This window comes from Bos indicus, chromosome 11 (assembly GCF_029378745.1).
Source record: "Bos indicus isolate NIAB-ARS_2022 breed Sahiwal x Tharparkar chromosome 11, NIAB-ARS_B.indTharparkar_mat_pri_1.0, whole genome shotgun sequence".
Lineage (NCBI taxonomy): Eukaryota > Metazoa > Chordata > Mammalia > Artiodactyla > Bovidae > Bos > Bos indicus.
In genome coordinates this window covers 88,748,876-88,820,964 of record NC_091770.1, presented here as the reverse complement: position 1 = coordinate 88,820,964, position 72,089 = coordinate 88,748,876, and the positions used below count along the sequence as shown (strand labels likewise).

The 72,089-nt window shown below is 42.8% G+C and overlaps 1 protein-coding gene across 1 annotated transcript; it reads right to left on the bottom strand.

Annotated features, from left to right (window-relative positions):
* Positions 1 to 28,840: 28,840 nt before the first annotated feature.
* LOC139185957 (histone H2B type 1-H-like) lies at positions 28,841 to 64,423 on the bottom strand. Its single transcript, XM_070799832.1, has 3 exons — positions 64,403 to 64,423; positions 57,107 to 57,215; positions 28,841 to 29,244 (listed from the first exon to the last, which is right to left on the bottom strand). The coding sequence occupies exons 1-3, from the start codon at positions 64,421 to 64,423 to the stop codon at positions 28,841 to 28,843; spliced, it is 534 nt and encodes a 177-aa protein (XP_070655933.1).
* Positions 64,424 to 72,089: the final 7,666 nt, after the last annotated feature.

Here is a 72,089-nt window from a genome sequence, read left to right as displayed (position 1 = left end):
GTCCTGAAACCCACAAACTGATCACAGCTTTCGGAGCACAGTTCAGGGCCTGATGGGAGGGCCTGGAATTGCTTTATGAGTCATCGGGGCAAGCCAAAATGTGAGCGCGCACTGTGGTGATGGAGTGAGGTACCGCGTTCAAGATTTCCTCAAGCACGGTCAGATCAGTGGAGCATATTGGTGCCTGTGGGGCTGGGAAGGGTGGGAACATAGAGAGGGCTCGCATCATATCCCTGACTCTTTCTGGACACATCAGAGATCCACGCTGGTTCTTAATAGACTGAACCAAGTAATCAAGTGGTTAAACCTTATCTTGCTGCCACTTTTAGTCTAAGAAGCCTGGGGTTTCTGCAAATAAGCAGATTCAAGCTAAATAAAGATCAGAATTTCTAACCTCAGATTCAGTGGATATGTCTTCTGGAAACAGTGCCTGGGGTGTGTGTGTGTGTGTGTGTGTGTGCATTCGTGCCCACGCATGTCCTGGATTACTGCACTCTAATGCTTAGAATGACACCCTTCTTGTCCTCCCTAAGATTGCCTTCTCCTGTAAGTGGGACTCCCCACCCCAATTTCCTGTCTTGTCCACAGAGGATTAGAGATAAGAGAGGAGTGCCTGTGTCTTTGGACACACACCAAATTTCGGGAGGACGATGTTCTTTGAAGAAGTGAGAACAGGAATGTGGGTGAGAAAGAGCCATATTCAGTTCCCAGTGGTTCACAGCATCTTAGGCCATGGGAAGCGGGGGTCACCCTCTGGTTAGGAGGAATTCTGATGTGGGCAGAAAAACCATCGTAGCTCCCATGGAGACATGTCCCTTCCTCTGGTCCAGGGAGATGTTGGAGATTCAGCAAGGATCCAGAGCTCCACGGACAGAGGAGCAGGACACAAGTGAGCCATCACCACACAGTGCGCCTGGGATGCTGGTTCATTGAGAGATTCCAGATGAAATTACTGGACGCTTCCTCCGTGATAATGCAAAACCAGTCAAACTTCATTAGTTCAGCACCCTTTGAAAAACTGAATATGGAAGTAGGTGAGTCACACAAGCACCATAAATCTGCAATGACGGGAGCTATTTTTTCCCTTACTACTGCAGCGTTTCTGTATTTCTTCTAGATCTGTCTGTGATTTTAAAGTGTGAGAACCAGTCTAGAGTCCAGCATAGGACTTAGTATTAAAAACATGTGTGACCCAGGGCACCTCCAGCTGCTCACTCCACAACCCAACCAAGAGACCCATGGCACGTCTCCAAAGGAAATCAGTGGGCCAGGAAAATGAGGCATTGTTCCGTCTTGGTTTTGAAAGTATGTGCTTCGTGAGTGCTTTCTCGTCTCTCAGAGAGCTCCGGGATGGCAGGTTAAGCGAAATACATGTTTTGTAGCAAAGACTGTACTTTTCCACATTTTGGCAACTTGAACACTTCCTGCTAAACTTGAGACAGATTGCATCCAGTCGTGTGGTGTGACAGGATGTAAGTGACCAGGTAAAAGAACTGAACAAGTCCCCAGGACTCAGCAAAGATAAAGCACTCTTAAATGATGGCCTGAGAGCACGTGGAATCAACGTTGCTAACCGTCATAGCTCTTTATCAAAACTAGTCGGTAATCTTTCCTTTGGCTGTATTTTTATTTTCCATTCCCTACAGTAAAAGCAGTTATTGGTTAAGATAGAATGGTCCAGACACGTAATCCTCGATTTTTAAAGCTTTTGGCAAAAGTCAAAGCAAAGAATAACATGAACAAGTCTATAAGAAGTGTGTCCCTACTGTCATTTTCATAAACATTTGGCTACAAAAACTATAAGATTTGTTCTTCTTTTCTTAAACTTTCTATTTTGTTTTGGAGTATAGCTGATCAACAGTGTGTGATAGTTTCAGATGAATAGCAGAGTGACTTGGTCACATACATATACCTGTATCCATTCTCCCCCAAACTCCCCTCCCATCCAGGCTGCCACATAACATTGAGCAGAGCTCCCCGTGCTGTACAGCAGGACCTTGTTGGTCATCCACTTTAAATATAGCAGTGTGTACATGTCCGTCCCAAACTCCCTAACCATCCCTTCCCTCATCCTTCCCCTCAGCAAAAAGTTGTTCTTCAGTTAGTATTTTGTTTATATAGTTACAAATCCCATTTAGAAGAATTTTTAAATGGGAATATACAAATACACATACCCACATGCATGTAGGACTCCATGTTCATTGAACTATCTGGTCAATAAACAAATACGGGCAACTCCCATGGGATGGTTGCTTTCCAGGATGCTAAGACAAGTCTCCTCACCAGACATGAGAGGCACAGTTTCAAGGAAAGAAAATGGGCTTGGAACTAACAGCTGGTGTGGTCTGGGATGCCTGACTCAATGTTCCTAAACCTCGGTTCTCTGGATGCAATAACATAACAGCTGCCATGGCGTGCGGCTGGTACCACTGCAGACTGTTCCATGAAGGCAGGAATCAGCTTGGCCATCAAGATTCCTCAGCCCTTACACAGATGCCTATGTAGCTCTCTTTTTCTGTTATGGTTGTAAAATTTAATCAGCTGCTTTGGGGTATCATAATGTAATAAGCTTTGTTGGAATCTACCATGTTTTTTATTAAAAGCTGAGCTTTATCTCTCGGACTTTATAACCTTGAGAAGCAAAAACATCACATTAGCCCTTTCCTCAGGAGATCAAAAAGCACATATCTCTGTTCTTTGTATGCCTTTGTGTTTCAACCTCAAACAAAACAAAATTAAAATTTTATGATGAAATGAACAGAAAAAGAAGAGAGTGACTAGCCAATACGAAGTGGAAATAATCTCTGCGTGAGAGTCTGGAGTTCGGAACTATGGCAGCAGCTCTGGGAGTGAGAACTACAAGGATAGAGTCAGGAGATATTAGAAGACAAAGAATCATTAGTGTTTGTCATATGTTATAAACAAAAAAGAGAGTGAGCATCAGTGGGACTCAGAGGTGGGAGCCTGGGTTTATGGCAGGGAGAACCTTACAGGTGGTGGGGAGGACTTTCTCTGGCAGGAAAATGATGCTTTTGGCTTTTGAGATTAATTTTACTTCATTTTTAAACATTTTTGGCCACATTGTGTGGTACGTGGAGTCTTAATTCCCCAACCAGGGAGTGAACGTGTACCCTCTGCATTGGATATCCAGAATCGTAACCAGTGAACCATCAGGAAGTCATGAAATTAATGTTCAATTTGAAGTGTCTTGTTCATCATTTTTCTGAATCATTTCCCCCAGGGTCCTTCCAATTGCTCAACAGAGATAATATCCGGCCATAAGAATCTGGGTGCTCAGCCTAAACCAGAAACAACATACATGACATTTCTTCAAACATTTTTCTTTTTAATTTTAAAAAATTGCCTGAGTTTAGTGCAGTTTATGTATACCTGTGTGAGTGGGTATGTGTATGGGTGTATCTTAATTTAAAGCTAACAGTATCACATTTCCCCCAAATAAAGCAAAACTGACTCTCCCTGAAGTTGCAGCGGCACATTGCCTGTGATTGGAAGTTCTACCCAGGTTTGGTGGGCGCGCTCCTCTGTGAGAAGCAGGGCACGAACACCTGGAGAGGACACGCAGGTAGAGAAAGGTGCCCTGCTGACCATCTCGGCCTGATTGCTGTGCTCCTCTTGCCTCCTTGGCTCCCTGAATAACCTACCTTTCCCTGTGGTCAACCCCCGCCCTGCCTAAACACTACTGAATCGCATTTTCTCAACCAGGGACGTTTTATGATTGCAGCTTCTTACTAATTCACACTGGCATGCCCCACTGAACTCTCCCGTCCCAACCCCCAGAGACTGTGAAAGAAGAGGTATAAGTACTTTAAGACTGCCTCTCTCTAAATTAGGAGACAAAAATGACATGTCGAAGGGCACGGACGGGGTTTAGAGCAGGATGTATTTATTGTCTCCAGCCCCTGGGCTAATGAGCTGTACGAGTGTGGACCGTGCACCTAACCTACCGGAATCGTAGCATCCTCATTCAAATCAGGAAAATTATCATCTCTCCCTGTGGGGATGAGTGGGCCCGTGCATTTAGAGATGCCCTGGTCTGTCTCCATGGGGACAGGAGGGTCCTCATGGGGGTACATAATTCTATCCAACTGCAGAGACCAATGGTTTTATTAGTCTGTAGCCCAACTGTGAAAGTGTCTTATTCCTATTAGATGTTTTCAGATATTGAAGGTCTTTTTAATAAACACTTCTCTTCTGTGAGTTGCCACATCTGATGACATTTTTGGGGGTGCCATTGATAACACCATCCCAAATTCTTTCTAGTCGTTTTCTGGAAGATCTGTGATACGATTAATATTTTCTTCAAGGCAGATGTACACTAGAATTAATGAACAAGACACAGTCTTCAATATTCTTGGGGAGATAATGCCTGATGATTGTCAGATCCACTGAGAAAGGCCATATGCATATGTGTGTGTGTGTGTGTGTGTGTGTGTATGAAGGCTCCCTAAGTCCCTGCTCAGACACATCGGCAGCATATCACCTAGTAAAGGGGATGGACAGCTTTCAAGTCACACAAAGGGTGGAGAAAAAATAAAGCACACATTTCATTCAAATAACTGGTGTTTGGAGTGATGAGGAAATCCATTAACTATCACTTAAGTGTCAAAATTTCACCATTGACATTTGTTGTCCTAGCGTTTATCTTTATTTTGCTTCCTAAATTCAACCACTCCTTCATATAATAATTGGTCCATGTATTTCCAGCCAGGGAATCTCATTCAGGGCAGGTGATGTGCTCTGCCCACGGTCCCAGCTGTGTGGTAGCTTTACCCTCAGGGCAAGGGGGCGGCGAAGCTGGTTACCATCACCTCCCAGGGAGGCAGGTCCGCTTACCCAATGCCCACAGCAGGCAGGAAAGCCGTTTCCTCATCTATTTGGCTCAGCGCAGACCCAAGTGGCTTCTTCCATTACAAGTATTTCACTTGAGGGCTCCTTCTGTCTGATCTGTCTGCAAGCCTTGCTGTTGTTTAAATGATGCTCTGACAGCCTCAGGATTCACAGGTCCCAAGCAGAACAGCGTTGGGCCAGCATCAGGCTGCACTGAAATTCACACCTGCTTTGAGCTATTGACACATTCGAGAAGGTTCCAGAACTGCAGAGGTGGAAATGGACCTCAGGTGGCTCCTGTCTGAGCCCCACACAGACACACGGGGCTCCAGGCTTCCAGAGGTCCTTTATCTTGTCCATTCTGCACAAATTTCAGAGCTATTCTAGGATCTTCGTCCATCCAGCAAATAGGAAGAGAGAAAAAGTAGAGGGTTGTGAGTGCAATTTTGATTTCATGAAGTAATGTACATCATTTGGACCCACAATTCACCAGCCAGAACTCAGGCCAAGGGCCCCACTTGGACACAGGTGCTGGGAAAACAGTCCCCAGACTGGCAGCCGTTTCTCAGCTAAGACTCCACATCAGGACAGGGGTGTAAATTTTCATGGACCGAAAGCACCTCTGCCAGCAGGACACACCACTGAACTAAAGGGCACAATTTGTAAGACAGTATGTATTATATAACCATTCATGGAGAGTCTCGGAGCTATGTATACAGATGTATATGAGTGTCGTTCATTTCCTGATTTTGGATAGTAAATTTTCCTAGTGAGAGCTGCCTTGTTATTTAAATCCACTTGGATCTGTATTTGGAAACTGACTAATTAGAGCTCAGACAGTGAAGGATACAAATCTTATCTCAAGAAATGATCTGGATCTAAAAGGTTTCTGAATATGTTGCAATAGTGAAGAATACCCGTGTGTGTGTGTGTGTGTGTGTGTGTGTGTGTGAATTCATGCATGTGCAGAGAGAGAGAAAATCTAGAACAATAATCACTAAATTCTTAACAGTAATTATTCTGTGAGATAGTATTTAGGGTTGATTTTTAATTTCTTCTTTTTTAACTATTTATTGTTAAATATTCCTTTATATTTAGGATGGTAGTTTTATATTCAAAGAAAAAAAGCAGTGATGTTCTATTTATTTGAGGATTTAAAAAAAGGGTACTGTCTTCCTAATTAAAGTAGATGCCCCATGGGACTATGAGAGTGTTTTATAATGAGGGTATATACACACACTCAGTTCAGTTCAGTTCAGTTCAGTTGCTCAGTTGTGTCTGACTCTTTGTGACCCCATGGACTGCAGCACACCAGGCCTCTCTGTCCATCACCAACTCCCAGAATTTACTCAAACTCACATCCATTCATTCGGTGATGCCATCCAACCATCTCATCCTCTGCCTTCCCCTTCTCCTCTCGCCTTCAATCTTTCCCAGCATCAGGGTCTTTTCAAATGAGTCGGCTCTTCACATCAAGTGGCCAAAGGATTGGACTTTCAGCTTCAACATCAGTCTTTCCAATTGAACATTCAGGACAGATTTCCTTTAGGATGGACTGGTTAGATATCCTTGCAGTCCAAGGGACTCTCAAGAGTCTTCTCCAAAACCACAGTTCAAAAGCATCACTTCTTCAGAGCTCAGCTTTCTTTATAGTCCAACTCTCACATCCACACACGACTACTGGAAAAACCATAGCCTTGACTAAATGGCCCTTTGTTGGCAAAGTAATGTCTCTGCTTTTTAATATGCTGTCTAGGTTGGTCATAACTTTTCTTCCAAGGAGTTAGCGTCTTTTTATTTTGTGAGTGCAGTCACCATCTGCAGTGATTCTGTAGCCTAAAAAAATAAAGTCTGCCATTGTTTCTCCATCTATTTGCCATGAAGTGATGGAACCAGATGCCATGATCTTTGTTCTCTGAATGTTGAGTTTTAAGCCAAATTTGTCACTTTCCTCTTTCACTTTTTCATCAAGAGGCTCTTTAGTTCTTTACTTTCTGCCATAAGGGTGGTGTCATCTACATATCTGAGGTTATTGATATTTCTCCCAGCAATCTTGATTCCAGCTTGTGCTTCATCCAGCCCAGCGTTTCTCATAATGTTCTCTGCATATGAGTTAAATAAGCACAGTGACAATATACAGCCTTGATGTACTCTTTTTCCTATTTGGAACCAGCCTGTTGTTCCATGTCCAGTTCTAACTGTTGCTTCCTGACCTGCATACAGGTTTCTCAAGAGGCAGGTCAGGTGGTCTGGTATTCCCATCTCTTGAAGAATTTTCCACAGTTTATTGTGATCCACACAGTCAAAGGCTTTGGCATAGTCAATAAAGCAGAAATAGATGTTTTTCTGGAACTCTCTTGCTTTTTCCATGATCCAGCGGATGTTGGCAGTTTGATCTCTGGTTCCTGTGCCTTTTCTAAAACCAGCTTGAACATCTGGAAGTTCATGGTTCAGGTATTGTTGAAGCCTGGCTTGGAGAATTTTGAGCATTACTTTACTAGCATGTGAGATGAGTGCAATTGTACAGTAGTTCGAGTATTCTTTGCCATTGCCTTTCTTAGGGATTGGAATGAAAACTGACCTTTTCATACACACAATAATACTAATTTAAGGTCTTTAAATAAGTTTGAGGTAACAATTGGGTATGCTTTAATGTCACATTGTGAGAAGTGACTTAGACAGGCCACCAGGACAAAGAACATTAAGAACTGGGTGAATGATGCTCTCTGGAGCGATCAGTGTAAAGACAGGTAGATTTCTAGGAATCACTTGGAAGGGAAAGTTGGTGCACGGGCTAGCGAATGGCAATTAGGGTGGAGAGCAGTAAGTCAAAAATTTGTCTTAGAAGGAAGAAGTGGCAGAAATTGTTTATTAATTGGGTAAAGAAGTTATGGGGCTTCCCTGGGAGCTCAGTGGTAAAGAATCTGCCTGCCAGTGTAGGAGACGTTAGTTTGATCCCTGGGTGGGGATGATCCCCTAGAGGAGGGCATGGCAACCCACTCTGGTATTCTTGCTTGGAGAATCCTGTGGACAGAGGAGCCTGGTAGACTACAGTCCATGGGGTTCTGAAAGAGTCAGACATGACTGAGCAAATGACAACGACAACAAAAGAAGCCAGAAGCATGGAGGACGACAATGGCAGTGTCACTGAGAGAGGGACAGGTTGCATAGTCAGGCTGGGAATTCTCCACTTTGAAGCCCCTAAGGAATATCCTGGAGGAGATGTCAAGAAGGCAGTTTGACAAATGCTTTTGGAGCTGAAGAAAGCATTCTAGCTGGAGAAAGAGCTGGAGGGGTCAGCCTCTAGTAGTTCTCAGAGCCAGGAGAGTGGAATGAGCCTGCCGAGTGACACAGACTTGGGAGTCAGGAAAAGTTATGGTGTGGCTTAGGATGACAGTATTTAAGAGTTGGGAAAAAGAGAGAGATCCTTGAAATCAGAAAGATAGCCAAGGAGCCAGAAACAGACTCTGGAGATGGTGTCATCATGGAGGCCAAAGGGATAGATTTTTGTTCAAGAAAGAAGAAAGTTCAACAGTGCCAAGTGCGATTGAAAAGTCGAGTAAGATAAGTATTAATATTATATGTCTTGATGGTGGTGATTTATTTGCTCAGTCGTGACCAACTCTCATGACCCCATGGACTGTAGCCTGTCAGGCTCCTCTATCCATGGGATTTCCCAGGATAGCGTAAAACACTTTTCATCTATTTTAGAAAGGACCCAGCCCATGTCTTGGGCTTCCCTTTTGGCTCAGCTGGTAAAGAATCTGCCTGCAATGCAGGAAACCTGGGTTCGAGCCTATATTTCAGGGTTTTCTGAAAGAAAAGGAAAAAAAAAAAAAAAACACAGAGAGATTGGTGCGGTCTGAGTAACAGCAATTTTATGGCAGGAGGGCAGAGGGCATAGAGAATTCACACTGCAGTGGGTTTAGAAGTTAATAGAATTGAGAAAATAAATTGCACACAAATATTTCAAGATGTTTAATTAAAAAGGAGAAAGTTGTTGAGTTGCAACAAAAGGGAAAAGTTTTCACAGAAGGGTGTTTTATTTGTCTCATTTTTTAAAAAATGATGCAGATTTGAATGTGTTTCATGTATGATGGAAGGATTTGAAGAGAAAATAAAATTTTTAGCTAAGTGGGAGGAAGTGGTCCTACACCAGAAGAATGACGTCTCTTAAGTATAATGGAAAGGAAGGGAAAATATGTGTGGACATGGAAGTGTTAGAATGTATTGTTGGTTCTTTCAGGGTGGACTGATTGTTTTGATAAATAATTCCTCAGTCTCACTGACTTCATAATCATTTTTTGCTCTTCTCATAGTCTATCATCAGTTGTCTGTGTTAGTGGAGGTGAGAGAGAAGATATTTTTGCTCCATTCAGGGCTCCATCAACTTGTATAAAATTCTGAGGTCTCAGTTCTCTCTTGAATCCACTAAATCCAGTTAGCCAATGGAGAAAAGAAAGAAAACTCAGATAATGTTGCAGAAAGATTGAAAAGCCAGTCTTGAAATGGCATCCATTACTTCCATGTACAATTGCACAGGTCAAAACCAAGTCCTTGGCCCATAAAAGCTGTAACAGGAGTGGAACTCTTGTCTAGCTTTTCATTCACAAGGGGACAGACATAAATGTGAGAGAGAACTCCTTTTCTCTGTCAAAGAGAAAATAACGTGCTGTTGTTACATTGGCTTTGTTAATATTTGTGGCCATAACAGTTGGCTTGGCGACTTGAACATAGTAGTCCTTCAAAAAATCTTTGAGGAAGGAAAAAAGGACAGAAGAGCAGAGAAGGGAGGATTGAAAAAGAGAGAGAAGGATGCTTTTCTAGAACTGAGGCTGATTTTTTCAGGCATAGTCACAGAAGGTGGCTAATTAGTTGGCATGATTTGAGTGAATGTCTTGCTACCAAATTCCTACAATGAGATACAGTTGTAGCTGGCAGTTACTTGCTCCACCCCCAAAAAAAGTAGGCAGCTGATCTACATTTGAAGCCTGTCAAGATTGCCTTCTTCATGGAATATGAAGAAGGTCTTAGAAGACAAAAAAAAAATCTAGTCTACTTCATGCATGCATGCTCAGTCGCTTCAGTTGTGTCTGACTCTGTGACCCCATGGACTGTAGCCTGCCAGGTTCCTCTGACCATAGGATTCTCCGGGCAAGAATACTAGAGTGGATTGCCACACCCCCCATCCAGGGGGCCTTCTTGATTGCAGATGAATTCTTTACCCACTGAGACACCAGGGAAACCCTTGGTCTACTCACAGCTACGCAAATGACATGTTCTGTCCCAAGTGCATGATAGTACTGATGGTACAGCTGGCAGCACTGATGTTGAGGGATGTGCCTTTTATGCACCCTGGGCTCTCAGTTAGCTCTGTGCTTCACTTCCCATTCATTCACTCATTCAACCCATCATTCAACAGTTATGCACCATCTGACTTAGCCACAGTGATGGTGTTTAGGTTCACCCATTCATTCACTCATTCAACCCATCATTCAACAGTTATGCACCATCTGACTTAGCCACAGTGATGGTGTTTAGGTTCACCCATTCATTCACTCATTCAACTCATCATTCAACAGTTATGCACCATCTGACTTAGCCACAGTGATGGTGTTTAGGTTCACGAGATGATTCAGACTGTTCACAGTCGAGTGGAGAGACCACAGTGGAGACCAACAAGGACATTCAAGAGGGTTCAGGGGGAAGCTGAATGAGGAAGCAGCAATTACATGATAAGAGTCAGAAAAGACTTTAAAGATATGGTGACTGTTGAACCAAATCCTGAAAGATGAGGTTGTGTTCCCCAAAACATAACAGGGAGAAGAGAGTATAGGGCAAGAAGGGTGAAAATTCTAAACATAAAAATTAGGATTAACAGAAGCATGAGTGGAAATACACACGGACAGCACTGTTCATTGATGGGCCTCTGCACCATTCTGCATGCCTGTCTATCTGAGCAACAGAGGTGCTCACCCACCACTTCTAGACTTCGGCTCACTACTCATTTAGCACATTGGAAAAGCAGCACTGTCCCCAGGAAATACTGGAAAGAAGTGCTTCTATCTTGTTTCTTGATAACTGAATTCCTCATACTTTTGATGATCACATCCATCTTTTAATTTCAGTGTAACAAACTAAATGAAATAACACAACTGGCCCCATCACTTTCCAATTCATATTTGGAACTCATCTTTCTTTATATGTGTAGTATTATTTTTTTTCTTTTCTCTATTGAGGGGGAATAAGTTTCATCTTCCTCAAAAGACCATGTCATTATTATTTTGGTATCTGTTTTTCTATAGTGATATTTATGTAGCATTTTAAAATGCCAGTATGTTTTAATAACATAGTATATCTTTGACTCTTGCAAAAACATCACATTATTCAATGTATGCAAGTGCAAGAAGATATGACTCTCATATAATTTATGTGTCCTTGTGGTGTGTTATTAATGTGTGTGCTTTATAAGGGTATAATTCTGAAAGCAATTTTCCATAAAATTGTTATAAGTGTTATAAATTTGAGATAATTTGGCACAATATTCATTTAACCAAATTACCCCAGTAATAACATCTCTTCATTTGTAAATACCAGTTCAGACTGACATTACACATTTTTGGTAAGACATTGAGCCTTGAAGATTCACCCAGATATGGCTGCAAAATCTAGATTATAAGAATTAGGATATTAGCTAAGAGAATTCCTGTAAGTAAGCCACTTTGTTTCCCTAAATTGAAATACACAACTGGATACGAAAGTGAAAGTGTTAGTCATTCAGTCATTTCTGACTCTCTGTGATCCCATGACTGTCGCCTACCAAGCTCCTCTGTCCATGGAATTCTCCAGACAAGAATACTGTAATGGGTAGTCATTCCCTTCTCCAGGGTATCTTTCCAACCCAGGGGTGGAACGTGCACCCCCTGCATGGCAGGCAGATTCTTTTCCATCTAAGCCACTACCTACCCCAAACTGACAAATTTTCATGATAAAATTTGATTCTAAGAAGCCATCAAGGCAGGAAGATACATCAAAATGGATCACAGGTCGGCATTAGGGTAACTTAGAATTGTGCAGTGGCTCAGACTTTGGTGGAAATTTTGGTGCTTTGTACAAGATGTGAAATGTCAATAATCTTCAGTCTCTTCACTGATGATGTGAAAATAATAGAACTGGACAGGATTGCAAAGGTTTCCTGGGGCATGAAATCAATTACCCCTAGTCTACTTTAGTACTTAATCATATATTGTCTTGTCTTGCCTATTTTTAAGCTCTGTCTACCTCATCTTTACAAACATATTGTAAAGCCATCCCAGCCATAACATAGATCATCCTTATATTGTTTGTAAAGTGGACAATCTTCTGCGTTGATGACTAGAATGGAGGAGTCCCACTGGCCTATGTTCAGGTCCTGTCTCCAGTCACTTACTGGTTCCATATGCTTTGGGCATAGTATCCAACCCCTCTGAGCCTGAATTTCACTTTCTTGATCTATAAAGTAAGAATGATGATATCTCCTTAAAGATGTAGTGAAGAGATCAAAGGAGAAGTGTAAGGGCATTGGCACAGTGCCTGGCTCAGACTCCTTCCAGAAATAAAACTCATAATGAAGCACAAAAAATACTGGGCAAGGACAGAACTTAAGGATTAATCCACTCTCTCCTCCCAAACCCAGTCCAGAACAGAGGGGCAGACACACATCCTTTGTGCAATCTCTCTTTATCTCCATCGAGATGCACTAAAAGCCCTAGATGAATGTTTCTTGAATTAAATTGAAACCAAACTCTGATTTTATTGAAAAAATATACCAAAAATAGAAAAGGAATATAAAAGCCCTCATTATACCCAACGATGCTGTCTACTGAGGGAAGGTCGAATCATGCCGTGGGCTTCTGAACAATCACAAAACCAGCTAGAGGCAGCCAATGCAAGATACTGTTGAGAAGTCTTAGAACAAAGTAGTGGGCAGGTGGGGAGGCTGGCAGAGCTTCCAGGGACCTTGAAGCCAGGCTGGGACTAGATGAATGGCCTTGGTGGTTAGGAACAAAGGCGTTAATGTGCTAATTCTCTTTGTGATTCGGAGTGTAAATGTCCTGGTCCCTGGAGTCCACAGGCATGACAGATGATGACGAACGGGCCAACTGTTCTCCCTGGCCCAGGCTGGCTGACACCTGGCCGGCATCTTTAAACAATGAGTGACGTTTGTGCATAAAGCACACTTGGCTAAGCTGTGCCCATTACCAAGCAAATCACGGCATATCATGGTGAGACAGAACACCAGAGGTCTGTCCTCCACAACTACATTTCTCTGTATACTGAATCTTTCATTAACAGGGAAATCTCTCCCTTCTCCTTCAACCTAGTTATTCATCATGGATTCAGCAATATTGTCTGATTTCTGACTAGGCCAGGAGGAGAGAGTGATAAAATCCAGCCTTGCTTTATGAGGCCTCCAGTCTGACATGGCCAGCAGGCTTAAACCCTTCTTTCTTAGCACCTTCTCCAAAATCCACGCTTCCCTTCCAATTCCCAGTGACTCTTAAAGAAGGGTAGGGACACAGATAAGCTCAACTCAAATAAAATAAAAATCTCCAGTACAGAGTCTCTCCAGTAAAGAAATCTGGGTCTCTCGAGAAGCCAGTCTAGTCAACCATTGATTAGTGGCTGAAAATATCTGAGTTTTGCTACCACCAGACATGAAATGCAAAAAGGCAAAATGGTTGTCTGAGGAGGCCTTATAAATAGCTACGAAAAGAAGAGAAGTGAAAAGCAAAGGAGAAAAGGAAAGAGATACCCATTTGAATACAGAGTTCCAAAGAATAGCAAGGAGAGATAAGAATGCCTTCCTCAGTGATCACTGCAAAGAAATAGAGGAAAATAATAGAATTGGAAAGACTAGAGATCTCTTCAATAAAATTCAAATACCAAGGGAACACTTCATGCAAAGATGGTCACAATAAACGATAGAAATGGTATGGACCTAACAGAATCAGAAAATATTAAAAAGAGGTGGCAAGAATACACAGAAGAACTATACAAAAAAGATCTTCACAACCCAGATAATCACGATGATGTGATCACTCACCTAGAGCCAGACATCCTGGAATGCAAAGTCAAGTGTACCTTAGGAAGCATCACTACGAACAAAGCTAGTGGAGGTGATGGAAATCCAGTTGAGCTATTTTGAATCCTAAATGATGATGCTGTGAAAGTTCTGCACTCATGGCCACAGGACTGGAAAAGGTCAGTTTCCATTCCTATCCCAAAGAAAAGCAATGCCAAAGAACGCTCAAACTACAACACAATTGCCCTCATCTCACACACTAGCAAAGTAATGCTCAAAATTCTCCAAGCCAGGCTTCAACCGTATGTGAACTGTGAACTTCCAGATGTTCAAGCTGGATTTAGAAAAGAGAGAGGAACCAGAGATGAAATTGCCAACATCAGTTGGATCATTGAAAAAGCAAGAGAGTTCCAGAGAAACATCTACTTCTGCTTTATTGACTATGCCAAAGCCTTTGACTATGTGGATCACAACAAACTGTGGAAAATTCTGAAAGAGATGGGAATACCAGACCACCTGATTTGCCTCTTGAGAAACCTGTATGCAGGTCAGGAAGCAACAATTAGAACTGGACATGGAACAACAGACTGGTTCCAAATAGCGAAAGGCGTATGCCAAGGCTATATATTGTCACTGTGCTTATTTAACTTATATGCAGAGTACCTCATGAGAAATGCTAGGCTGGATGAAGCACACGCTGGAATCAAGATTGCTGGAAGAAATATCAATAACCTCAGATATGCAGATGACACCACCCTTATGGCAGAAAGTGAAGAGGAACTAAAAAGCCTCTTGATGAAAGTGAAAGAGGAGAGTGACAAATTTGGCTTAAAACTCAACATTCAGAAAACTAAGATAATGGAATCTGGTCCCATCACTTCATGCACATAGATGGGGAAACAGTGGAAACAGTGACAGGCTTTATTTTGAGGGGGCTCCAAAATCACTGCAGATGGTGATTGCAGTCATGAAATTAAAAGATTCTTGCTCCTTGGAAGCAAAGTTATGACCAACCTAGACAGCATATTAAAAAGCAGAGACATTACTTTGCCCACAAAGGCCCGTCTAGTCACAGCTATGGCTTTTCCAGTAGTCGTGTGTGGATGGGAGAGTTGGACCATAAAGAAAGCTGAGCGCTGAAGAAGTGATGCTTTTGAAATGTGGTGTTGGACAGGAGTTTTGAGAGTCCCTTGGACAGCAAGGAGATCCAACCAGTTCATCCTAAAGGAAATCAATCCTGAATATTCATTGGAAGGACTGATGCTGAAGCTCCAAAACTTTGGCCACCTGATGCGAAGAACTGACTCATTTGAAAAGACCCTGATGCTGGGAAAGATTGAAGGCAGGAGGAGAAGGGGACGACAGAGGATGAGATGGTTAAATGGCATCACCGACTCAATGGACATGAGTTTGAGTAAACTCCGGGAGTTGGTGATGGACAGGGAGGCCTGGCGTGCTGCAGTCCATGGGCTTACAGAGTCAGACACGACTGAGCGACTGAAATGAACTGAACTGAACAACCAAACAACTAAAAGGAGGGTATAATGGTATAAATTATGATCATGTGTAGAGCCTGGACTGTTGTGTGTAAAAACAAACCTTATTGGCAGGTCAAAATTTTTTCCCTGGGTTCTAAAACCACTTCTAACAGCCTTGGGAATATCAGCCTTGGAAATATCTGGGGTAACAGACAGTGTGTTGATAAAAGACCACTTGAATTTGGTTCTCAAATATAGATTATGTAGAATCATTGAATCTCAACTCTGAATATTTCTTATTGTTGTGTAAACTTCATGTGAAATACTTTCAACTTCTAGGGGTGAAGTTATCCAATGTTTCATAACAACCTACTTTTTAACCTGCTCTATAATAGGTCTTTCAAGACAAAGAGGATTTTTAGACAGGACTCCTGCTCTGAGGAAATCACAATCTGTGAGGATAACATGAAAACAAAATATAATAGAACAGACAAAAAGGATTTATTCGGTGGTAACTTGTGTGTCAGACTATAAGCATAGGCCCAGGGGGATGGATGACACGGGGACAAGCTTGGAGTGGCTGGAGGTGGGCAGAGGGAAGAAGGTGACCTTCTTAATGTAAAGCACCTTTCTCAATGTAAATTTATGGGTGCATTCTCACCCAGAATTTTCTTTTGGGAACCCCAGCTGGGCCTCTGCACTCAGAGACAGAAGAAAGTTTAGAGCGGACTTGAACCTGGGCATGCACCACAAAACCACAGAAACTCCACAGAAGTTTCAGAGAGGAATCTTTTAGCTCCACTTCAGCAGAAAGGAGAGGAGTCCTTAGTTCATATGGATACAAAACACAAAACTTCTCTAAAAGTTTGCAAATTCCTACTTAATTCTCACCATTTTCCAGCTGTGCCAATGTGGTGGTCATGTCATGGGAATGCCAAGGAGTCACACGCAAATGCAATCATTATTACAGCTCAGACATCAATCATACAGCCTGGCAGTGCATTGGTTTGTAGCTGATGGTGACTTAACAGCCAAATTCCCCATGTGCTTTGGAGAGAATTTTCACTACCCTGATGCCAGCTGACTAGTCAGGACAGTCTTGAGTGTCAGGGGGTTTAGGCAATGTTTATAGTGATCAAAGTTCTGAAGTTAATATCCTCAGAGGTTGGTCGAATTCTTCACTACTTAGCTACGCTTTTAGCTAGGCCACACAGTGTCTTCAGACTGGTGCAGAGCGTTTCAGTGCTGTATTTTAAAAACATGATTCAGTTTCGTGAACCCATATTGAGGCAGAGTGTGTATCAGGCACCCTGCAAGACATAGGAATAGATAGATAAGCAAACTATATTTCCTGCTTTTAATGAGGACCTAGTTTGACAAGAAAAGCAGAAGCAAACCAGTACAAAGGACATGACAAGTAAAGAATTACATTAAGTAGCCTACATGTGTTACAGTGCACATCTCGGGCACAACAAAACTACAAACATATGAAGCTTTCATGGAACCATTCAACCACTATTTTCTCCTTGATGGTAAAAAAATGGTATGTTTGTATAGAACATGGGCTGTGCTGTATGTTAGTCACTCAGTTAGGTCCAACTCAGCAACCCCATGGACTGTAGCCTGCAGGCTCCTCCATCCATGGGATTCTCCAGGCAAGAATACTGGAGTGGGTTGCCATTCCCTTCTCCAGGGAATCTTCCTGACCCAGGGATCAAACCCAGGTCTCCCTCATTGGAGACAGATTATTTACCGTATGAACCACCAGGGAAGCTCATTGTGTAGAACATAGTTTTGTGTTTGTTTGTTTTTTAATTTTATTGGAATATAGTTGATTTACAATGTTGTTACAGTTTCAGGTGCAGCAAAAGTGATTCGATTATAAGTATACATATATTCATTTTTTTCAGATTCTTTTCCCTTCCAGCTTATCACAGAATATTGAGTCGAGTTCCCTGTGCTATACAGTAGGTCCTAGTTAGTTATCTCAGAGAAGGAATGGCACCCCACTCCAGTACTCTTGCCTGGAGAATCCCATGGATGGAGGAGCCTGGTAGGCTGCAGTCCATGGGGTCTCCAAGAGTCGGACACGACTGTGCGACTTCACTTTCACTTTTCACTTTCATGCATTGGAGAAGGAAATGGCAACCCACTCCAGTGTTCTTGCCTGGAGAATCCCAGGGACCGGGGAGTCTGGTGGGCTGCCGTCTATGGGGTCGCACAGACTCGGACATGACTGAAGCGACTTAGCAGCAGTTAGTTATCTATCTTATATATATATAGAGAGAGTGGTGTGTGTGTGTTAACCCCAAGCTTCTAATTTATCCTTCCATGTTTCCCCTTTGGTAACCATAAGTTTGTTTTCGATATATTTAAGTCTGTTTCTGTTTTGCAAATAAGTTCAGTTGCATCATTTTTAAAAAAATTAGATTCCACATATGAGTGATATCATATGATATTTGTCTTTCTCTGACTTACTTCACTTATTATGATATCTCTAGACCCATCCATGTTGCTGCAAATAGCGTTCTTTTGTTCCTTTTTATGGGTGAGTAATATTCCATTGTATACGTCTACCACATCCTCTTTGTCCATTCATCTGTCGATGGACATCTAGGTTGCTTCCACATCCTGGCTGTTGTTAATAGTGCTGAAATGAATATAGGGGTGCATGTATCTTTTTGAATTATGGTTTTCTCTGGATATATGCCCAGGAATGGGATTGCTGGATCATATGGTAGCTCTATTTTTCATTTTTTGAAGAATCTCCATACTGTTCTCTATAGTGGCTGTATCAATTTACATTCCCACCAACAGTGTAAGAGGATTTCCTTTGCTCCACACTCTCTCCACCATTTATTGTTTGTAGACTTTTGGATACCTGATATTTATAACAATGTAAAAAATGAAGGAGGTCCTGAAAGCACACTACCTGTTGTGTTTTTTTTTAAATAAGCAAGCGCTCCTTTTCCTCATTCCCTATCAATTTTTTTTTTTTTTAATGCAAGGAGATAGTCTCTATTAGAAGATTTCTTACTTTTAAGAATATAAATATACCAATTTATATGAAATAATTTGAATTTATTTAATGTGAGATCAAATGCTCAGATTGCAAGAGAATAACTGCTGCAGCATTTTAACACCTCATACCTCAGATTTCCACATTCATGTCCTTATTCCCAAAATTAGAAATCTCTAACCAATCAAGGCTTCATTTTATTTTCTGTATAATTGGCAGATTTGACTAGATAATTTCCACATTTCCTTTCTACTCTAAAATAACCAACATATTAACTATCCAGGCAGAGAATGCACAAGGAACCCTGAAAAGAGCATTGGCGCAATTGGATGGTTCTACTCTGTCTGCTCGTCAGCTGTGCGGCCCCTTCTCTGTCCCTAAAGTGAAGCTAATGACCCTTCCTTCTAGTCCATTTTTAAGGATTAAGTCAGCAGTCCCCAAACTTTTCGGCACCAGGGATTGGTTTTGTGGAAGACAAATGTTCCATGGGCGGTGGGGGGAAGAGGGAAGAGAGATGGTTTCAGGATGATTCAAGCCTGTTGGGGGGTGGCTGCAAATAGAGATGATGCTTCACTCACTCCCCCGCCACTCAACTCTGCTGTGTGAACTGCTTCCCTGTAGGCCACAGACCCATAATGGTCCATGGCCCGGGAGCTGGGGACCCCTGGATTAAGTGAGATGTGACTGTGAAGCAGCAGTAACGATAGGTAACAGCAGTAGCAGTAGTAGTAGCAATACTAGTAGTAGCAGTAATAGTCAGTAGCAGTAGCAATAAAAGCAGTATCAATAGTAGTATAGCAGCAGCATTGTTATAGCAGTAGTATTGATAAAGCAGCAGCAGCAGCAGTAGCCACAGTAGCAGCAGTAGTAGTCACTAGGAATAATTATATTCAAAGCAGTAGCAATAGTAGCAGTAGCAATAACAGAAGTATCGATAGTAGCAATAGGAGTAGCAGCAGTTAGAGTAGCAGCAGCAGTATGGTCTCTATTAAAATCATAGAGACTGCACCATCTGAACGGAACCCTAGAGATGGTGCAGAATTCAGGCTCAATGGATCTGTGGCTCCTGAACTGTTTGCACCTGTTCTGTGATGAGAAGGTCAGCTTCACCCTGGTGTCCGCTGCTCATTCTGGTGTCTGCTGCTCAAGGTTCTAAGCTGGCTGCTAGTTTGGTCAAAGCTGCATTCTCCGTAGGTTCTTCTTTTTCCTTCTGGAGAAGACACATTAGCCTTCTGGAGAATGATCTTTTTTTTATATTGAGGTGTCATTGGTTCATCACCACACAGGTGACTCCCTTTACCCATTTCATCTCCTCCCTCATCCCTTTGGTAACCAGTACTCTGTTTTCTGTGTCTGTGTGTTTGTTTTTATTTCGTTTGGCTTGTTCATTTATTTTGTTTGTTATATTTCACATATGAGTGAAATCATATGGTTTGTGTTTCTCCATCTGACATATCACATGCCATGATCCCTTAAGTTGCATCTGTATTGTAAAAAATGACAAGATTTTATATGTTATGGCTGAAAAGTATTCCTGTGTGTGTGTATCACATCTTTATTCACTTACTCTGGATTCTCTCTTATCCCAACTGAGCCAGAGTGACCTCTTTGCACTCTTGTGGCATCTTACCCTGAAGGGTTTAAGTGGCAATGCCAGGACTGTTCTGATCCTAAAGGAAAACCCATCCTGCATTTCTGTCTCACTCTAACCAACACAGCTCATCAGAGTTCTTGTAAATTAGCCCAAAGGAACAAAGAAAAATCCAAAGGAACTATTGTCCATGATAATATGATCTAAACTTTGTGAGATAAAGTTCCAAGTCTGAGATGTATCACCCCCACAGCTCAGCCTCAGGCGAAGGGTCCATCCATTATAAGGGAACTGATGTTCTTTCCAGAGCTGTCACCAGACCCTGCTCCCCTCAGAGTGGGTTCACTTCCTCCAGGGGCTCCCCTGTGCCTCTGTCGGATACAAGATTGTTCTACCATTGACTCTCCAAAATTTGAAAAAAATTGAGTGCCTGGGTCCTGAGCAGATATCACATGTAAAATTATGTTTCAGAACCAAATATTAAGTGTGCTCAAGTGGTTTTTGAGGCAATTCAAGTTTCTGGAGATTAAGATGGCAGCTGTTGTTGTTCCGTCGCCAAGTTATGTCCAACTCTTTGTGATCCCATGAACTGCAGCACACCAGGCTTCCCTATCTTTCACTGTCTCCTGGAGCTAGCTCAAACTCATGTCCATTGAATTAGTGATGTGATTTGACCATCTCATCCTCTGCCAGCCCCTTCTCTCGTCCTCAGTCTTTCCAGAGGTTGTAAACTAAAAAGAAAAAGACTCCAAGTGTGATGAAAATGGCTCTTGGAAAGTTCCTGCACCAAGCTTGAAGGGAGGGTACATTACCTTTTTTTCTTATAGGACACAGCTTTTCCTTACCAATTAACACAAAACACAAATTCTAAAATACCAACACATGGCTGCAAATGGCTTGAAAGCATGACTACAAGGAGTGTGCCCCCAGATGGGTTAGCTCAGGGAGATTAACCTGTTCTTTAATTCATTCATTTATTTAACAACTTAAAAAGTAAACACTAATATTTTCAGAGTGCTTAAAAAACTTGAAGACAGTAATGACTCAGAAAAATTGGACAAATCAAAAACAGTAATTTAAGACCCTTCTCATTGAAAAAGAATTCAGACAGAATTTAGTTTAAATCAAACTTTCAATAAAACAGCTCATTATTGGCCTGGAAATAATTATTTGATTGGATGAATATGTCTTAACTTTAAAACCTCATATGAACTCCTGCCTCTGCCCAAATTTCTGCTGCTGCTAAGTCACTTCAGTCGTGTCCGACTCTGTGCAACCCCATAGATGGCAGCCCACCAGGCTCCCCCATCCCTGCGATTCTCCAGGCAAGAACACTGGAGTGGGTTGCCATTTCCTTCTCCAGTGCATGAAAGTGAAAAATGAAAAGTGAAAGTGAAGTCGCTCAGTCGTGTCTGACTCTTAGCAACCCCATGGACTGCAGCCCACCAGGCTCCTCCGTCTAGGTATCAGTTTACCAGAGTCATTTATCAATATATTCACTTTTCAGAATGGAGTTTGGTTAAAAGCTTGTCACATCAGCACTTTTTTAAACTTCTTCTCTCCATATGTTAGCACTTTCTTGTGTGTCCTTGAGAAAATTTGTATTAACAAGGAAAAAATTAATCACTGAAATAATGTCATCTTAACCACAATGAATTCTTCAATCCCCGATCTCTAGCCACTAAAACTCAGCCCAAGTTGTATCACTGATGGAACCATAGCCTCAGACATCAGTTCTTCCCCCTAAATCCAGCTTCATGATTTTATTCTTTTGGCTTTGTCTCAAATGCTCCTATAAATAAGCTTTCCCAAGGTAAGCCACTCCTTTTCAAAATTACAGAGACCTAGGAAAGCAAAGGTTGAGAGTAAATGAGATGACTCTAAAATAAGTCTAGAGGCAAAGACTGCTTGCTCTAGCTCTGGCCCCACAGTAAACACACACGCTCACGTTTCTCCTTTGTAGATTCTGAACAAGTTTCATGAGCCAGTATCCTACAAACATCTGCCTTCATTATAATTATATTTCTATTTCAGCTGCACCAAGCTATTTACAGATGAGCCTGTTCATAAAGAGCTTTATAATTAAGCAAACAGAAATATCTTTTTATAGGATGCAGATCTAGGGGTGATAATCACACACAAAATACACAGCAACAGTTGCAAATAGAGTGTTTAACGCTAGTTATATAGTTAGTGATGTGCTCAATAAAGCTTGACATGTCTTTGTTCCTAAATACGAGAAAATATGGTCTTTGCTACATAGCAGTGTAAACTGTCTTCTCTTATTTTTTTTTTAAGCAAAGGCCGTATTTTTCAGGGTGGGTTTTTAAAATATGTGTGTGTGTGTTTTATCTAACGACAGGGTTAGAAAAAAACACGCATGTATTCTCTGGCTTAGTGGGGTTTGAAATTTGCCTGATACTTGAAGAATGACAACTGATTCTAAATATAAGCGACAATGTAATTTAATCTGTGACACCTTGTGACACAGGGTGTCACAGATTAAATTAGTAGATAGTAGATACTATGTGATGGTACTATAGAAATAACTGCCAGACAAAAAGGAAACCTAAAATATTAATCACAGGATAAAAGACATCTCTCATGTTCCAGTTAAAACCTGCCCAAGCCCTTGGGTGTTTGCTGGGAGAGCTGATCTTTGTTTACGGATGTTTTCAGCAACTCTCAGGCCATCCTAGACCTGGACATTGAAGCTGTTATTTGCTGAAAATGTTTCTTTTCTCATTTTGCAGACTTTCTTTATGATCCAAAAGTCATGCAATCCCAAAGACTTTGGGCAAAAAATATAACCATTGTTTGCTAAGATTCAACCTGGGCATAGAAAGAGTCACATATGTATTCCACACTATGTTCTCTGAGTGTTTCTTCCAGCTCACAATACAGCTCCTGACAGCACAATAGTGTCATGCTTTAGAAAATGGTTTGACAAACACCCACACTCACAGAGTCTTAAAACGGTAATGTGCTTTGACCCGGTAGTTCCAGTTCTATGAATATATATGAAAAAAAAAGCAGCCCAAAAAGCACCAATAAAATAACTTTTATTTATTGTATTATTTACTATTGTTATAAAAGTGGAATATTCATGAATGTCCAATTGTATGTGAATGGAGAAATAATTTATAGTACACATACTCAGTGGAATGTCTTGCAGTCATAAAAAGTTAATATTCTAAACACTTAGAATGATTTGGAGAAATGTTTACTGTATAATGTTAAAGGCAAAAAAAAAGGATAAATTATACAATATAATCTCAACTATGTACAAATGAAAGTACCACAAACTGGAAGGAAATACATCAAAAGGATAACAGTGGTTAGAGAAGTGGGTAATAGGTGAATTATAATTCTTTTTAAACAATTAAATTCTTTTTAAATACTTAATTTTAATTAATTAAAAAGAATTCTTCCATTCTTTTTAATGAGGTGTATTTTCCAAATTTTATATAATTAATGACTATTTTCAGGTTCAATAAAAGCAATTGTAAAGATATGACCAATCTCAATATACGTAATACTACTCATATAATTTAGAGTTGTTTAGCTATGTTTTATTAACAGCTGTCTCTTGCAGTGCGTTTGGAGCCCATCCCCTAGACTTCCAGATCAGAGGCCTGTTGGTCTATCCACAGCTATCAGGCCTCGTCAATCTGTCTCCAACGTGCCTGAAATGCAGGTATTTATATGAATACACTCTGTGCTGGATCGGAATAACGTATGGCTCTTTCTCTAGCATTGTCAAGTTGTTGCTGCTCCTTGCATTCTTTCCACACACACACAAATTCCCAAATAGCCCTACTTCAAAACAGAATTTTTGCTCTCCAAGACTCTCCTCTGATCCACCCTCCAGTTCCTCCTTCCCTTGATTATTTATTACCCTCCTTTACCAAACACCTACTCAGCCTGTTCCTTCTCTCTCCTTTTTGTCGTAGTTCTATTGCTCTAAAGCGTCATCCATCACCTTTATGTGACTGACCGAAAAAGAAAACTGTGCTTTTCCTGGCCTCCCTGTCCACCACTCCAACCCTGAATTTCCAGACACTGATTTGCTTTAACTCTTAACTCTCCCTAGCAGCTCAGACTCAATATATGACATCCTACTCATCATTGCCCTCCTTAAAACGGTGCTTTCTACAGATTCCTCTATTTGGTCAATGGAATGTCCCACCATAGGGACCCATGCTCCAGTATAATTTCTGAATCCTTTCACACTGTCACTGCTTCCATTCAATCAATCATTTAATCTTTTTTTCTTTACAGAAAACATTGTTGATCTTACAGTACAGTATTTTGAAAAGTACAGTAGTGCGGTACGATAGCTGGTACCCAGAGGCTGGCATCAAGTGAACAGGCAAGAAGAGTTACCACTGGAGAAGATAGAGGAGATACCAACTCTAGTGTGCTAGCCATTCAGTAATGTCCTACTCTTTGCGACTCCATGGACTGTAGTCCACCAGGATCCTCTGTCCATGGAATTCTCCAGGCAAGAATACTGGAGTATTGCCATTCCCTTCTCCAGGGGATCTTCCCGACCCAGGGATGGAACCTGGGTCTCCTGCATTTCAGGAGGATTCTTTACCTCTGACCCATCAGAGGAGGGAGAGGAGGTAGGAGACGGTAAAGCTGAATGATTGGCAGCAATAGGAGATGGAGGGCGAGCTGCAGTTTCACTCATGCCTGATGCTGATGGCACAGGTCCTGATACCTTGCTGGAATCAGATGCATGTTCACATCTTTAAAAGTTTGCAACTTGACAGTTCGCATGTAGAGGATTTACCATATTGGCTGTCAGCTCAGGGCTCAGAGGAAAAACTCAGGGGCCTCTCCACTGGAATGTGCAGCCTTTCTCAGAATGGAGGCTGGGTTTCAACACCCAAGAAGTTTATGCTGCCTTCCCTTTAGTCCTGGAGGGCCTGGAGAATGGCAATATTATAACTTCTTCCATGTTCTATGGGTCAAAGCAGTCTGAGAATCCATTTAGATTCAAAGACAGGTGACAAAGACTCTCCACTGCCTCTTACAAAGCCATCCAGCCATTACCAAGCAGCAGATCCCAGCAAGTTATGGGGGGATCCTGGTGGGCCTGGAAATACCTGCGTGTCCAGCTTGGACCCCCAGCAATCTCAATCAATTTGATCTTGACATTCAGACTCCCATAACAAACCCATTGCTGCAACCCATCCAGAGCCAAGGTGGCCACGTTCACAATTATGAGACACATTTTGGTAGATATCTGAGACTGCCAATAGATTGGAGGGCTCTAGGATTTTTTTCCCTCACAAGTTCGGCTCAAGTCACATTTAAAACAAATCTCAGCGAATTCTGACCCACATATATTTATTAGTAAGTAGTCAAGAATGCATCCAACAACATATTCTGCCACACTGGTGAAACCTAGCCTTCTGTGCTTTCTGATACTGTAAGTATTTTTCACAACATATCCACTCCATGCCGATGTAATGATATTCTAGCAGCATCATTCAGCTGACCTAGTTCAAGTTAGGTGACAACACAGGCAGTCTTGGAATCCTTTAGCCTAGGGGTCTATTTCAATGGATGTTGGAATTTAGACTTAAGGTAATTTTCTATCTTGTTCACACAAAGGCAGAATTGACTGACTAATATAGCTAGTCAGTCAACATATATTCCTCATCAGTATTATTTAATTAGTTATTTCTAATTACTTATTATGCATCAGTGACCCCCACCAACTTAAAAAAGGGGGGATGCTAAGATCTTGACAGTAAGCTGCATCTGTTGTGCTTGTGGCCCTTCCATGCCAAACCTCACCTTCACAGGAACGGAATTCTGTGCCCAAGACACTCACTTTCCTACTTAGATTCTTCTGTTTTAGCTACATGTGTTCCTAAAAAAAAGTATACATGCATATTTTTATTGTAATTATTTTTAACTTAAGATAGAGATTCTGTTATATATAGTCTTTGAGACTCTTTTCATCTATAATACCTTGTCAATGTATCGTTATATTGTCGCATATAGCTGCATCTACTTCTGCTTTAAAACATCTACTTCTGCTTTATTGACTATGCCAAAGTCTTTGACTGTGTGGATCACAACAAACTGTGGAAAATTCTTCAAAAGATGGGAGTACCAGACCACATTACCTGCCTCCTGGGAAATCTGTATTCAGGTCAAGAAGCAACAGTTAAAACTGGACATGGAACAACAGACTGGTTCCAAATCAGGAAAGGAGTACTTCAAGGACGTAGATTGTCACCCTGCTCATTTTATTATATGCAGAATGTATTATGCAAAATGCCAGGCTGGATGAAGCACAAGCTGGAATCAAGATTGCCAGGAGAAATATCAATAACCTCAGATACGAAGATGACACCACCCTTATGGCAGAAAGTGAACAAGAACTAAAGAGCCTCTTGATGAAAGTGAAAGAGGAGAGTGAAAAAGCTAGCTAAAGACTCAACATTTACAAAACTAAGATCATGGCATCCAATCCCATCACTTCATGGCAAATAGATGGGAAAACAACTGAAACAGTGAGAGACTATTATTCTGGGCTCCAAAATCACTGCAGATGGTGACTGCAGCCATGAAATAAAAGACGCTTGCTCCTTGGAAGAGAAGTTATCACCAACCTAGACATTCTATTAAAAAGCAGAGACTTTCCTTTGCCAATAAAGGGCCATCTAGTCAAAGCTATGGTTTTTCCAATAGTCATGTATGGGTGTGAGAGTTGGACCATAAAGAAAGCTGAACGCCAAAGAATTGATATTTTTGAACTGTGGTGTTGGAGAAGACTCTTGAGAGTCCCTTGGACTGCAAGAAGTTCCAACCAGTTCATCCTAAAGGAAACCAGTCTTGAATATTCATTGGAAGGACTGATGCTGAAGCTGAAACTCCAATAATTTGGCCACCTGATATGAAGAACTGACTCCTTGGAAAAACCCTGATGCTGGGAAAGATTGAATGAAGGAGAAAGGGATGACAGAGGATGAGATGGTTGGATAGCATCACCGGCTTGATGGACATGAGTTTGAGCAAGCTCTGAGAGTTGGTGATGGACAGGGAGGCCTGGCATGCTGCAGTCCATGGGGTCACAAAGAGTCAGACATGACTGAGTGACTGAACTGAAATGAACTGATACAGCTGCAGTTTTCTTTGAATGTTTTATATGTATTTATTCTTTCACTTTTTAGTCATTATTTCCAACACTCAGGGATCTTTTTGCTCTTTTGAACAATTCAACTATAAACTTTCTCATACAAGTCTTCTGTAATACATATAAAATTTACCTTGAGCAGAAATTGAATTGTAGAATTAATTGGTCAATAGGGTAGTTAAATGTTTAAAAGATATGTACCAAACCTTTTCATACCATTCATGGGGTTCTCAAGGCAAGACCCTCTTGATGAAAGTGAAAGAGGAGACTGAAAAGATTGGATTAAAACTCAACATTCACAAAGCTAAGATCAAGGCATTTGGTCCCATCACTTTATGACAAATAGATGGGGAAACAATGGAAACAGTGAGAGACTTTATTTTGGGGGGCTCAAAAATCACTGCAGATAGTGAATTCAGCCATGAAATTAAAAGACTCTTACTCCTTGGAAGAAAAGTTAACACCAACCTAGACAGCCTATTAAAAAGCAGAGACATTACTTTGCCAACAAAGGGCCATCTAGTCAAAGCTATGGTTTTTCCAGTAGTCGTGTATGGATGTGAGAGTCAGACCATAGAGAAAGCTGAGCGCCGAAGAATTGATGTTTTTGAACTGTGGTGTTGGAGGAGACTCTTGTGAGTCCCTTGGACTGCAAGGACATCCAACCAGTCCGTCCTAAAGGAAATCAGTCCTGAATATTCATTGGAAGGACTGATGCTGAAGCTGAAACTCCAATACTTTGGCCACCTGATGCAAAGAGCTGACTCATTTGAAAAGACCTGATGCTGGGAAAGGTTGAAGGCAGGAGGAGAAGGGGACAACAGAGGATGAGATGGTTGGATGACATCACCGACTCAATGGACATGAGTTTGAGTAAACTCTGGGAGTGGGTGATGGATAGGTAAGCCTAACGTGCTGCAGTCCACTGGGTCACAAAGAGCCAGATACGACTGAGCAACTGAACTGAATTGATATCAAACCTTCACCCACCCTGATTGCCACATGGACTCTCTTACCAGAAACATACAGGAGCTCTTCTGTGACATGTGTCTCCTCAACCCCACCCCAAGCAATTACTTGTAATTAATATTTAAAATGATCAAAATTTTAGTTATTCTTAACTGACTTGGTGCAAAAGTGAAATCTCGGGGTGCTCTTGATTTCCATTGCCATGATCACCTGATCATAATCAAGTATTTATTGGATAGAATATGTGCATTTATCTTTTGACCATTTTTCTACTGAGTTAGGTTCTTAATGAGTTTAAAGAGTTTTTTATGTGTTGTTGACATGAGTCTACATATTTTAACTATAATTAATTTAAATGATGAAAAACACTGGCCTTTTAATAAAATATATTATGTCATTATCAGACCATCTGATTATAATGAGTTAACTCAGAAGACAAGCCTTTGGTGAGTACATGTCCTCAATTAGCAGATATAAATGACAATTTCCCTTTGGAGTATAGTTTAAAATTTGCATATTTGTGTGTGTTTATTTACATACATGGGCTCCCTAGGTGGCTTAGTGAAAGTGAAGTCGCTCAGTCGTGTCCGACTCTTATCGACCCCATTGACTATAGCCCACCAAGGCCCTCCATCCATGGGATTTTCCAGGCAAGAGTACTGGAGTGGGGTGCCATTGCCTTCTCCATTAACAGCAGCTAGGCATATTATATTTACTTGGAGCTGGTATACTTGGTGACAGCCTTAGTGCCCTCGGACACGGCGTGCTTGGCCAGCTCCCCAGGTAGCAGCAAGCGCATGGCGATCTGGATCTCCCTGGAGGTGATAGTCGAGCACTTGTTGTAATGCACCAGGTGCGATGCCTGACCAGCGATGTGCTCGAAAATGTTGTTGACGAAGGAGTTCATGATTCCCATGGCCTTGGACGAGATGCCGGTGTCCAGATGGACTTGCTTCAGCACCTTGTACAGGTACACGGAGTAGCTCTCCTTGCGGCTGCACTTGCGCTTCTTGCTGTCCTTCTTCTGGGCCTTGGTCAAAGCTTTTTTAGAGCCCTTTCTAGGGGCAGGAGCAGACTTAGCCGATGCCCTAGGTGGCTTAGTGGTAAGTAATCTGACTGCCAACACAGGAGATGCAAGAGACACAGGTTTGATCCCTGGGCTGGAAAGATCCCCTAGAGTAGTAAATGGCAACCAACTTCAGTACTCTTGTCTGGAAAATCCCGTGGAGAGAGGAGTCTGGCAGGGTACAGTCCATGGAGTCACAAAGAGTAGGACATGACTTAGCGACTAAGAACACACTCACAACATGCACGTATGTACACACCCACACATGAACAGACACATAGACACACACAAAACACTTCCTAAAGTAAAAGACAGTGAGGCTCATCTCTTCTGACCCCCTGCTCCCATCCTGGTGCCTCCTAGCAAGACCTTGCAGTCCCTTTGAAAGGTCCCTGTAACCAGTCTCTCCTCTCCATGCATCCTGCATGCTGACCTCAGGCTCCTTTCCCAAAACATCAATTTTGCTAACTCTCAAAATGAGAACAATGCTTACACCTCTGCGTTACCTGGCATGTAAGGTAAAGATTCCTAACCCAGCCCCTCCATCCTACTTGACCTAAGCTATCTTCCTGGACAAACTTGCTTCTGCTGGCCCATGTGAATGAAGCCTAAGGGCCTCCAAATCAGTCTAGTACATGGCAGCTGTGTGACACACGGGAGGTCACTTAATTCAATGAAAGCTCAATTTCTTCTTCTGTAAAATGAGGACAAACACAGCACCTAACTCATGGGTTCACAGGGTCTATGTGGGGATGAAGCAAGGTGATACTTTGTCAACATTTAGTACAATGTCTACATGGTAAACAATCACTAAACATGTGTTGTTGTTTATGTGCCTAGTATTGCTGGAATTATCATCTCATTATAGCCAAATTGTTCATCTTGTTAATCCTCAAATACTGGTGGAGCGATTTTTCTTTTGTCTACACTCCCTTGCACCTTTGCATAGGTGTCTTCTGCAGTTGTCTGTATGATGACATGGAATTCTATCATCTTCAGAATTTCTAAGCACTTTGGTAACACTTCTTCCATTAGTACTTATGCCTCACAGTTCCTTGTACAAATATATTTTCTCTATTGTTCCTGTGCTGCCTGAGAGAAAGAGCAGAATACTAGTCATCTTTTTTTATTTCCAGTATCCAATTCCCAGGCCAAAATAAAACAGGTGCTCAAAACGTGTTTGTTGAGCATTTCCTATCCTTATTTTCTCTTCCTAAAACCCTTATTTAAAAAATTTATTTGAAACATGTATAATTTCATGTATGAAACGAGTCACCAGTCCACGTTCGATGCACGATACTGGATGCTTGGGGCTGGTGCACTGGGACGACCCAGAGGGAGGGTATGGGGAGGGAGGAGGGTTCAAGATGGGGAGCACGGGTATACCTGTGGCAGATTCATTTTGATGTTTGGCAAAACTAATACAATATTGTAAAGTTTCAAAATAAAATAAAATTAAAAAAAGAAAAAAAAGAGAGAGAAAAAATGCACTGTAAAAAAAAAAATTTATTTGTAACCCTATAAAACCATCACCCACACTACCAGTCTAGTTGCTGCCCTTTCCAGTTCCCCCTCCACAATACACTCTCTGAACCTGTCTTTCCCCACCTCTCCATTTTGCCAAACCACTCAAGGTACAGAGCGTCAGGTTTTTATTCTGTCTAATTGTTTCTCTAGAAGGAATGCTCCCAGCCATCATGTTTTCTTCCTTTAAAATTCCAGCGAGAGAAGCAAGTGGGGCAGATAAACCCTTGACACTCTTCTCAAGTCAGAGTTGGGGAGGGGGGTGTGGAGGGGAGAAGTAAAGCATAGAATCCCACCGTATCAGAATTTTGAGTCAGTCAAAAAGTTCATTTGGGTTTTTTTAGAACATTTTATGAAAAATCCAAATGAACTTTTTGATCAACCCAACATAGACCTCTACTGTGGTTTGCAGCATTATCATTCATCCAGATTATGCCCAGGGATAGACCCCATGCATAAATATAAACGATTCCACACATCTAACTTTAATGTCTTTAAGGATTACTTCTCCCATCACTCTTTTCCTGGTCTGAGACAAGTCGTATAATATGAAGTGTCATGTTCTGTCTCATGTCACTCACAATCACCATCACTAGATTATTCTGATTAATTCCATAAGATGGCACAGTCAATTCAATGAGCAATGCTTAGAGTCAAGGTCCAGGGTACAACTCAGAGCTGACATCCTTCTGCAGTATATGCTCAGATGTCATGGAGCTGAGATCCTTCAGCCGGGCTGAGAAGGGTGTTCCTCAGAATCGCAGCTACATGCTCTATTTACTCTCATATGCCAAATGATATGTGTCACAGGGGAAAAATCAGACATCATGTATTATCTATTTTTTAAAATCTATTATGTTAAGAGGAAAAAGAAGAGACAAGATGATGTAAAAGAGGGTAGCTCTATGCAAATGAGGTCACGATTATGTGCATAAATTACTGGAGCTCATTACTCAGGAGTTTCAATCTACCTCTGCTCTGTGACTATGCGTGTCAGAATCCAGTGCAGGAAAGAGAAACTACTCCAGGTATTTGAAACAAAAACACTAATATGAGGAATTGGGTCCTTAGCATTGACCAGACCAGAGAGGGATAGAAGTAGGGGAACTGCCTTCCAAATCTCATACACTCAATATTTTATTATCATGTCGTAACATTCTGCATGGATCCTGTGCTAAGGTTAAGAACTATATCTGTTTTCTTTTTATTGTTTTTTCTTATCAGGCATATATACATATGTATATGAAAATAAAAGTACAACAGCTCTAAAATATTACAAGGAAATGTTATTTTGCTCCTTAGGGTAAATACGGTTTGTCACAGCACTGCAGTAAATACAGGACAAAATCTAATATCAGCGGCTCTTTCCTGGGACCACAGGCTCCTCATTTCCACCCTCTGCCAACACTCCCCACTTAACAGTAGTAGGCATACCTAGGGATGTGGTAACAGCGAGCAAACATGCCATGAAGAGAGGCTAGCCAGCTAAGGGCCTTTCTTTCCTTTTGAAGAGGCAAGACTCACAGTAGGCAATGTTCACACCGTCAAGATTGAGAAAAGCCAGGAGACTCATCTCTGTGGTGGAAAATAAATGTAAGGCTTTCTGAACTGTCCCAGAACTTTAGTCAGGAGGAAGAAAATCTAGCGTCCTGGCTCTTTCTGATACTGAGAAGTCTTGTAGGTGGCTCAGCTGTCCCCCTGGGACAGAAGAGAAATGAGTTTCAGGTGCTACTTCCTTCTCACCTACGGGTAGTTGATCCTGAAAACTCCCCAGGCTGGGTAGGTTTATCAGAGAAGGATCTGTCTAGGACCACTCTGCCCCAGACACAGACCTCAACACTCCAGCCCACATTCCCCATGTGGACAAGGGTGTTCCAATCCCTGCTGCTGATGTTGCCTTCTTAGATGTTACGTCCAAGTGTAAAATTCATCCCTTCGAAAGGAAATGAAAGCCTCTAGCATAATTCCTTCCATCCAGACTGCCTAAAACAGATCATCTGGATTATCCTGAAGAGGTGGTCTACCTGGTTGGACTCGTGGATGTTGCAGCTGGAGGAAGAAGCGTCACACCAAGACTCATGAGGACACCGAAACAAAGGAGGTAGGAGTGAGCAGAGCTGAGAACTGAGGTCCACAGGAGAAGCTTAGCCACAAAAGAGGAGGGCCTTAATTTGGTGTTCAAACTGAGAGACAGAAGGCAGTTATGAAGCCACAGATTTCAGCTGGCAATACTTTCGAGCAATAATACAATTTACAACAGAGGGGCTTGAACTCCATTAGGTGCCCTGGTCATAGGTGCCCGTGCCCCTGTGGCAGCCTTGTTGCTGTTGTTTTTGAGTCACTAAGTCACACCCCATGCTTCGTAACCCCATGGACTCCATACACCGAGCTTCCTTGTCCTTTGTTATCTCCTGGAGTTGGCTCAAATTCATGTCCATGGAGTCAGTGATGTCATTCTACCATCTCATCCTCTGGTGCCCCTTTCTCCTTTTGCCTTCCATCTTTCCCAGCATCAGAGTCGCAGCCTGCAGGGCCCCAAGTATTGCTGCAGCTTTGGGATGAGCACCACAGGCCTCTGTTATGTTCTATTTTAGCTTCCCTGTCAATGCAAGAAATGAAAACCAGACATACACAAATGCAGAGGCAGTTAGTTTCTCTGGTGATGGCGTAGCTGTTGTTCCTTATCCTCACCATCATCCATTGACCTGAATAAGAAATTCAGGTTTTATCATAACCTTTCTTTCGTCCTTTCTTCTCCCTCAGCTCCTTCAACACCAAATTGGCTCCCAAGTCTCTCAACTCTAACTCCTTAACTTCTCTCAAATTGCATTCCTCTTCCCAAACACCGCTGTGACTGCCTGGGGTCAGGCAGTCCTCATTCTAACCAGATTTATGGTAAACACGTCTCCTACACTCTCAGCATGGATGCTCACTCCCCTCCATCTAAATTCCACATTAAGCCACTGGTCATGTAACCTATAGATCTGGTCATTCTCCCAGATTGAAACTTCCCCATGGCTCCCCACTGCTTCTAAGATTTGCTTAAACTACTGATCTGGACCACAGTCTTCATCATGGGCTCCTAGGACCATTTCTTATCTCAGCTCTTATTACATGCCAACAGTATCCTTTGGTTGAGTCACATTAGCCAACTTGGAATTTCTCAATGGACCACGTGTCTCATGCATCAGAACTTGGGGAAAATAGTTCCTGTAGCCTGAAATACACCTCCACTGCCTCACTCCTTTCTTGAGACTATTTATCCTGTCCTTCACATTGCCACTCAAGGGTTACCTCCTTCTGGAAGCAGTCCCAGAGTAGGATAGGAACCTGGATCCAAATAATTCCTCAACAACATGAAAGTACTTATTGCTTGAACAGTCATTATGGATCTTCTAGGTTAAAATAGACTCCTCTCCTTTTGGGGGCAGAAACGGTATCTCATTAATTTGTGAGTCCTCAGAATTTAATTCAGTGCCTGGCTCAACAAATGATTATTGAATGCATGAATGAATAGAGAAAGTAAAAGATGAATACATGAATGAATAAGTAAGTAACTGGGAAAGGAATAAGTTAAAATGAGGAGCAATGCAACATAACCTTTTTGACCGAATCTGCAGTTGATTATCTGTTGCATATAAATACTGTAACCATGTTCTTCTAACTGTCTGCCTTTTCCCTGGGAAGCTTCACCTACTTCATTGGTTTCCTTTCTTCTATGTATGTTTTCCTCTAATAGCTCCTGTGTAAAGATGATAGAGATGCACCTATTTTGACAGATAAGGAAAATTAAGCTTGGAGAACTTAAGTAAATTTCCCAAGAACTTACTAAAGTAGCAAGACTAGGATCATTTTTTTAAAAATTGGGATATAGTGCTTTACAATGTCATATTAGTTTCCGCTGTATAATGAAGTAAATCAGCTATATGTATGCATATATCCTCTCCCTCTTGGACCTCCCTCCCAGCCTTGTATGTATGAACCACAGCTTTCTTATCCATTCATCTGTCAGTGGACATTTAGGTTGCTTCCATGACCTGGCTCTTGTACATAGTGCTGCAATGAACACTGGGGACTAAGATCTTAATCCCATTGTTTGGCCCCAAAACTTCCCCTTTCCTACAGGATGGCAGGGTGAGCCTGGATGTGTGGGTACCATGTGGGATAAGAGTGGGAATTAGCCTGACATAACTACTTTGACTACCCACCCCAAGTTCCCAGTTCTCTATTATTTCCAGTTTACCCTACCTGAACTTCTACTTTTGTGGTTTGAAAACACATATAAATCCTCTGAAAGGCAACAATTAAACCATTCATCACATTAAAGATCACAATAGTTAATTCCGAGAAGCAGGCTTCTTAGATTATCATGCCTCTCTGGGATTTTTAGGAATTTGTCTATGTGATCTGGTTCCCAGGTAATACACATAAAGCATTAAACAGTTATATTACAGCTGACCTTCTCTGCTCTTGAAAGGAATCTGTGAGAATGACTGGGTTTGAATCACTGGATTCAAAAGTCAAAATCCCAAAGCAAAAGGTCTGCATAATAGTCTCTGTAAACTTTTGGTATTCTTCACAGTCTTTGGGAAGCTTACCATATATCATGTCCAACAGATAAGGGATTTGCTGAACATTCTAAACTGTGTTCATGGAACTTGTCCTGAGATGTGCTTCAACTACGACAATGCTTTCACCTCTCTTCTAATACAGAATACTACAGTTTTACCCTTAAAATGTTGTAACTATGCTTTTCCTAAAACAAATCATGCCAATAAATATTTTCACATATTGCTCGTAGGTATATAACTGGATTCAACTCTTACGGAAAACAACTTGGAATATGTTCCCTGGTGGCTCAGCAGTAAAGAATCTACTGGCCAGTGCAGGAGATGTGGGTTTGATCCCTGGGTTGGGAAGATCCTCTGGAGAAGAAAATGGCAACCCACTCCAGTATTCTTGCCTGGAGAACCCCATTGTCAGAGGAGCCTGGTGAGCTACAGTCTATGGGGTTGCAAAGAGTTGGACATGACTTCGGGACTAAACAACAACATCAGGAACCATAAAAATCCCCTCTTGGTACAATGATAGCACTTCTTTGACTTTATCTTGAGAAAATTACCCAAGAGATATAGAGAGAAAACCTTGATATCAAAGATAATCCTCATGACTTTATTTATAAAAAGTATCAAAAATAATCAACAAAAGAGTCAACTACATGGTGATATCTATTTTGATGTTTATATAATGACATGAAACAAGGAACTAATAAGCTAAGTAAAAAGGGATACTAAATTATAGATAAGAGGTGATGACAACTGTGAAAAATAAATGTGCACTGAGAAAGATTTAATTAAACTAAATCAAAATGTAGTAGTGTTTGGATAGCACAATCAATGTTTCAACATTTTTATGTTTAATAGATTTTACACTATGGCCATGCTTGTTTTTACAATTGAGAAAAAGAAATCTTTATTTTTTTTAAAGAGTTTTTTCTTCTCAGTGTTAGAGTCAAAAAAAAAAAGATGGTAGAAATGTAGGAATACTAGGGATATTCTTATAAATAAGAATCAAGAAAAAGTCTTTGAGATACATTTGGTTGGCCAAAAAGTTCACTTGTGGTCTTCATAATCTCTCATGGAAAATCCCTAATGAACATTTTGTCCAGCTCAATATTTTGAAAGGGTTTCCCAGGTGGCTCAGTGGATAAAGAACCTGCCTGAAAGGCAGGAGACGCCAGAGACATGGGTTCAATTCCTGGGTTGGAAAGATCCCCTGGAGGAGGGCATGGCAACCCCTTCCAGTATTCTTGCCTGGAGAATCCCCATGGACAGAGGAGCCTGGCGGGCTACAATCACAAAGAGTCGGACAGAACTGAGACAACTTGGCACGCACACAGGCAATATTTCAAAAGACATTAAGGTAAGAAAGTTTAGTAGCATGGGAACATGGAGAAGTAGCCAGATGTTGGAAAGTCCTAGAACGACCACCAAGATACTCTTGACATGGCCAGAAAAGGGAGGAATGTAGACAATGATCCCTCCCCACAGAAATCTTAAAGCTCAATTTACACTGACTTCTAAAATAGAGAGCCTGTGGAGTAGAATAAAGTTACAGAGAACAGGGGTATGTCTAACAAATAGATAATTAGGCTCTTCTAAGGAGAAGGAAGGTGTGATATTCACAACTAGCTTTAAAAATAGTGATCTTTACGTCCCTGGGAGTGTCAGAGTCACAGGAGACTAGGTGATACCTTCGCAGCCGTATTAGACGGGTAAATATAGAGCAAGCCTCTAAAAGCTGTGATCCAATAAATGTGTGTTTCAGAAGACAATTCCCAAGCATGTCTAGTCTACCCTGGTGTGAAGTCAGAGCTGCAGGGTGTGTGAAAAGACCTAAATGTCAGCCCATCAGAGCCTTAGGACTCCAGAGTCCAAGAGGCTGGAGATGCTGCTATTCAAGAGTGAGATCAGCCATTTCACACAGCCAGTTCAGAACAGGCATGCTCCCAAGACAACAGTGACTAAGGCAGCAGTAATGCTGAAATCATGCTGGCACCCTGGTAGAAGGCAAGATGCCCCTTGGACATGTTGAAGGCTGGATGATAGGGCGGATATAATAGATTTGGGATGGTTTATAAGTGCACCAAAAACCTCTCTGGTGTGACTCATCAACACATCACTTTAAACACATTTGCCTGTAAATAACGTCACGGCTCACTTCTTATGCTATACAGTGGGTTCTTAATTAGTTATCCATTTTATACATAGAAGTGTATATTATACATAGACCCTGATGTGTATATATGTGTGTGTGTGTGTGTATACACACACACACACACACACATATACATATGTATATGCATACATATACAAATATACACGTATACATATATACATGTATGCTGCTGCTGCTGCTGCTAAGTCGCTTCAGTCGTGTCCGACTCTGTGCGACCCCACAGACAGCAGCCCACCAGGCTCCCCCGTCCCTGGGATTCTCCAGGCAAGAACACTGGAGTGGGTTGCCATTTCCTTCTCCAATGTATACATATATGTAAACATAGACCCTATACATATACATAGACTCTGAGGCTGGGAAAGATTGAAGGCGGGAGGAGAGGGGACGACAGAGGATGAGATGGTTGGATGGCATCACCAACTCGATGAACATTAGTTTGGTTAGCTGCGGGAGTTGGTGATGGACAGGGCAGCCTGGCATGCTGCAGTCCATGGGGTTGTAAAGCGTCAGACACAACTTAGTGACTGAACTGAACTGAGTATATATATATGTTAATCCCAATCTCCCAATCTCCCAATTCCTTAATAAAAACAAGGTTGCTGATTTTGTACGTGACCCAATTGTTACCAATATTTTTTATATATTGTTGGATGAAGACAGACTACAATATTTCATGACTTTGAAAACTTCAGATGACACTAGGTGGAGAGAGATCACCAAGACATTGTTGGATAAAGATTTTAAAAGGCTCTGGCCTTTCTGGGAAATATGAGTCAAAGTTAACCAGATGAAAATAACTATGTGTAAAGAACCAGTCTTGTTTTTGAGTCAGTAAGTAACATGCCCAAGGATGAAAGAATCTAGTTCAGTGGGGAAACAAGGCTCAGAAGTTAGAGATGAGCTCACCTGGGCAGAGACAATCGGATGCCAGTGCTTAGTACTCGTGGCAGAGGGAATATTAACCCCAAGATATCACACTGGGCAAACCACACCTGGATCTGCATTCTGCATTGGGACCCACATTTTATAAAGAAATTTAAAAGTTGAAGCATATCCAGTAGAGAAAACGGTGATGGTGAAGATCTTGGAAACCATTTTCTTCATTCCATATGAAGAAAAAGTGAAGGAATAAGGAATGTTCCCTTTGGAAAACTCAAGATTTGGGAGCGATGTTAGCACTGTTGTCAAACCTATGAAACGCTCTAATGAAAAGAATCATTCAGTTCATTCTTTGCTGTTCCAGAGAGTAAAACCGAGGTCAAGGGGAAGAAAAAAACAAATAAGCTATATGAAAATTCTTGAGAGAGTCCCTTGGACAGCAAGGAGATCAAACCAGTCAATCCTAAAGGAAATCCACCCTGAATATTCATTGAAGGACTGATGTTGAAGCTGAAACCCCAGTACTTTGGCCACCTGATGCCAAGAGCTGACTCATTGGAAAAAAACCCTGGTGCTAGGAAAGATTGAAGGCAAAAGGCAAAGAGAGTGGCAGAGGATGAGATTGTTAGATAGAACCGCCAACGCAATGGACATGAATCTGGGCAAACTCCAGGAGGTAGTGTAGGACAGAGGAGCACAGATTGCTGCAGTTCGTTGGTTGCAAGGAGTCAGACACGACTTAGTGACTGAACAGTAACACAGTGCCTGTAATAAGGGCATTTATCTATTATCATCTCCAGCCCGCCTCCACCTGGAGCCCACCTACATATGCCCAGTTCTAGTCTTAAGGACTAAGCCGTCTGCCACTCCTCTGGGCCTAGGTCATTATGGCCCTTCCCAGAATGACCTCTCTTATTTTTCTACCTGATAACTTCTATTTATCATTGTGGGCTCTGTTATCTCCTCCTCTGTGGAATCTTGGCTCTAACATCTCTCGTACTGCAAAGACTTGGGCTCCATGTACTTCTCAGTCCCTTGTGTTCTCCATCAGAGCAACCTCACTGGTGGATTAACACTATACACCTCTGCTCATTCACTGGGCTACGAGTAGGTGTTACTGACTTTTTATCTCCAGCAACAGAGTCTTCTGCTCAGTATTCTGTAATAACCTAAGTGGGAAAAGAATTTGAAAAAGAATAGATGCATTTTTAGGTATAACTGAATCACTTTGCTGCACACCAGAAACTAACACAATATTGTTAATCAACTATACTTCAATAAAAATTAAAAGAAATGCAAGGAAAGGCAGAGAAAAAGAGTTAGTCTAGGATCTAAAACTAATTTACTTACATTTTCCAGGTGTGAACTAAATCAGGAATGAGACCCAAACTAGAAGCTTCACTCTTAGAAAAGGTTTTTAAGGCATGACTGATGGAATGCTTTTACAAGAAACAGATCTAGAGATGAGAAGTCAGTCTAATGTACTGCCGTGAACTCTGGCTACATGAAAACCACATGGTAAATTGCCAGTGAACTCTTGGTAGGCTATCCAAAGAGAAAGAATAGAAATGTGTTCCTTAGAGTTCAGCAGTGGCCCCTGTAGCAGAAGAAACACAATCGTGATCATCTTTTTTCTTTAATTCTTTTATTTGATTGCTGGTATTTCTAAGATAAACTAAGAACTTTGTACTTAAAGTTGATTTGTCCTGGACCAGTAGTATTTTATCATATACAAAAATAATATTATGAAAGCTGAAATTATCCTAATCAGGAACATAAAATGAAGACATTAAAGTTGAGAGCTGAATTGTATCGTGTTTCACTGGGAATGTGTAATGACAAATCATACTTTCTCATGAAAGTAGTTATGTATTACTTATTTTTTAAAAACGAGTCATGGAATAACAAAGCTTAGGTGTCATTAAACATACTATGTTGTGGTTTTGCAAATCTCCAGACTTGGAATTATTTGCCAATTGCCCTATCCTGCAAGGCCACCGGACAACAGAAGACAAATGGAATTATGCTTGTATTTCAACAGAACATACTTAAAAAATAGTCATATTTCTCCAAAGAAGATACACAAAGGGCCAGTGAGCACATGAAAATATACTCAACATCATTAGTCATTCAGATCAGATCAGTCACTCAGTCCTGTCCGACTCTTTGCGACCCCATGAATTGCAGCACGCCAGGCCTCCCTGTCCATCACCAACTCCCGGAGTACACTCAGACTCACATCCATCGAGTAGGTGATGCCATCCAGCCATCTCATCCTCTGTCATCTCCTTCTCCTCTTGCCTCCCAATCCCTCCCAGCATCAGAGTCTTTTCCAATGAGTCAACTCTTCGTGTGAGGTGGCCAAAGTACTGGAGTTTCAGCTTTAGAATCATTCCTTCCAAAGAAATCCCAGGGCTGATCTCCATCAGAATGGACTGGTTGAATCTCCTTGCAGTCCAAGGGACTCTCAAGAGTCTTCTCCAACACCACAGTTCAAAAGCATCAATTCTTCAGTGCTCAGCCTTCTTCACAGTCCAACTCTCACATCCATACATGACTACAGGAAAAACCATAGCCTTGACTAGACGGACCTTTGTTGGCAAAGTAATGTCTCTGCTTTTGAATATGCTATCTAGGTTGGTCATAACTTTCCTTCCAAGGAGTAAGTGTCTTTTAATTTCATGGCTGCAGTCACCATCTGCAGTGATTTTGGAGCCCAGAAAAATAAAGTCTGACACTGTTTCCACTGTTTCCCCATCTATTTCCCATGAAGTGGTGGGACCGGATGCCATGATCTTCGTTTTCTGAATGTTGAGCTTTAAGCCAACTTTTTCACTCTCTTCTTTCACCTTCATCAAGAGGCTTTTTAAGTTCCTCTTCACTTTCTGCCATAAGGGTGGTATCATCTGCATATCTGAGGTTATTGATATTTCTCCCGGCAATCTTGATTCCAGCTTGTGTTTCTTCCAGTCCAGCGTTTCTCATGATGTACTCTGCATAGAAGTTAAATAAGCAGGGTGACAATATACAGCCTTGACATACTCCTTTTCCTATTTGGAACCAGTCTGTTGTTCCATGTCCAGTTCTAACTGTTGCTTCCTGACCTGCATACAGATTTCTCAAGAGACAGATCAGGTGGTCTGGTATTCCCATCTCTTTCAGAATTTTCCACAGTCTATTGTGATCCACACAGTCAAAGGCTTTGGCATAGTCAATAAAGCAGAAATAGATGTTTTTCTGGAACTCTCTTGCTTTTTCCATGATCCAGCGGATGTTGGCAATTTGATCTCTGGTTCCTCTGCCTTGTCTAAAACCAGCTTGAACATCAGGAAGTTCATGATTCACATATTGCTGAAGCCTGGCTTGGAGAATTTTGAACATTACTTTACCAGCGTGTGAGATGAGTGCAATTGTGTGGTTGATTGAGCATTCTTTGGCATTGCCTTTCTTTGGGATTGGAATGAAAACTGACCTTTTCCAGTCCTGTGGCCACTGCTGAGTTTTCCAAATTGGCTGGCATATTGAGTACAGCACTTTCACAGCATCATCTTTCAGGATTTGGAATAGCTCAACTGGAATTCCATCACCTCCACTAGCTTTGTTCATAGTGATGCTTTCCAAGGCCCACTTGACTTCACATTCCAGAATGTCTGGCTCTAGGTCAGTGATCACACTATCGTGATATCTTGGTTGTGAAGATCTTTTTTGTACAGTTCTTCTGTGTATTCTTGCCACCTCTTCTTAATATCTTCTGCTTCTGTTAGGTCCATACCAGTTCTGTCCTTTATCGAGCCCATCTTTGCATGAAATGTTCCTTTGGTATCTCTGATTTTCTTGAAGAGATCTCTAGTCTTTCCCATTCTGTTGTTTTCCTCTATTTCTTTGCATTGATAGCTGAAGAAGGCTTTCTTATCTCTCCTTGCTATTCTTTGGAACTCTGCATTCAGATTAGTCATTAGGATAATAAAAATAAAAACCTCAATTAAATATCACTTTGCACCCCACTAGGATGCCTATGAGAGAAGGCAATGGCACCCCACTCCAGTACTTTTGCCTAGAAAATCCCATGGACGGAGGAGCCTGGTAGGCTGCAGTCCATGGGGTCGCTAAGAATCAGACACGACTGAGCGACTTCACTTTCACTTTTCACTTTCATGCATTGGAGAAGGAAATGGCAACCCACTCCAGTGTTCTTGCCTGGAGAATCCCAGGGACGGGGAAGCCTGGTGGGCTGCCGTCCATGGGGTCGCACAGAGTCGGACACGACTGAAGTGAGCAGCAGCAGCAGCAGGCAGGATGCCTATAATCAAAGAGATAGATTGACAATTGTTGGCAATGATGTGGAGAAACTAGAACCCTCACACACTCCTGGGCTTCCCTGGTAGCTCAGTTGGTAAAGAATCCTCCTGCAAAGCAGGAGACCCCAATTTGATTTCTAGGTCAGGAAGATCCACTGGAGAAGAGAAAGGCTACCCACTCCAGTATTCCTGGGCTTCCCTGGTGGCTCAGATGGTAAAGAATCTGTCTGCAATGCAGGAGACCTTGTTTGGATCCCTGGGTTGGAACAGCTGTCCACTCCAGTGTTCTGACCTGGAGAATTCCATAGACTGTATAGTCCGTGGGGTCACAAAGAGTCGGACAAGACCAAGTGACTTTCACTTTCACACACTCCTGGTGGGAACGTCATGGTGTTGTATCCTGCTTTAGGAGACAGTCCAGCAGTTCCTCAAATGATTACACAGACAGCTACCATTTAAGCCAGCAATTCCACCCCTAAGTATATACCCAAGAGAAATGAAAATGTAAATCACAAAATCCTTGTATACCAATGTTCATAGCAACTTTATTTATGATAGCTCAAATGTGGAAAGAATCCAACTGACCATCAACTGACAAATGGATAAACAAAATGTGGTCTATCCATATGATGAAATATTATTCAATTATAAAAATAGAAGAAGTATTGGTGCATCTATAATACGAATGAACATTGAAAATATTATGCTCAGTGGAAGAAGCCAGTCACAAAAGACCACATATTATATGATTCCTTTTATATGAAATTTCCAGAATAGGCGAATCAAAAAGGACAGAAAGTAGATCAGTGGTTGGCTTGAGTTGAACACAGGAATGAAATGACATGGGGAGAGATAGCTAAAGGGAAAGAGTTTCTTTCAGGTTTAATGAAAATGTTCTAATATTGGTTTGGGTGATGGTTCCATAACTGTGAACACCCTAGAGATCATTGAACTGTATACTTTAAATGGGTGAATTGTATGGTGTGTGAATATATCTCAATAAAAGTATAACAAAAAGATCATTAGAAAGCTACAGCAAGAATAAACTTAAGAAGGTATTTTTCAAGTATTACAACTGGTGGATTTTTAGAAGATAAGATATAGGAGAGATGTGACTCTACAGTGAAGGCCCTAAACAACTTTTCTGAAAGTACGATCTTAACGTCTAAGAAATTGGACAAGGGTTTCCACTGGAAAATGTCCAGCTTGTCTACTTCCTTACATCTGTCTTTTGGGAAGAGAAATGCTTTCTTAGTTGAGAGAATAATGATTAGTCATCAACAATGTTTTGGTGGCAACTCCTGTGGTATAAAGAGGATGCATGGCCCTTAGTTTTTTCAAAGTCCGAAGTAGATGAAAATTCCCCCAGACTACACTCCTGAATTTTTCCGATTTTGTCATTCGTCTTTGAAGAATACTTCTTTAAAATAGCTGTATCACTATAAAAGTCTATGCTTTGATTGATACTGTTAAGGCAGACCCATAATTCACTTAGAGTATCAATTATCATTAATATCTAGGATTCTTTCCTATGGTTCTTAGAACCTGTGTCCCTGCTGTTTCCCCACCTAATCCCCCTGAGCTGAGAATATAAGACTATCAGAGCTGCCTGTCCAGCCCCTCAAGGTGGCCCCTGTTCTTGGCAGTGGCTACACGGGGTAGCTCTCAGTTCGTTTCATGCATTTACTTGTTTAATTCCCCAAAGAACCCATCCTCTCCAGAGAAGAAACACACACACACTTTAGTATGTTTCAGAGCATCGTTCTCTCCTCAGCTTCTCAGAATAGATACCTGCACATAGCCTAGTGTATCCGACATCTGTCTGTCATCTTTCACCCTAAGAAAAATGTTTTCGGTGCACACCAGATTGAAGAATGAAACAAGTTTTAGATCCAACTCCCTTCTCATTACCAACAAGAAATCTTATCTAAGGTTCTCGATAAACAAGGAGGCATGAGAGCTTTAGAGATGAATAAAGTTTGCAGAAAGTGAATAACTTCGAAGACCCAGATGGTAGCTTCTTCCACCCCTACTCACATCCCTTGTTGAGTGAGCTGACAGAGCCTACAAATATATAGGTGGGCTTCCCAGGTGACTCAGTGGTAAAGAATTCACCTGCCAATGCAGGAGATGCAAGAGATGTGGGTCTGATCCCTGGGTCAGGAAGATCCCCTGGAGGAGGAAATGGCAACTCACTTAAGTATTCTTGCCTAGAAAATTCCATGAACAGAGAAGCCTGTCAGGCTACAGTCCATGGGGTTGCAAAGAGTTGGACATGATCAAGCACACACACATGCACACAATCTGTACGTAAATAAAGAAAATTATGGTAGCAAATCCGGGATCATGGATTATGCTTATTCTTTTGACATAAAGATTACTCATATGTGAATTTTAAATAGGATACTGTATCTTGATGATAATACCATAATAAGAAAGTACTAGTTTTTTTTTTTTTTCTGAATCTCTAGCCTAATTAAGAGAATGTGTGAATATCTAACACCTTTACTAAAATTCATATATATGTGCTTATGCATGTCCACCAATCATTGAACTCAAAGAAAATCCTGCTTAAACGTATTATTAAAAGGGGCACTTAACCAGATACACAGGTTGTAAATGAGTTCCTTATTCTCCCCTGTTGAGAACATTAGCAAACATCCCATTGTTAGGCTGGTCTGGGTGGGTTAAAACACACCACAATCTGCTTAGCGTAACTAACTAGTCTAATTCTAGTCTTTAAATTTCCAAGAGGTCAGCCATTATTTAGAACTCTGACACACACAAGAGTACAAAGTATCGATTTAAGCAGAGATCATTTCAAAGACTAAATCAACTGCAGAATTTGTTAGTTGGACTTTGCATTATTGGCCAAACACTGACAGGATTTGGCCAGTTATGCAAAATTCCTAAACTTTGTCTATTTCTATATCAGATTTCAGCTTTCCTGGGTACAACTGTTTGTACACTGATTTTTTTGTATAATTATTGTTAATGATGCTAAAAGGGTTTTGCTGTTTCAAACTTTGCACACAAACCTAGCAGGCAAAATCTTCCATAAATGTATTCTAAGCTCTTGGCAAACTTTCCCCAGGAGCAAATATTAACTCCAGATAGTGTTTATTAGCTTTTATAAAATAACCACTGTAATAGTGGCATGTAATTGCTAGAGGTAAATGCTTATCTAGGCCACAGATTAATCAAGTTTGAGCTCCTTAATAGAACCCAGTCAGAAATAATTTATTTCTCGCACAGTTTACATTTTGAAATAACCACCTGATTTTCCTCTGATTTTGCTTTGCACTCCAACAGTGAATTCATGGCTACACATTGCATCCTGCTTGTGCTGTCAACAGAGAAACGTGGAGAAGTGGATTCTGTGTTGTATAACACAGATAAAGCTGTGGGAGATGGCTTCGTTCAGCTTCTTATCCTACATCTCTGAATGTGCCTGTGGGCGTGCATGCTCAGTGACTCGATCGTTTCTGACTCTTTTGTGACCCCATGGAGTAGCCCGCCAGTCTGTCCATGGGATTCTTCAGGCAGAAATTCTGGAGTGGCCATTTCCTCCTCAAGGGAATCTTCCTGACCTACGGATCAAATCCACATCTCCTGCACTGGCAGGCGGATTCTTTACCATTGAACCACCTGGAAAACCCACCCTACATCCCCAGGACTGATCTAAAACTTAGAGAGAGTTTCCCAATTTAAACAGTGCCAGGAGTTGGTGATGGACAGGGAGGCCTGACGTGCTACAATTCATGGGGTCGCAAAGAGTCGGACACGACTGAGCAACTGAACTGAACTGACTGACATCTCTGCATTATCAAAGTATTATTGCTACCTCCCTGAATATTAGGAAGTCCATCCTGCTATGAGATAACTGCTGTCCACAAAGCAATCCTGCTAGAAATACCATGTGCGGGTTTATGTGTGGACGTGTTCACAGTTCCTTCAGGTCAATACCGAGGAGCATGACAGCTGGATCATAATGTAAGAGTACATTTTGCTTCGTAGAAAAGAACCTACCAAACTGTCCTTCAAAGTGGCTATACCATTTGCATTCCTGCCAATAATGAGTAAGGGTTCCCGCCGCTCTACATCCTCACCAGTGTTTAGCGTTATCAGCGTTCCAGATTAGGGCCATTTTAACAGTCATGTACGGGTATCTCACTGCTGGTTTAATTTGCATTTCCTGATGACCTTCGATGTGGAGCATCTTTGCACATGCTTATTTGCCATCTGTATATCTTCTTTGGCGAGGTGTTTGTTAAAAATCTTTGGCCCACTTTAAAATCACATTGTTTGATATTATATTATTGAGTTTTAAGAATTCTTTGTATATTTTGGATAACGGTCCTCTATCAGATATGTCTTTGCAAATATTTTCTCATCACCAGCCAGTTGTGGTTTGTTTTCTAATCCTCTTGATCTTGTCTTCCAGAGAGGAGAGGTTTTTTATTTTAATGCAATCCAGCTTGTCTTCCATAGAGGAGAGGTTTTTTTATTTTAATGCAATCCAGTTATTTCTTTCAAGGATTGTGCCTTTGGTATTGTCGCTAAAGAGGCATCACCATACCTAAAGATCATCTAGGTTTTCACCTATGTTATCTTCTAGGATGTTTCTAGTTTTGATGTTTAGATACTTGATCCATTTTGAGTTAATATTTGTGCCGAGCATACGGTCTTCATCTAGATCCATTTTTATCTTGCATGTGAGGAGTTCCATTTTTCCAGCACCATTTATCAAAAGGGACTATCTTGGCCCTGTTGTTTTTCTTTGCTCCATTGTCAAAGCTCATTTGATGGCTTCTATGTATGTGAGTCTCCTTCTGGACTTGCTCTTCTGTTCCACTGATCTTCTTTCTTCTTTGTCTGATAACAACTTGTCCTGATTACTGTAGCTTCCCGGTAATTCTTGAAATGAGTGGTATTAGTCCTCCAGCTTCTTTCTTCTCCAATATCATGTTGACTATTCTGGGCCTTTTACCTCTACATATAATCTTTAGGGGAGACAGCAATGGCACCCCACTCCAGTACTCTTGCCTGGAAAATCCCATGGACAGAGGAGACTGGTGGGCTGCAGTCCATGGGTCGCTAAGAATCAGACACGACTGAGCGACTTCACTTTCACTTTTCACTTTCATGCATTGGAGAAGGAAATGGCAACCCACTCCAGTGTTCTTGCCTGGAGAATCCCAGGGACAGGGAAGCCTGGTGGGCAGCCGTCTATGGGGTCGCACAGAGTCGGACACGACTGAAGCGACTTAGCAGTAGCAGCAGCAGCAGCAGCAGCATAATCTTTAGATTCATGTTGATCTCCATGAAATAACTTGGTGGGACTTTTACTGGAATTGCACTGAATCTATAGATCAAATTGGGAAAAGCTGACATCTTGACCATATTGAGTCTTCTTCCTAGTGCACAAGGACTATCTCTTCATTTATTTAGCTCTTCATCAGAATTTTTTAGTTTTACTCATAGAGTTCTTGTACATATTTTTTAGATTTATACCTAATCACTTTAGTTTTGAGGGTGCTAATGGAAATGGTATTATGTTTAATTTAATTTAAATTTAATTTCAAATTCCATGTTCATTGTTAGTCAGGTACAAGTCTGTAGCTTTAGCATAAACAGTGAATACATCTATGTGTTGAGTTGCATGTTTAAGCATTCCAACTATCAATAATTAAATCAATGTGCTATAAGAAGACTGAGTTATTCTTCTCATCTCTTTATAGAAAATATTATAAATTATTGTCCAATGTAAAAACACTTCAGAGAATATGCAGCCAAAATGTAGGAATTAAAATATTGCAGAGATGTGTCAAGCAGTTAATTAGTGAAAATATTATGCTTTTTAAGATTTTGTGATACTTTTCAGATTCCTAAAATTTGCTTTCTCATTCTAAATAAATACTCCCTTTCATTTTGCATCTATAATTTTTATTCTCTTTCTTAAAGAGAACCTGAAAAATTTGGACATGCTTCAGGCCCCAAAACCTGGACCTGCCCTTGGCCTGCATTATTCCACCGAAGAAGGTTTTACTGTCATCGAAATTGAAAAGAAGCTAATGAAGCTGAATGTGTAACTGTGCAAAGAATTACTATCTTTTGTTCAGATTTTTCAGCAATTCGTTTTCTAGATGGTTCTGCTATCATCTTTAATGTCAGGATTGAGTCAGAGTAGATAAAGTAATAAAATACTCTGCAGCCACAGCCAACGCAAGCAGGGTCTGGGCGCCACATTACTGCTTCTCATCAGCTTCACTAAGGCATTGGTGAGTCTAGGGGAGGTTCAGAGTGGTGGCCAAGCCTCAAGATCTACCTGGTAATGCTGGCATGCATACTCTGATCACTTCTCATCTAAGCAGGAACAAAGAAGCCCCTTGCATGGCTTCAGCTTATACATGAGGGGAGGCCGTGTTTTAACCCCATATTATGACTGCTTGATCTTCTTCGCCTGCTATTTGAGATGCTGGCCTTCTCTGGGGCACTCTGGTCAGCTAGGCAAAGTAGGAGTTGGCGAAGAGCAGAAAGGGCTGTTCCCAGGCCTGCACCCGCTGCCCTAACTCTGCTGTCATATAGATCCTGCATTCATTAGGATTCTCCTGAGAAATAGAACCAAAAGAATGTGTGTGTGTGTGTGTGTGTGTGTGTGTGTGTGTGTGTTTATACATATATACATATAGAGGAAAAAGAGAGAGAAGAGAAAGTGCTTTATATATGGAATTATGGAGGCTGAGAAGCCCCAAATTTGCATTCAATAAGCTGGAGACCCAGGAGGGTGGTGATGTAATTCCATTCCAATCTGAGTCTGAAGGTCTGAGAACCAGGAGAGCTGATGGTATAGTCCCAGTCTGAAAACCCCAGCAGGCCAGAGACCCAAGAAGGGCCAGTGCTTCAGTTCAAGTCCAAAGGTCAGAGGAAACAAGGTGCCAGGTCAGCACAGTCAGACAGGAGGAGTCCCTCTGACTCCGTCATTCTGTTCTCCTCAGAGTCTTCAGCTGGTGAATGAGCAACACCCCCCCAACCCCCATTCACTTGCAGGGCAATCTGCTTCTTCAGTCTACTGATTAAAATACTAATCTCATCCAGAATCACCCCCACAGAACCCCTAGAATAATGTTTGCACAGGAGCCTGGGTACTTCATAGCCCAGTCAAGTTGATATTAAATTAACCAAACCAAACACTGAAGCAGCATGAAATCTAACACCCCTTGTCTGATGCTCAGAATGATTTCTCCCTTCTCCACCATCACTTCCACCTCTGGATCAACTACTAGATAAATGGCACTGCCCTATTTATCCACACAATCAGAAACCATCCACAGAGCTCTGGAAAGATGCTCAAATCCTGTTTTCCTTTTACATTTGAGGAGCTTGCAATTCTCTCGTTGAACAGAACAGAGCCTGTCCTAGTCAACACAGGCTGCCATAAGACTATCACAGACTGAAGGTTTAAAGGGGTGCTTAAACTACAGAACATCTAATTCTCAAGGTTCTAGAGGTTGGAAGTCCAAGATCCAGATAGCAGCATGATTAGACTCTGGCCCCATCTTTCTTCTTTGCTTGAGGAAGACCACCTTGTTGCTGTGTCTTCTTCACCTGTGGAGAGAGAAAGAGCAAGCTTGCTAGAAAGGGCACTGATCCTGTCATGGGGGCCCCATCCAAAGGCTTCATCTTCAAATCACATCACACTGGAGGTTAGGGCTTCATATTAATTTGGAAGAGGACAGTTCACTCCACATCAGAACCCATGGAGGATTTAAGCTGAGAAACAGGCACGAACAGGCTGAGTTTCATAAAAGTCATGCTGGTGTCACTGGGGACAAATTTTGGAGAGAAACTCTGGGGGCAAGGGGCTCAGGATGGGGAGTTGAGGAGTTGGAGGGGGATCACAGAGATATTTAGATAATTATAATATTCCATGGAATTTAACAGGATGCAAATTAAGAGCTTGTTTAACTGGTTTTGGGGTTTTGTTTGGTTTTTCTTTTCAAGTTTCACAGAGTGGTCAATTAACCCAAAGTACAGATCCTGATTCAGTAGAATGGGCTGGAGCCTGAGAGTCTTATGAAAAACTCCTAGATGATGTCAAGATGCTGGTACTCAGACTCACTACTTTGAGCAGCAAAGACAAGGAAGGTAGTGGAGAGAACCAACCAGAATGTCTTCAGGGAGCCTGTGTGCTCCATGTGGTTGTAACATACCTAGTTGTGTGTGTGTCATGGAACGAGATGTGAACCTCCATTGAGCCTTGGTTCCTAAATTTGCATAGTTGCTTAGCAGTCTATAGCAAACACCCTCTTCCAACAACGCAAGAGAAGACTCTACACATGGACATCACCAGATGGTCGACAATGAAATCAGATTGATTATATTCTTTGCAGCCAAAGATGGAGAAGCTCTATACAGTCAGCAAAAAAAAAAGACCGGGAGCTGACTGTGGCTCAGACCATGAACTCCTTATTGCCAAATTCAGACTTAAATTGAAGAAAGTAGGGAAAAACCACTAGACCATTCAGGTATGACCTAAATCAAATCCCTTATGATTATACAGTGGAAGTGAGAAATAGATTTAACAGACTAGATCTAATAGACAGAGTGCCTGATGAACTATGGGTGGAGGTTTGTGACATTGTACAGGAGACAGGGATCAAGACCATCCCCATGGAAAAGAAATGCAAAAAAAGCAAAATGGCTGTCTGAGGAGGCCTTACAAATAGCTGTGAAAAGAAGAGAAGTGAAAAGCAAAGGAGAAAAGGAAAGAGTTCCAAAGAATAGCAAGGAGAGATAAGAAAGCCTTCCTCAGCAATCAATGCAAAGAAATAGAGGAAAACAACAGAATGGGAAAGACTAGAGATCTCTTCAAGAAAATTAGAGATATAAAGGGAACATTTCATGCAAAGATGGGCTCAATAAAGGACAGAAATGGTATGGACCTAACAGAAGCAGAAGATATTAAGAAGAGGTGGCAAGAATACACAGAAGAACTGTACAAAAAAGATCTTCATGACCCAGATAATCACTGTGATGTAATCACTCACCTAGAGCCAGACATCCTAGAATGTGAAGTCAAGTGGGCCTTAGAAAGCATCACTATGAACAAAGCTAGTGGAGGTGATGGAATTCCAGTTGAGCTATTTCAAATCCTGGAAGATGATGCTGTGAAAGTGCTGCACTCAATATGCCAGCAAATTTGGAAAACTCAGCAGTGGCCACAGGACTGGAAAAGGTCAGTTTTCATTCCACTCTCTAAGAAAGGCAATGCCAAAGAATGCTCAAACTACCACACAGTTGCACTCATCTCACACCTGGTGGGCTACAGTCCATTGGGTCGCTAAGAGTCAGACAAGACTGAGCGACTTCACTTTCACTTTTCACTTTCATGCATTGGATAAAGAAATGGCAACCCACTCCAGTGTTCTTGCCTGGAGAATCCCAGGGATGGGGGAGCCTTGTGGGCTGCTGTCTATGGGGTCACACAGAGTCGGACACAACCGAAGGAACTCAGCAGCAGCAGCTGAACACACTGGTAAAGTAATGCTCAAAATTCTCCAAGCCAGGCTTCAGCAATACGTGAAACGTGAACTTCCAGATGTTCAAGCTGGATTTAGAAAAGGCAGAGGAACCAGAGATCAAATTCCCAACGTGTGCTGGATCATTCCAGAAAAACATCTATTTCTGCTTTATTGACTATACCAAAGCCTTTGACTGTGTGGATCACAATAAACTGTGGAAAATTCTTCAAGAGATGGGAATACCAGACCACCTGACCTGCCTCTTGAGAAACCTGAAATGCTGGTCAGGAAACAACAGTTAGAATTGGACATGGAACAACAGACTGGTTCCAAATAGGAAAAGGAGTACGTCAAGGCTATATATTGTTTAACCTATATGCAGAGTACATCATGAGAAACACTGGGCTGGAAGAAGCACAAGCTAGAATCAAGATTGCCTGGAGAAATATCAATAACCTCAGATATGCAGATGACACCACCCTTATGACAGAAAGTGAAGAGGAACTAAAAACCATCTTGATGAAAGTAAAAGAAGAGAGTGAAAAAGTTGGCTTAAAGCTCAACATTCAGAAAACGAAGATCATGGCATCCTGTCCCATCACTTCATGACAAATAGATGGGGAAACAGTGGAAACCATGTCAGACTTTATTTTCTGGGGGCTCCAAAATCACTGCAGATGGTGATTGCAGCCATGAAATTAAAAGACACTTACCCCTTGTAAGGAAAGTTATGACCAACCTAGATAGCATATTCAAAAGCAGAGACATTACTTTGCCAACAAAGGTTCGTCTAGTCAAGGCTATGGTTTTTCCTGTGGTCATGTATGGATGTGAGAGTTGGACTGTGAAGAAAGCTGGGTGCTGAAGAATTGATATTTTTGAACTGTGGTGTTGGAGAAGACTCTTGAGAGTGCCTTGGACTGCAAGGAGATCCAACCAGTCCATCCTAAAGGAGATCAGTCCTGCGTGTTCATTGGAAGGGAGTTGCTGATGGACAGGGAAGCCTGGTGTGCTGCGATTCATGGGGTCACAAAGAGTCGGACACAACTGAGCAACTGAACTGAACCGAACTTAGCAGTCTATGATCACACAACACCAGGTCTAACAGCATTTGTTCTGGGAAGAAAGCAATGGAAAATTGGTTGTAATCACCTTGCAGGAGCTTGTTATGCATTATAAGACTTATTAAATGACTTCTTCTTAAAGGGAGACGGGTATTTAAAAAACAGCTTTAAAATGGTCCAATGATAGCTCTTTACAACTAAGTTAATTTCAAAATCAAACTTTGCGTTGAAGTCTTCCTTCTTTGTACTTCCTTAATGCAGGCAGAAGAGAAGTGGGAACAGGGAAGTAGGTCATTAAGGGCTACATACAATCACTGCCTCTTTGGGGAGATGCTTTAGGGCTTTGCACTGGGGAGGTGAGACCTTGTACTGCTCATATTAGGTGAGTTTCTGAGTCTGAAAGGACCTCTAGGAATTACAAAACCCTTTGGTTCACAAAAGCTCTTTCGATTCTTCACTTCTTTAGAATAATTTGCCTCCAGAGTCTGTATCATGGGGTCCTCATCGCCCACTAAATTAGTTGTCATTCTAATCAATTCTGTTGGTGTTAACCCATGATCCATAGCTGAGGTGGTGTAAATGTAGGCCAAGTTCACTGTGTATAATTTATTTGGTGTGAAGAAAATAAATCATCACATATAATTTATACAAAGTGCATGATTCATACCCTCAAACTTCTACTTTTAATTGGAAATGCACTTTTGGCTATGAAGAATATGGGAGGCTGGATTTCTGGATTTCTAGTGCTACTTTCCAACCTGGGCAGGAAGGCAGGGTTAACTTTAAGGGATGTGAAACGCCCACTCAAATGACATCCCTGGGTCACCAGGCAGCAGGTCTAGGTGATGCTCAAACCCTACAGCCAGGAGGGTAAACAGGTGCAGTGCAATGTGGTTTGTAAGTTCACATGAATCCAGATAATCCTCTTCTATCCCACTCTTTTCTGATGTCGCTTCTTTCTCCGACTAAGGTTACAAATTACTCTCATGAGCAATGTAGCTGCAGCGTTCAGGGAAGCATTCTCAGATTAAGTTGGTCCAGGTGAGCCTTTCAGAAGGCTGCGGAAGCCATTGAGAATGCAATCTTGAAGTTGACATTGCAGATGGTGCTGGCAAGTCCATGGGAAAAACCCTCCCAAGAGGCACGGAGCAGCAGATGGAATTGGATTCTTGCAAAAACAATATCCCCCTCTCAGACAGGCTCTGGCCACTCCAGGTCACCTGATTGCCTCCCAGATAAAAATTAACACTGTAGTAGATGCCATGTGAGCACTGCTGGGTCCTGTTATCAGGAGGTTTTGCAGTTGTCCCCTCATCTAACTTAATCCTGACAACACTCTTCAGAGGTGACTCGCACTGTATTCCTGTCTAAGTGAAGGACCCTCGATACAAACACATGAAATGGCTCATCCACAGGTTAGAAAGAGGTAGAAAGGGAACTCAAAGCAGGTCTATTGGACTCAAAACCCTGGGTTATTCCCGCCAGGCTGCACTGCCCCTTCCAACCTACCTGACTCAGGCTCTTTGTTAGGCTTGTCCCAGTTTGAGCATCCCGTGGTCACCTCCCTGCTTAAGGCATGTCCATGCCCTGGCTCAGTTCTGGAGTGCTCTGACTGGTCAGGGAATGAGATCATTTAGATCTGGACAGATCTGGTTCAGCTTGTCCTCAAGGGGTAAGAAATAGTAACAAAATAGGAATTCATGAAAAGCAATGAACTTAGCAGCCCAGCGTGGCAGGTGTCTTGGGGTGTTTTATGTGAATCATGTGACATATCTGGTATTCCCTCAGAGGCATACATCTCAAAACAACCCCTTCTTGAAAAATACAATAGTTATGAACCGTGATTTGTAATATCACAAATCACACAAAATATCACAGTCCCAGGAGAACTGAAAAGAGCTAAGGAAATTGCACTGTGTCTTTGAAAAACAGCCTGAGAAGTAGTATCTCTCTGATGTTACAGGCTGCAGCCCCAACTCTCATCAGAGGATAAATCAATTTGCTGCAGCTGTGGGCTGCTAGTGAGGTCCAGGGCACGTGGCCAGACTCACGCTAAGAAAAGACAAAGCTGGGGTGAAGAGTAGCTGAGGTTCCGTGATGCCCTCGCTGGCCGCCTGTGGGGAGTCTGCAGCCTGCCTCTCCTGATTCCAGTTCTTATTTTCAAATTATTGGAAGGCAATGTCTGTGTAAAAGGAGGTCACCTCCAGCTGACCCTGCCCCCCAGGGAGAGGAGCAGCTTGGCGTATCTTCCTCTCCAACCTGGAGGAGAACTCAGCAAGAAACAGAGTGGAGACCTGGACCCAGCAAATCTTTTCCTCCGGGGGGCCTTTGCTCCAGATTTATTTTGTAAGATTTGGTCAAAGCAGGGAACATTTTATGACACATTTGAGATTTGCCTCCTTGCTTCCCTGGTAGCTCAGCTGGTAAAGAATCCGCCTGTGGGAGATGTGGGTTCAATCCCTGGACGGGAAAAATCCCTGGAGAAGAGACTGGCAACCCACTCCAGTATTCTGGCCTGGAGAATTATTTCATGGACAGAGGAGACTGGCAAGCTACACACTCTCCATGGGATCACAAAGAGTTGGACACAACTAAACAACTTTCACGTCGCTGGATCAGTTAAGGCTGACCTTCAGGGTCTCTCTGAGGCTGTCCTGCACTGCTTTCTTGTCCTGCAACTGCAGGGCAGCTGGTGTCCTGCTCCAGGGCCTGGGGAAGCCCCACCTCCTATGAAGCCCCGCTCCTGCCACCCGCCCTTATCACCTCCCCTGCAAAGAACAACGGTATCTGTTGGCTGCCCATCCTTCCCCAAGCCTGCCAGGCCTGGGAGCGACAGCAAACCACCTCTGACTTTCTGCCCCTACAGGTTTAGGCAGAGGCAGGAGAGCTAGAGAGCTGGGACAGAGGGCCTGAAAGACTCCGCTCAGGGCAGACAGGTAGGGGCGGGGAAGGAGGGAGCTGGAGAGGTGCTTCACCCAGAGGTTGCTATCCCCACTGAGCCCAGAGTGACCCAGAAACAGCACACAGAGGAGACAGAGCCCAGGAGAAATGCTGTGAAAGGACAGACCAGCAAGCAAGCTATGCTCATACCCGTGGGGTCTGAGGTTCCATGGAGGCAGTGGGTGAGAAGCCAGGAGCCCAGGGAGAGAAGGGAGCTGGCTTCCACCACACCCCCACCCACCCACATCACCTTCCGGCTCTGTGTCCCTACACCAGACTTCACAGCCTGAAGAGCCTATTCCCTTATTTAACCCTCTGGATAACCCTCACCTGCACTTCCATGATGGCTCAGCAGTGAAGAATCTGCCTGCAATGCAAGAGACGTTCAATCCCTGGGTTGGGGAGATCCCCTGGAGAAGGGAATGACTGACTACCCTGTCCTTTAAGCTGAATTTCCTTGGGTGTATTCTTGCCTGGGAAATCCCATGAACAGAGGAGCCTGGCAGGCTACAGTTCATGGGGTTGCAAAAGAGTTGGACACGACTTAGCGACGAAACCACCACCACCATAACCTTCATGTAACAAACCAGGAGGATGAGCATTGTCCCTGATTTATAGATAAGGAAATCAGAACTCAGGAGGCTGAATAGTTGAGCCAAAGTTATAGAGTCACTATGGTTATAGAGTCACTATATGTCCATGGTGTGGAAGGGCCATCTGGTGACCCACCTGTGTGTCAGGCCTTTTTTCCAGGCTTTTTTGGGTAGAATGTCTCTCCTGGCCATGCAAACCCAGTCGGTCTTTCAAGCCTCCTCAGTATTTCCCTGCCCGCCTCCCACCAACCCAGAAAGGACTGCTCATAACCTCTACGCCCCAGCAAACGTCCATCACTGCTCTTCTTCAGACCTTTTCCAGCTCTGGTTTCTGTGCAAGGCAGTCCCCCACCTCGCCCTTGAGCTGCTGGAGGGCAGAGGCTCCGCGTGTGTTCACGCCTCCGCACCAGCAGTTTCTGGAAGCATGGATGAGTATCCTTTTCACTAGTCCGTTTCTCTCCCTAAAGTGAGACAACAGAAAATGACACCACGCAAAATGGGGCCACATGAACGGCTGCTTAGAAAGACGCCAAGTTGATTTTCAGATCTGTTGAGAGGCAGTCCCCAAATGAGATTTTCCAACCCCTCTTTCAGTAGCGGAGGGCTTGGTTTCTGTGCCCAACTTCCTGCTTCTCAAATCTTTGTGAATTTCCTTGGGTGTGTTGAATGGGATGAAATCAAACCGAGTCCTTCCCTGATTCAGAGAAGTTCGGAAATTTCTTTGATCAATAATGAGAATGACACTGTTTGGCTGGGTTTTTACTGGTTGAAAACATTTTGCTCAGATTAGCTGTAAAGATTTCAACACCAAAGGCATCGTCTCTCAGAGATGGGAAATGTAAGGCAGGCCTGCAGATCAGCCAGCATTTGCAAGTTGGAGAGAACTTTGATTAAACAAAGGGAATGTCCTGATGTTTCCTGAGCCGGAGACTGAAACGCCATTGTCTGGGTAAAAATCGAATTCAGCCCAGCCCTGGTCTTCACCTTCAGACGTGGCTTTCCTGTGACGTTGTTCTGACCGTGAACTTAAAGAGAGCCCTGCAGCTGTGACTAATTGTTTTCAGTTCTCATTGATTGTCAAGACTCCTGACAAAATTCTCAGAAATAGAAACAGAATCTGCTGCATGGGCAAGACATCCACCATGTGTATGAGAACACCCCCGATACAAGCCCTCTCTCCATCTGCTTGGAGAGCTCCTTAGAGAGCAGGTGAGGCCGTTTGGAGTGCCAGAATAACAGCAGGAATGATTTCCTCCAGGATTAAAGGTTTCTTTGAGGGGGAGGCAGGGGTGACGATGTGCCCAATGTGCGTGTATGTAGGAAACATGGATTCAACCAGGTAAAACTGGGTTTTGAATGGATGTCATTCACTGGTCCAGCTGCAAAATGCATCTAACAATGTGATTATACCATTCCAAAACTATTAAAGTTCAATGGTCAGACTTCGGCTTCTTATTGGGGGGAAAAAGGGAGCCAAGTTTCAAATGATAACAGTTTATCACTTTAAAAGGCATGCAGGTTGCAGGGAAAGTACCGGTGTGCCTTCCGGTAGAAACATCCTCTTTGTGTGCCTTCCGAAGCTCTCCACGCTCTGTTTAGAAGCCAATCACAGGCAGGCACGAATGGAGCCCGAATCGAAACCAGCTTGCCCTTTCAGGAGTCAAATTCGCCTTTGTTGATCAAGGGGCAATCCCACTCTATTACAGAAGCTAAACAGAAGATTGAACCCCAGCCCTTCCAAGAGCAACTGATTCAGTCATTAAGATTCCCAAACCTTGCACCACCTTTTGAATTCACAACCAAGCCTTGGTGTCAGTTCTGAAAGCACCTGGGACCCCAGATTTTTCATTGTTGGTGGCCAGTAGTGAAAACAAAAAAGAAAAAGTATATAAAGTACATAAACATATATGTATCTACCATATATATATACACACATGTACATATCCATATAGTCACGGAAACTCACAAATAATCTATTCATTCTTTTTTATGTAAATATATTCATGGAAAAAGAGAAATAAATGAAAGCAAACTGTTAGTTGCTCAGTTGTGTCTGACTCTTTGCGACCCAATGGACTGTAGCCCACCCGGCTCCTCTATCCATGGAATTCTCCAGGCAAGAATATTGGAGTGGGTAGTCATTCTCTTCTCCAGGAGATCTTCCTGACCCAGGGATCAAACGTGGATCTCCTGCATTGCAGGCCAATTCTTTACCATCTGACCAAATAGGGGATGGAAATACTAGGAGACTGATCCTGACATGGTCTCTCTTGTACCAGGAGAGAAGAAGGTAAGTGAATTGGTGAGAAATAGACTTTAATTCCTGCTGATTGCTGATTGGAGTTCAACTAGAGCATTTCACAATTATTTGGGAATTTTCATGTATGGGCCAGGGACTGGATTTGCAAAATGTGCGCTGAAAATGAATACTTGGAATTCTACAAAGATGTTTGTGGGTGAGACGTTTCACTAAAACACAGTTGATGCTATAAATCATTTCTTCAGGATGTTCATTCTCACCAGATGAGTCATGGGTGGGTGGTCCCTTTGGTGTGGTATGTTCCTGGATGACAACACTCAAGGGGACCCTCAGTGGCCTCGAGGGAGGCCTGCCACTTACACAGAGTCAAGGGCAGAAGCTGAGGAGTGGGTGTCTGAAAGGCTGACTCAAGAGCGGACAGTGGCTGGGAATCCACTGCTCTCTACAATCCCTGGGGAAGACGTGCGTTTATTGATTTAACATAATTGGCTTTTCAATGGCAGCTCTTTAAAAAAAAAGAATTTCACAGTTTAACTAAGTGGGAGGAATTTTGAAATCCACTGGACTAGGCAGTTTTGTAAGCATTCAATCTTAAATCTCTGTTACTGGTTCCATCTTAGTGTTTCTACTAGACAGTCTGGCTTTTTAAAAACATCTTAATAATAATAATAATAATGTACATACTCAGTCATGTCCCATTCTTTGTAACCCCATGGACTGTAGACCATCCTATTTCCACGGGATTTTTCAGGCAAGAATACTGGAGCGGGCTGCCATTTCCTATGCAGAGGGGTCTTCCCAATCCAGAAATCAAACACAAGACAAATCTCTTGTGTCTCCTGTATTGGCAAGCAGATTCTTTACCACTAGCGCCACCTGAGGTAAAAAAAAAAAATAATAATAATAAAGGGGCCCTTTTAACTATGAGAGTCACAAAGGCTGGAGTTTTTTAAAACATTTTAATGTCCTTTGAGAAGGAATGTCCTGGATGGTGTTGAATGCTATCATCCAGAAGAGCTGCTATCATGCTGATAAAACATTTTGGAACCTGTCGACCTGTATCAACACACAGGTAGAGGATACATCTGTCATTTATAGGGTCCCCTTTCTGATCTTCACTTGTCAGAAATTCCTAGCATCATTTTTTTTTTTTTTGAATGCCAAGTTGCATTGTTTTCTCCCCAGACTATCCTATCTTTTTAATGGTCATTTTGACAAGTTGTACATTTCCACTGTTAACTTTACAGTTTATGAAACGTATTTAAAGGTATTGTCTCATTTAACCTGCGTCCGCCTGGCAATGCAGGAGATGCAAAAGATGCGGTTTCAATCCCTTGGGTAGGGAAGATCCCCTGGAGGAGGAAATGGCAACCTAAGTATTCTTGCCTGGAGAATCCCCTGGACAGAGAAGCATGGTGGGTTACAGTCCATAGGGTCTCAAAGAGTTGGACATGACTGAGCAGAGCAGTCACAGCCTATCAAAAGAAGTATCAACCACATTTATCATTTCTTCTCCAAGATTATTTTCTCAAGTATGAAGACATTAAATCAAGAGAGAAGAAAATTTGCTGGAGCAGATATTAGACTTTTTTCCATTGCAAATTATCTTTATTAACCGGCTGTCTGGGAACTGCTCCAACCTGCGGTGAGGTTCTCATTGATAACGCCCTGTTTCTAAGCAACACCACTGGGCAAGCCCATGTGCAGGAATGGTCAGCTGCTGCTCTGTGACTTCAACCAACACAGCTCTTTTGCTGGATGTGCCTCTGTTTAGTTTGATATCCATTTTTACAGTAGACTTCTTTAAACTTACAGCTGAAAATGAGGCACCCTGAGCTCACATCCCACCCAGAGCAAGCCTGGAGGGTCCGCAGTCCAAGGATTTTGTTTAATATCAATGTTACTACTACTAATACTATTTTAAAACACGGTCAGATACTTGTCTCTCCTGCCAGGGCAAGACCCACATAGGGATGGCCGTGGGTGAGAGTGAGAGCAAATACTCCCAGAACTGTCCACATCTGCACCCTCTACACCTCAGCAAACATCCATCACTGCTCTTATTCAGACCTTTTCAAGCTCTGGCTTGTCTGCTAGGCCGTCCCCCCTCTCACCTTTGAGCTGTTAGACAGTAGAGGATCTGCATGTGTTCATGTCTCTGCACCAGCAGAGTTTCTGGAAGCATGTGTGAGTATCCTTTTCACTACACCATTCCCCTCCCTGACGTGAGACAACAACCACAAGAAAAATGACACCACACAAAACAGGGGCCACACGAGAGGCTCCCCATGCCTGCCATCCTTCATCTTCATCTCTAAAATCATGTCATAACAGTACCTCATTGCCAGCTATTTGTGAGGATGGAAGGAGGTAACCCCGTACCTGCTCAGGGCTCACAGACAGAAACTGCTCAGGAAACACTGGCTACTCTTGTGAATGTCGTTCTGACCCTGTGCCTTTGAAATAACACTGCTCATACGCAGGAGTCTGCTGGCACAGTGGAAAGGAAGGGCTAGAACTCTGGAGTCAGGACAACCTGCTCTGTAGCTGCCGTGACCACTTCCTTCTCGGAAAGCTTGGCCAGGTGGCTTCAGCTGTCTGCAGCTTACCACCTTATTCATTAATAAATTAGCAAAGTGAATGCCTAACCTCAGGTGGTTTTAGGAAGAGTTCCGTGAAATAAGTTCACACGAGAAAACAATACACACATACACACCCCACTCAATAAACACTGATCTCCATCCTTTCTTTGAATAATGAGTATTTAACAAAGCATTGACACCTGGTGGGTGTTCAAGAAGTACATATTCTTGCCTGAAACTTCTAAATTGCTCATCTATTATTCTTGCCATAATGTGTAGGTTATTATAGCAAGTGGAGCATGAAGAGGCACCAAAAATGCAAAACATAGCAGACAAGAGTCATCCTATCCTGTGTGGTAAGATTTAGAACAACTGAACTTTGGAATTCCTCTTTCTGTTGCACCAATAGCCTTGGCAGCTCAGGCTCTATGGTTCCAAAGAAAACTTTGTCTTCTTCTCAAAGAGCACGTTACCAAGCTGCATGATGCCTGACCTGCAGGAGCCACTGGCTCAGGCCCACTCTGGGGACACCCTTCCATCTCAAGATAGCTGATCTGGAGATTTCAGCTGACCTGAGGAATCAGCAGGAAGCACAAGTGATCCATTTGTCTTCAGCAGTGCTGGTCATTGTTGATAGTTTAGCTCTCAGAAATGCCCCTAACACGCCCAGAGTAAGAGCAAAGCCCTCGCTGGGGTTCGGGCTCCCTCCCTCTCTCAAAGCTCTGGTGACACCTTAGTCCTGGCCTCCTTGCCCTCTGTGTCCACACGACATGCTCCTTCCTATTCTTCTGCTTCTCCAGGAGTGCCCATCCCACTTCTCAGCCTTGTGAACACCTCGGTGTCCTTCGGTGGGCTAAACATTTCCTCATTTCATTTGCAAAATTAGCACATGGCTCTTGTGAACCCAGAGCAGCCATTCTCATGCTTCTTATAAATGCCACACTGCCCTGCGACCCTTGTCACACATGTCTGTCTTCTTCGCTGAGCTGGGACCTCCGAGAGCAGGAGGACTGTGTCGGCTTCGTTCAACACTCTGGTCCCAGTTCACTGAAGTAACTTTACTTCAGTTACTTGCCCATTGCCATCTCTGCTAGACTGTGAGCTCCTTTAAGGCCAAAGTCAAACCTACCATGTTTCCCTGAAGGGCATACAGCCTAATAAGTATTAATCAACTCTATGACTAATGTGTGGTAAAGAACCTACTTGTCGACGCAGGAGACATAAGAAACACCAGTTTGATCCCTGGGTCGGGAAGATGCCCTGGAGGAGGAAAGGGCAACCCCCTCCAGTATTTTTTCCTAGAGAATCCTATGGATAGAGAAGCCTGGTGGGCTACTGACATAGGGTCGCAAAGAGTCAGACACAACAGAAGTGACAGCAAGCAGGCATGAATAACATGAGTTTCTAGAGGGTGGAAGAAAGTCTCGATTGTGTGTATATCCACCAGTTCTGAACACAACGCCTAGCCTGTAATTGGTGTCTATAACTGCCTGAAGCAGCACAATGAAGGAAGATGATGGCCCTCTGTTATAATCCTGGCTCAATCCTAGCTGGACTTTGTCTACCTTGGCCAGATCTGGCCTTTCAAGTACTCCTCACTAAATAAAAAATCCAGGCATGTTGGCGGCCTTGGAGCACAACGAACAGCTCAGCTTGGCTTGACTCACATTCTGGTCTGTCAAGAATCTCTTCTACGCAAACATCCCAGGGTGAACCTCAGAGACTGATGGGACCAGCAGCAAACTGACAACCTGGTTTCTAGAACACGTTCAAGACACTTGCCGGGGACAAAACCATCTTCTCATCTTTATTTCGCTACTATCATGCAAAGTAAAAATATTAACTCTTCCACGAAAATAAAAATCATTTGGGGACATCTCACTTTCTCCAGCTTTCTCCAATGAAACCTACCAGAACTGACATCTTTAAAAGACTCATTTATGACTTTGCCTGCACTTTTTCTCTTTGACTTTAGCGGATGGAGATCCCTTTGTACTAAGATTCTTCCATCAGCATTTCTTAAAATACTGCCTTGGGATATGTGTCCTTAAAGTGATAAATAGAGATGGACCTCCTAGGTCAAATGAATTTGTGGACTTAAATGCTAAGCCTGCAGCACAGTTCTCTGCTTAGCTCTACTCAGCCTAGTGTTTCCCAGACTCCCCGTTCTAATACCCATGTCTGTAACTCTCATTTCCCTGGTGGCTCAGAAGGTAAAAAATCTGCCTGCAATGCAGAAGACCAAGGTTCAGTCCCTGGACTGGGAAGATCCCCTGGAGAAGGGAACGTCAATCCACTTCAGTATTCTTGCCTGGAGAATCTCATGGACAGAGGAACTTGGCAGGCTACAGTCCATGGAGTCACATAGAGTTGGACAGGTCTGAGCAACTAACACTTTCGTTGGACGTGTAGAATCTCTCTCATAGTCTTCTTTTGTTTGGATTTTTTTATTTCCACAATGCTTTAAAGATGTGAAACCATCTCAGCTCGTGGTTTGTAGAAAAATAGGCAAGGGCTGCATTTGGCCAAAGGCAGCATTTTGCCGATCCTACTCTAGAGTATTTTTCCCTGACAATCAGTTGGCAGGCTGAACATGAGTCCAGTAAGCTCCTAAGCCCAGAGTTTGAGTTACTCTTGACGATCTTTCACATTCTGCCTTTTGGACATCTACGGAAATTGCCGGTTCTTATAAAAGCGTTTTCTTGGCCCTCTGAGGGCAGAAGGCAAATACCATAAGTATTATTATAAGACTATGAATGGCATTTGGATCACTCCTGGGTGACCAGTGCTGTCACAGGGACTCTACCTGTGTCATTGCAACAACCATGCCGGCAGAAGCTGATGAAGAAAGGGTTCAGATCTGGCTCCCCAGCTGCACACCCTGCGAACTGCACGGATCGGTCTCATGACTACCCAGCTAACTAGCCATAGACTGTGACCAACTCTACCCAATTTCACAGGAACCCTGGAGCACAGGGCAATGAGCCACACGCTGGGGCCACCTGGTCATAACACCCTCCCTGGCGGCTCACCAACTGCTCCCACCCATCCTGGCTGTGGATTTTGCCCATGGAGTTCTGTCCAATCAAAGTTTCTGGGATCAAAAACACCTGGGTTCAAATCTTATGTTCATCATCACAGTATTTGTATGATCTCGAAAATATTCATGCACTTCCCAGGCAGCTCAGTGGTCAGAAATCCGCCTGGCAGTGCAGGAGACCTGGGTTCCATCCCTGGGTGAGGAATGTCTCCTAGAGGAGGGCATGACAACACACTCCAGTATTCTTGCCTGGAGAATCCCATGGATAGAAGAGCCTGGCAGGTTACAGTCCACGGGGTCGCAGAGTCAAACATGACTGAGCCACTGAGCATGTACATAAAAACACGTTCATAAATCTCTTTTAAACCTCAGTGTCTTGACCCTGAAGGTGGCACCATCATTGCTTGGAAGGACCAGTGAAGCCAGGAAGGAAAGGGATGTGCCTACTGGACACAGAAAGGGCAGTGGAGGGCCCTCTCCCTCCCCCATGACAGCCGCTGGGATCACCACTTTGCTGCCAAGGATGCAGAGCAGATGAGGCTCTTCCCCATCTTCCAAGACAGCTGGATTTAAAAAGGACATTTTTTTTTAATGCACGTGTAGGGACTTCCCTGGTGGTCCAGTGGTTAAGAATCCACCTTGCAATGCAAGAGACTCAAGTCCGAGCCCACAGGCCACAGAGCAGATATGCCCATGCCCCCCCAGCTCTGACCCACACCCCACAACCAGAGAGTCCATGCGTCACAGTGAAGGATTGCACGTGATGGAACGATGATCCAGTGTGCTGCAACTAAGACCCAATGCAGCCAAATACGTAAATAAATAATTTTGAATTAAAAAAAATACAAATGCATGTGCAAGGCTAGGGGAGTCCAAGGTAGGAGGGATTGGTTCAAGCCAAGAAATTGGGGAAGACTTCACGGAGGACTCTGAGCCAGAAGCCCGCGTGAAAAGTAAGCTGGAGAAGGGAGGAAAATTGATTCTGATGGCAGGAGCAGAGGTGGGGATGGCTGAGAGAGGCTGGGGCGGCAGTGGCTGGGGCGGGGGGCAGGACGGCCCTGGAGCACAAGGCTGGGGTGATGAAGGGGCAGAAATGGAGGCCATGCATGTGCTGGGAGGCACATTCCCTCTCGGGCTCCTGGTGATTCTTTCTGAAAATTATACCTGGAGGTTTCTTCTGTGCTTCTTCCTAGATAGACAGGGCTGATCCCTGACCAAGATGCCACTGAGAACCAGGTATCCTTGTCTAACAGCCTCTCCAGATCCATGAGCCTATTCCTCACTCACCACTGGCACCATTGAAGCCACTGAACAAAGGTCCTTCCACCAAAAAAGTATATCACCAGTGGCTTCCACATTCTGTCCCCTCTTTATATTGTAACCCAGTGAGGACAGGTCTTGACTTTTTCGTCTCGGGGCCCCATGATGTGTGCAACACTTGCTGGCACACCTGCCAGGCATGCTAAGCCTTCCAGCTTGTTTGTTGACACACATGCATGTGTGCACGCATGTGTTCTCAGTCGTGTTCGATTCTTTGTGACTCCTATGGACTGTAGCATGCCAGGCTCCTTTGTCTATGGGATTCTCCAGGTAAGAATACTGGGGTGGGTTACCATTTCCTCCTCCAGGGGATATTCCTGACCCAGGGATAGAACCCACGTCTCCTGTGATGTTTGTTGAAAATAAATCTAATTACAAGACGAATTCTTAGAATATTTTGAATTGTTTCATCACATACCTCTTGGATAGAGCCTTCTTCCATATTCTACATTTCTTAACTGTAGTAAGAATAATTTGCCTAGCACTCTGCTAGGCTCTTTCATAAAAATTACTTTATTTACAGCTCAAGGTAACCCTATTTTTCTCATTTTACAGGTGAAAAGGATCAACTTTGGGTTGATGAATATGCCCAAAGGTACACAGCTAGTTCAGGGAAGAATGAATGATACTGTAGCAACTTTCAATGAACCAATGTTTATACATAGACCTCAGTGAACACCTAAAACTGAGACTGAATTTCAAAGCAACAAAAACAAACAGAATTTGGACCTTTTTCTCCCTATTATATCATCCATAGATTGGTGTGTATCTGCCCTCTCTTCAGGCACACACACACACACACACACACACACACACACACACGAGTCAAAATAGTAAAAATGCATCCAATTAAAATGGGTTTTTTGTTATGAGGAAGCAGAAGGGAAAGCAAGATAATCTCCAGTGTTTGTTTTCTGTCATTAACACAGAGGAGTAGACCCGTTTGTGCTAATAATGCCTCGCACAGTTCATTTCCTGCTTCTCAGGGCACTAGGGAGAAAACAGGCTCCCTCTAGACCCAGTCCTTCCATTTCTGTCCCTAAAACCTTCAGCTCATCTGTCGTTCCTAATCATTTCCTTGGAACTGTCCTGTCCAACCCTCTCCAATTACAAAGCACTATGCAGACCCGTGACATCCAGGAGTCCCTTGGTCACCATCGCTCTTTAGTACCTTGAATTGCCCTGTTGGGGAAACTGGAGGGCAGTTGGTGATTCTTGGTTTTGCCCAATAATCTTTCTCCTGAAAACCTTTGTGAAATTCACACTCGCCTGGATGAGACAAGTGTCAACTGAAAAGCAAGGTCACAGACGGGCGGGCTCTCTCTCAAAGACAAGGGCACAGTCTGGGTGAGGGGACGTGGGGCACAGGTTATTAATGGCCCTGTCCTGTGGGCCCATACATCGTAATAAATGCCCCTGTAGTGTGTTTACCCACACTAGACAGTAACCGACGTTCAGATAAATGAAGTTGGCGCCTGTAAGATTTATGATACACTTCTGTGCTTAGCACTGTTTAATCAGGAAGTTAACATATTATGGTGTAAAATCCTTTACAAGCATGTACAAACAGAGAGCACCATTAGTGCTTTGCAGGCCCAGGGGTCAAATCGCCCAGCCTTTCATGAAACTCAGCAATAAACGGGCACAGGGAGCCTCTTGTGGGCTGGCATAGAGCATTTGCAAACACAATCAGGGTTCACATTTTCTCCCCTGTTTTTATTTCCCTTTCCTTTCTGGGTGGGTTTTTTTTCTTTTCATTTGTTTATTTTTCTGTTCTAGGATCCTCATTTTCATGAAAAGCCCAGGTGATAAGCAAGAACACGTGACCCTGATTCTAGGATCCACTTCTCCCCCAAGAAAGTTAGGCCTCATGGAACGTAAATTAGGGTCTGGGGATGGGGGTGGGGGCCAGTCCACAGTCGGGAGTGTTTGGACAAGGCCAGAAGCGTGTGGGGGACCAGCATGAGGCATCGCACCTGGAGGAGGAGACCCGCGCTCAGCCCCAGTGCCATAAGCCTGGCTCCAGGAAGTCTAGCCAGCATCTGGAATGGATATCAGGAGACACGGGCGGCCCTCGCTGGCACGCAGCTCCACCTTTGTACTTCTCGTTGCAAATTGAAAAGCAAAACAGACATCAAGGATATATTTATATAACTGTCTTCAAGTTGCATTTTCTACTCCCATCTGCTTCACATGATAAGTTTCAAGTGTTTTCTAATAAAAAAAAAAAAAAAAAGGCGAGGAGGTGGGGGAGTGGAAGGGAGGGCTGGGCGTGCTTGTGTGTGCCTGAACGCAGGCTCCTTATTTGGTACAGAGACAATCTTGATCAGGCTTCGTTCAAGAGGAGACGTTAAAACACGCTATCTCTGAAGGTATCGCTGTTTTAACATGTGCTGATATTTTGCTTGTCACACATCTCCGAACATTAGTATGAATCACTTTAAGAGGAAAGAACATATATTTCTCTTCTTTCACTCATTGTTCGGGTGGAGAAGGTTTGGGGGGGGGGCGGGGAGAGGCACATATTTTTGTTGTTAAGTCTTTGGAGAAAAGAGCAATGTGGAGGCGTGAGATGGTGGGGCGAGATATTTAGGGAAAGAAATACAGCATCAGATGGAAATATATCAGGCAGATCCGAGACAACTGGGGTTTGTCTACATTTAGGTAAATACGTGAATCCAGATGTGACTGCTGATCATTCATGAACAAAGCTGCAACTACCATCGGCCAAGTTCAACGCAGAGTCGGACAATTCAGTCACCAGCTAGGACCGAAACCAGCCTTTTTCTTTTCTTTTTCTTCTGTGTGGAACAGAAGAAAAGAACAGAACAGTGGGATTCTCCAATTTTCTCTTCATCCCTGGACCATGCCTACACATGAAAAGCAGAGCGGTGAGTCACAAGTCAGCTACCCTGGTAATTCAGGATTTATTGAAACAAACCTGCAAAAATGGGCCCCTCGATATACATTCAGTAAAAGTAAGGTGTTGTCCATGTCCCCATGAACCCCAGTTTGTCATGCTAAAGAGGACTCTCCCTGCCAAATGCTGTCAGAGGAAAGGCAGAATGTCCAGTTCATCCAGTGTTCCTTTATCCACATTTCTCCTGGGGATTTTCTCTAGGTCCAAACTACGACAAGCCTCTGCTGATGAGGAAACACACCAGATCAGCACCTAGACAAAAAGCCGACAGGAGCATGTGTGCCTGCTCAGCAGGAATGACAGCTGATTGCCTAGGGCAGCCAGCAGGGAGAGGTGGGGAGAGACAGACAGACGTGAGGTCAAACCAGGCTCTGCCACTGAACCGCCCTATAACCGTGGATCAGCTACTAAATCACTTTCCTTCTCAATGAGCTCATCTGGAAAAGAGCCTAATAACAAGTATCTCATTGGGTAGTTGTTGTTAAGTCATGTCAGTTAAATCATGTCTAACACTTTGAGACCCCATCAACTGCACCAGGCCTCCCTGTCCATCACCAACTCCCAGAGATTGCTCAAACTCATGTCCATCGAGTCAGTGATGCCATCCAACCATCTCATCCTCTGTCGCCCCCTTCTCCTTTTGCCTTCAATCTTTCCCAGCATCAGAGCCTTTTCCAATGAGTCAGTTCTTCGCATCAGGTGGCCAGAGTATTGGGGCTTCAGCTTCAGCACCAGTCCTTCAAATGAATATTCATGGTTTATTTCCTTTAGGATTGACAGATTTGATTTCCTTGCTGTCCAAGGGACTTGCAAGAGTCTTCTCCAGCACCACAATTCAAAAGTATTAATTCTTCTGTGCTCAGCCTTCTTTATGGGCCAACTCTCATATCTCATTGGGTGATTAGAAGAATTATGGGTTAGCATTTGTGTGAAATGTCTGGTGTGCACTTTTAGTAGGACTTAATGATACTGTGGAAAATTCTGAAAGAGATGGGAATACCAGACCACCTGACCTGCTTTTTGAGAAATCTGTATGCAGGTCAGGAAGCAACAGTTAGAACTGGACATGGAACAACAGATTGGTTCCAAATAGAGAAAGGAGTATGTCAAGGCTATATATTGTCACCCTGCTTATTTAACTTATACACAGAGTACATCATGAGAAACGCTGGATTGGAAGAAATACAAGCTGGAATCAAGATTGCCGGGAGAAATAGCAATAACCTCAGATATGCAGATGGCACCACCCTTATGGCAGAAAGTAAAGAGGAACTAAAAAGCCTCTTGATGAAAGTGAAAGAGGAGAGTGAAAAAGTTGGCTTAAAGCTCAATATTCAGAAAACGAAGATCATGGCATCCGGTCCCATCACTTCATGGGAAATAGATGGGGAAACAGTGGAAACAATGTCAGACTTTATATTTTTGGGCTCCAAAATCACTGCAGATGGTGACTGCAGCCATGAAAATAAAAGACGCTTACTCCTTGGAAGGAAAGTTATGACCAACCTAGATAGCATATTCAAAAGCAGAGACATTACTTTGGCAACAAAGGTCTGTCTAGTCAAGGCTATGGTTTTTCCAGTGGTCATGTATGGATGTGAGAGTTGGACTGTGAAGAAGGCTGAGTGCCGAAGAATTGATGCTTTTGAACTGTGGTGTTGGAGAAGACTCTTGAGAGTCCCTTGGACTGCAAGGAGATCCAACCAGTCCATTCTGAAGGAGATGAGCCCTGGGATTCCTTTGGAAGGAATGATGCTAAAGCTGAAACTCCAGTACTTTGGCCACCTCACACGAAGAGTTGACTCATTGGAAAAGACTCTGATGCTGGGAGGGATTGGGGGCAGGAGGAGAAGGGGATGACAGAGGATGAGATGGCTGGATGGCATCACTGACTTGATGGACGTGAATCTGACTGAACTCCGGGAGCTGGTGATGGACAGGGAGGCCTGGCATGCTGTGATTCATGGGGTCACAAAGAGTCGGACACAACTGAGCAACTGAACTGAACTGAACTGAATAAATAATAAAATTTGTCCTGTCTTCCTTACCTGGCCACAGGTACAACGTGAACAAGCCCCTGCTGACCCACAGCCAACATTCTGAACCATCCCTGCATGCTTCCCACTGGCATCTCAGCCTTAAAAGCTTTTTCATCAAAGTTTTCCATATACCCACTATCAACAGGCGAGATGTGCATCAAGCCAAATCTATTTGTTACCTTGGTCTTACCTGGATCAAACTAGAACACTTTATATTCAACTGGCCTGCATGCCTCTTCCATTGACCATATGGAAGGAACTGGATCCCTGGGCTCTTTCTTTTACTGTCCTTTCTCCTTGCATTTCTTCTATTTCACTTCCTCATGTCAGAGCCCTAACATGAGCATAACACCTGCTTGCAGGCTGAAGACGACAGACGGAAGTGAGGATGAGAATTTGCATGGTCAAGCTAGTGTGCACCCCCAAGGACACCAAGCCATGCATTTGCAGAGGCTATTTACACTGAGGGACTCTCGCTGTTAGGCCACATATAACACTTAACTAAAAAACGTGTGCTCTTACTGAAAATATATGCCTCCATTCCTTTGAGATAGTATAGAGTTCTATTTCCCCTCTGTGAAAATAGTGAAACCCAGAGTGAAAAGAAAAACCCAAAATCATAAAGTAGGATTGAACACGTCCCTTGCTCTGTAAGGTGAAAACCAACATCAAAAAGAAGCTGATGGTTTTACAGGGTCATCTATAGCCCCATGACTCTCTGAGGCCCAGATCCCACTCTGTCTTCTATAGTTTCCAAGACCACCACAGGCAGAACAGGTACCCTGGGCAGATGGAAAAACACAGGACCTCTCTCAGTTCTGTCCATGGGGACTAAACAGAAAATTTAGCAGTAGAGTCTGTTTTTTTTTTTTTTTTCCATCAGTTTCATTTATCTAAACAGAAAGAAACTGAACAGGAAAGATGGAGAACACCTATGTTCCTGCTGGTGGCAATGAAACCAGAACATGCTTACCACGCCCCTGCCTGAACACTGGGCTTCAGCTTCCTCCTCTGTAACGCGGGGGTGACCACAGCACCCACTTCATGGCTTTTTTGTGAGGATTTAGGGAGGTAAGACGTGGTGGAGGCCCTTAGGGATTACTCAACCCTGTAAGCTCGCCCTCTGATGACCACCGATATCATTCCCCAGGGCTTACGTAGGAGTGTGGGCCAG

What these genes read in the sequence shown, in the direction of transcription:
- LOC139185957 (XM_070799832.1), bottom strand. Translation starts at nt 64,423, where the DNA reads ATGGTTGTTGCAATGACACAG. An exon ending in TGGTTGTTGCAATGACACAG is followed by an intron (nt 57,216 to 64,402) that starts GTAGAGTCCCTG and finishes GTCTCACTTTAG; the next exon opens with GGAGAGAAACGGACTAGTGA. An exon ending in TCCAGCAGCTCAAGGGCGAG is followed by an intron (nt 29,245 to 57,106) that starts GTGGGGGACTGC and finishes CTGTGTTGGCAG; the next exon opens with TCAGATTACTTACCACTAAG.